General features: G+C 41.7%; 1 protein-coding gene across 1 annotated transcript; it reads left to right on the forward strand.

Moving 5' to 3' along the window:
* The first annotated feature begins 4,327 nt into the window (after nucleotides 1-4,327).
* On the forward strand, nucleotides 4,328-58,197 carry LOC138754278 (membrane protein FAM174A-like). The gene is made up of 4 exons (XM_069918331.1): nucleotides 4,328-4,373; nucleotides 5,001-5,436; nucleotides 38,802-38,936; nucleotides 55,387-58,197. The coding sequence occupies exons 1-4, from the start codon at nucleotides 4,328-4,330 to the stop codon at nucleotides 55,388-55,390; spliced, it is 621 nt and encodes a 206-aa protein (XP_069774432.1). The 3' UTR covers nucleotides 55,391-58,197.
* The last annotated feature ends 13,892 nt before the right edge of the window (nucleotides 58,198-72,089 follow it).

The raw sequence follows: 72,089 nt of genomic DNA on the forward strand, positions 1-72,089 counted from the left end.
ATTTCTGGTTGCCTCCTTACCTTTTTCTTTCCACTCACATAGCACTTTAAGTAATCCATATTCCATCGGTGCTCTGTGATTAGTAAGGGATAGCTTAAAGTGGTCTGTGAGTGGGAAGGGAAGATGAAGAACCACTGCTCTAGACCCAAATGTTACTGAAATATTTTGCTTGGGAAAAATTGTCATTGGCCCATTTCCTTTGGAGTTCTGAAACTGTCCACATAACGAGTCAATTAGGTATGATTAAAACAGTGGTTTTCAACTTTTTCTTTCCACCCACTTATCACCTTAAGCTATCCCTTACTAATCACAGAGCAGAAAGTGAGTAGAAAGAAAAAGGGTGAGAACCACTGATGTAGATGCTTTAGAGAGGATGCAGAGGAGATTTACCAGGATGTTGCCTGGATTGGCGAACATTTCTTATGAAGCAAGGTTAACAAAGCTAGGGATTCGCTCTTGGGAAGGATGAAGAATGACTTAATTAGTTATGAGGGGCTTAGATAGGATTGATAACCCACACCTTTATCTTGGCAAATCCCAGACAATAGCAAATACCAGAGGATATCTGGTTCAAGTGAGTGGAGAAAAGTTTAGCGGAGATTTCAGAGGTAAGACTTTTACACAAAGATTTGGAACTGGCTGGAATGCTGGGGGTGGGATGGAGGCTGGTACAATGGGATCATTCAAAAGACTCTTAGAATGCTACATGTAAGAAAAAAGTTATGGGTAGGGAAGGATTAGTGTGTTGTGTGATAGGCTTGCATGGGTTGGAACGTGATCATGGGCTGAAGGGTCTGTACTGTGCTGTCCTATTCTACATTCTATGTTCTAACTGGATACTTAACATTCTTATGTACTAATTGTTTGGAAAAGATACCGTTATATCTAACAATATGCTTTCAGTTCGATGAGGAAAGTGTTGTAGCTGGATCTCATTCAGGGGAATGTGATCCAAGGGACCAGCGTCAGTGGATGGATACTTAGGAAACAGTTCTCAATTAATCATAAGATTTAGAGGAAAGAGAGGCAAAGACCAGAATCTATTTTATCATAATTAAAAAGCTATAGGTGTTGTGGTGATGGTGAGGTTATTCCTTTCATGAAAGAAGAGTTAGTGGATAGAGGAATAAATCTGCAGGGAAATTAAAAAGCTGTCCAAGAACAGTAGAGTTATGTTATTGTGGGATTTCAATTCCTCCCACATTGATTTGGATATTAGATACAGTGAAGAGAAAAAAAGTGGCATTTCTGTGATTACTGAGGTAGCCTTTTGTTTCTCATTGCGGAAGGTAGCTTTTCTTAATCGAATTCCTTTAAATCAATTGACGTACATTGCAAAAGGAGAGGTCATTTAGAACATAAGAGACATAAGAAATAGGAGCAGGAGTAGCCCATCCAGCTCGTCAATGAAATCATGGCTGATCTGATAATAGGCTCATCTCCATCTACCTGTCTTTTACCCCCCCCCCCCCAATATCCCTTAATTCCTTGACTTTGTAAACATCCATCCAACCTTGTCTTAAATATATTTACTGAGGTAGCCGCCACTGCTTCAGTGGGCAGCGAATTCCATAGATTTACCACCCTCTGGGAAAAGCAGGTCCTCTTCGTCTCTGTCCTAAATCTACTACCCTGGATCTTAAGGCTACGTCCCCTAGTTCTAGTCTCTCCTAACAATGGTAACAATTTAAATACCTCTATCATAATTTGATACATTTCTATACGATCGCCTCTCATTCTTCTAAATTTAAGTGAGTACAGTACAGCACCAGACAATTCAATCTCTCCTCATAGGCTAACTCCCTCATCTCTGGAATTAACCTGGTGAACCTCCCCTGGACCACCTCCAAAGCGAGTAAGTACATCCTTCCTCAAGTCAGGAGACCAGAACTGCATGTAGAACTACAGATACAGCCTCACCAGTACATTGTACATTTACAGGATAATCTCCCTGCTCATATATTTAATCCCTCGAGCAATGAAGGCCAACATTCCATTTACCTGATAGCCTGCTGCACCTGCAAACTAACTTTTTGTGATTCATGCACAAGCACTTCTAAATCCTTCTGCACATCAGCCTGCTGCAATTGCTTGCCATTAAATGATAATCTAATCTTCCATTTTTCATTCTCAAGAGGATAACCTCTTATTTACTAACACTGTACTCCATCTGTCAGACCTTTGCCCAGTCACTTAACCTATCTATATCTCTCGCAGACTCTCTATATCCTCTGCACAATTTGCTTTTCCACACAATTTAGTGTCATCAGCAAACGTAGATACAGTACACTCTGGTCCCATTAATGTATATTGTGAACAGTTGTGATCCCAGCCCAGATCCCTTGTGGCACAACAGTCACCACTGATTGCCAACCAGAAAAACACACCTGTATCCCAACTCTCTGCTTTCTGTTGGTTAACCAATTCTCTATCCATGCTAATATATCACCCCAACTCTATGAATCCTTATCTCATGTACTTCTTTTATGCAGCCCCCTATCAAATGCCTTCTGAAAATCCAAGTAAACAATATCCACTTGCTCCCCTCTAATTACCATGCTCATTACATCTTCAAAGAACTTCAGGACCTACCTTTGCTGAATGCATGCTGTATTCGCCTGATGGATCCATTTCGCTCCATATGCTTCGCTACTTCTTCTTTAATGATAGCTTCAACATTTTCCCAACCATAGATGACCTGTAATTCCTTGCCTTTTACCTACATCCTTTTTTAAATAGTGGAGTGACATTCACCATCTTTAAATCCAACTGAACCTGCCAAGAGTCCAGAGAATTTTGGTAAATTATCACCAAGCTCCGTAGTGATAGATTTCCAGTTTCAAAAACTTATATCAAACTATTTCTTCATGGCACTGAGGAAAGTTTGGATCCAGTTTGCCATTTCTCTCTTGGATCTCTTGGATCTCTGACGAGCCTGCCATGATGCAGTTTGTCAATAGCCATAATATTCATAAAATTCATAATTACATCTGAAATGCTTCCTACTTCAACCTTTAAAAGCATGAAGAAATGCATTTATTCTCTCAAAAATTTATGGGTCTTTTAATCCCTCAAATGGTAGTGGGAGCCGAGTTGTTGAATATTTTACAAGTTCAAGGCAGAAAGACCTTGACAAGCAAGAGAGTGAAAGGTTATTATGGGAATGCAGAATTGAGGTTTCAATCAGTGTAGCTTTGTTCCTAATTTGTAATTTTGAAAAAAGAGGACAAAGTTCCCTGCAAACAAAATAATGCCATCTTCACAATGAACTGTTAACAGTGGGATAAGGGGTAGGTTTGAATCTAAAACAAAAGTCGAAAACAGAAAATTCTGAAATTATTCAGCAGTTCTGTAGAAAGAGAATATGTGACATTTAAGATTGAAATACTTTGTAAGAAGTTGAAAGGTGAGAAAGCATTTTTTTTCTTCTTGTTTTGGAACAGGGCAGTTCTGCAGCCATTTGTAATAATTAAAGCAAAATAAAATTACAAATGCTGGAAATCTGAAATAAAACAGAGAAAGCTGTGAATACTCAATATGTGAAGCAGCAATTGTGAAGGCAGGGTTCATTTGAAAGCTTGCGTTTATTTAGGCAATAGTCAACAGGAACTGGAATTTTCTATGGTCCCCTGCTACAATTGATCGATGATAACTCCCGTACAATAATTGTGACAATGACTCTTTGCTGCGCAGTGAGTACAGTTTGCAGAGCCCCACTTCCAAGTGGCACTTACACCATGCAATAACCTGGGGACAGTGTTTTAAATATAGATTTTCCCAGTCTGCATCCAGTCCGTCTGCAGCAATAGCATGGATCTCCCAATGGCCACACATTTCAAATTTCCATCCCAATAGCAGAGATCTCCCAATGGCCACACATTTCAAATTTCCATCCCAATAGCAGAGATCTCCCAGTGGCCACCCATTTCAAATTTCCATCCCAATAGCATGGATCTCCCAGTGGCCACACATTTCAAATTTCCATCCCAATAGCATGGATCTCCCAGTGGCCAACCATTTCAAATCTCCATTCCATTCCCTTGCTGACATGTCTCTCCCTGATCTCATGCACTGGCAAGACCACCTGCAAATTGGAGGAGCCACACCTCATCTTCCGACTGGACAAGTGGATGGAATTAACGTGCATGCTTTTGTATTTACACAACTGCTGCGTTCCGGGAAATCATCCCCAAATTCCCGGAACGCAGTCTGCTTAAAACATCGGAACGGAAATGAGTGATTCATTTTTACCTGCGGCACCCCTAGATGCTACTGTGGACCACCCGCGGTCTAAAGCGAAGCACAGGCGGTCCGCCACCAAGGGCTAATGAATTACGGGGCGGCGTCCAGCCTATGTAAGTACCGCACGTCAGGTACTTGGTCTAAACACGCAGCGATATCCATCCACAGGTCATTCTGTGCAAACAGCCACTCTGAAAGGCAAGTGTGAAAACTGACGATGGAAAAATAGTTATTCATGTAACCATATATCAATTACAGTACCGAAACAGGCCATCTCAGCCCCTCTAGTCCGCACCGACTTAAGTGATCTCTTCTAATCCCACCTGCCTGCTCCCTGTCCATCACCCTCCAACCCCCTCACATCTAACCTCCTCTTAAATGAAAGAATTGACCCTGCCGCATCTACTTCTTCCGGAAGATCGTTCCACTCAGCCACCACTCTCTGTGGAGAAGCATCCTCTTCTATTACTCCTAAAGTTTTGCCCCCTTAACTTATGACCCCTCGTTCCAATCTCCCCTCCCCTCAGGGGAAGAGCCTATTCACATCTATTCTATCTTTTCCCCTCATAATTGTAAATGTCAAATCCCCCTCATCCTTCTACGCTCCAATGAATAAAGACCCAGTCTACCCAATCCATGATCTTTAACCCCGCAGCCCCGTCTCCTTTGGATAACCTCTGCCTCCCCACCTTTTGTTGGTCTGCATTCCTCCCCCCTCCGCCTGTATTCTGGCTCATTCTGCTTCTCCCCTGAGGAAGAGCTCAGGCCCGGAACGTCTCCTGCAGACGCTGAGCAGCCCGGTGACGTTCCGCGTCGCGAGCGTCGATCGGCGCCGCCTCCGCCCCCGGTCTCGTCAGGCCGCCAGCTCACGGCAGCTCGAGCGGGTGGACGGCTCTCTGGCGGCGGCCCGGTCATGTGCGGGAGGCTGCGCGCGTGCTGGCTGCTGTGCCTGCGCCTGGTGTTGGGGCGCGGAGACCGAGTGCTGGGTTGGCAGACGGCGGGAGGAGGCAAGGCCGGGCCGGGTGACCGGGCCGGCGGCGGCGGCAACAACAACAATGGCACGGCCACGAAGGCGGACGGCGGCTACAACACGGTGCCCGGCACCGAGCAGACCATGATGATCCAGCGGGCGCTCTGCGTGCTCGTCGTGGTCACGGCGCTGGTCGTCGTCTACTTCGTGGTGAGGACCATCAGGTGAGGGCCGCCGCGGGGGCGGGCAGGGCAGGGGAGGGAGGGGGGGGGAGTAGGGAATAACAGTGCGGCGGCAGGAGAGCTGAAACGGGCCCTGGTCCCCCGCCACCGAGGGTTGGGGGGTGCTGAGCAACTCCTCTTTCCAGTCACCCCCCCACCCACCCACCCCCTAGTAACGCTGCCCACTCGAGTGGGAAAATGGCCCATGAGCAGTGGCTTCTGTTATTGACTGAACAACAGTGACTGAGAGTAAACTCTAAAGTAGCATCACGACTGTAATCTTATTCTCTGGCTGTCACTACCAGGGGGGCATGGTGGGGACAGTTGATATGGCCCTGATTGTTGTGAGGAATCACCCCTTTGGCCATGCCAACCCTCCTAGGAAGTGGGTAAATTTACCGGGGAGGGGACGTGCTGCACCCCAGGGACCTGAATGGCAAACAGCTTCCCCGTTAAGTCTGCCCACACTTGTTTGTGTGCTGCTTAGAGCCTTATGCTGAATCCGTTAGGATGTGGGCATAAGAGGGGCGACGGTGCCAGGCTTCCCTATGCGTGGACACCGTCGCTGTGTTTTGTTCCGGTACGCGATAGTCTGATCAACGTCAGGCCAGTTTGAGTGGCATCTGAGTTGATTGGAAGAGAAAGACTAGGCACTTCAGTAGCTGGCCTGACTGGCCCAACATCCCCTTCAGCGTTAGGTATGACTACTTGAAGGTGCTGGGGATCTGGTTCAGAGTGGTCGAGATGTGTAAAATAAATAAAGAAGGAAAGGTTAGAGCAAAAAGCAATAGGGGTTAGCACTAGTAGTGGTTAGCACAATGCCTTTACAGTGCCAGCGTTTGGGTTTCAAATCCTGTGCAGTCTGTAAGGAGTTTGTACATTCTCCCTGTGTCTGCATGGGTTTCCTCCCACCGTTTGAAACGGGCCAGGGGCTGTGGGTTAATTGGGTGTAAATTAGGCGGCACAGACTTGTGCACCAAAATGGCCTGTTACTGTGAATTTAAAAATTAAAAAAAATAGAAATTGGGACTGTGGGAGTGACAATCCCTTTCACTAATAGATAAGAACCTGGTCGGCAGGTGCACGGCACATTCAGTACGTGTGATTACACTGGTGTGGCCCAACCACTGTAACTCCACCTTGTCAGTCATCCTAATCAACTTCCTGATCATCAATGGATCTGTCTAGTGACTATGTACAAGTCATTTGATAACAAGGATCTTCATCCTGGTGACTGCTTTTTTACCAGAACTCAAAAATGCCAGGACCTTGCTTGGGTAGTAGTGAAAGGAGACTTCTGTATGGCAAGAATATCCTCCCTATGTGCATTGGCCTCAAGACAACTGTAAAGGAGAGGAGACCGTTGCCCATCTCTCTGTGGATTGTAGATTTTGTGAAGTGTGTATAGAGAAGGATGCAAGAGTCCTGGTCATAGTACATCCCCAGCACCAGGAGTACAGAGGACATTGATTTACGGCTATTCCCAGGAATATGCACAGTGTTGGACATCCAGTGTTTCTGAAAGATCATCATCTTTTTGGTCTGCCTGAAACTTGCTGATTTTACAGAACATTGAGATGTCAGTGAGGGAATGCTGCCGACTAGCATATTCTAACCTACAAGAATATGTGCTTAGGACCACAGTGTAGGTTTCTTCTGCTGCCAGGCATTGGGGGTAAGATTGGTGGGGAAATTAATCCCAGGAGGCCACATAAGTATAATTAATAATGAACACTACAATGTCTATGTAACACTAAGAATGTGTTTTTTTTTAAATTGTGCTGTTCGTGTATATTTTGCCTTGAATAAAGTTTATTCTTGGAAAAAATAATGCTATATAGGTCACTTAGCTGAACTCTCATGCTGCCTCTTCCATTAAAGTAAAAGGAACCATCATCTTACTTAATGTAGAAACTGTTCATGCTCCATCATTGCATATTTTTAACAGCATGAATTCCAGATTTCCTTTCTGATTTGGTCATTATTGCTGTGGATTAGTTGATCTCCAATTTTATGATTTCTGTCCCATTATGCTTTATTTTTACTGAGCCACAGGCATAGGTGTAAAGTGAATAGAGCAGAGGGCAAAGAACACAGCCCTGTGGGGCTCTGGTCCTGATGGATATTGTGGAGAATATGTTCTTATCAACCTTCACTAATTGTGATCTGGAGGTGAGGAAATCGATGATCCAATTACACAGTGGGATGTGTAGTTGAAGTTGGCTGGAGGGGAGCTGCATACTCAATTGCTTCAAGTTTCTTGCAGCCTTGGGCAGAATAAGTTCCCACACCAAGCTGTGATGCATTAAGACAGGATGCTTTCAATGTTGCACTTATAAAAGTTGATAAGAGACATTGGGGAAATGCTAAATGTCCAGAGGCTTCTAAGGAAATAAATGCATTGATTGGTGTGTTCACTTGGCTGTAGGGCAAGAAAAGTGTAGAGAACAAAACAAAGGACTCTACATCACCTTTGTTGACCTCACCAAAGCCTTCGACACCGTGAGCAGGAAAGGGCTTTGGCAAATACTAGAGCGCATCGGATGTCCCCCAAAGTTCCTCAACATGATTATCCAACTGCACGAAAACCAACAAGGTCGGGTCAGATACAGCAATGAGCTCTCTGAACCCTTCTCCATTAACAATGGCGTGAAGCAAGGATGTGTTCTCGCACCAACCCTCTTTTCAATCTTCTTCAGCATGATGCTGAACCAAGCCATGAAAGACCCCAACAATGAAGACGCTGTTTACATCCGGTACCGCACGGATGGCAGTCTCTTCAATCTGAGGCGCCTGCAAGCTCACACCAAGACACAAGAGAAACTTGTCCGTGAACTACTCTTTGCAGATGATGCCGCTTTAGTTGCCCATTCAGAGCCAGCTCTTCAGCGCTTGACGTCCTGCTTTGCGGAAACTGCCAAAATGTTTGGCCTGGAAGTCAGCCTGAAGAAAACTGAGGTCCTCCATCAGCCAGCTCCCCACCATGACTACCAGCCCCCCCACATCTCCATCGGGCACACAAAACTCAAAACGGTCAACCAGTTTACCTATCTCGGCTGCACCATTTCATCAGATGCAAGGATCGACAATGAGATAGACAACAGACTCGCCAAGGCAAATAGCGCCTTTGGAAGACTACACAAAAGAGTCTGGAAAAACAACCAACTGAAAAACCTCACAAAGATAAGCGTATACAGAGCCGTTGTCATACCCACACTCCTGTTCGGCTCCGAATCATGGGTCCTCTACCGGCACCACCTACGGCTCCTAGAACGCTTCCACCAGCGTTGTCTCCGCTCCATCCTCAACATCCATTGGAGCGCTCACACCCCTAACGTCGAGGTACTCGAGATGGCAGAGGTCGACAGCATCGAGTCCACGCTGCTGAAGATCCAGCTGCGCTGGATGGGTCACGTCTCCAGAATGGAGGACCATCGCCTTCCCAAGATCGTATTATATGGCGAGCTCTCCACTGGCCACCGTGACAGAGGTGCACCAAAGAAAAGGTACAAGGACTGCCTAAAGAAATCTCTTGGTGCCTGCCACATTGACCACCGCCAGTGGGCTGATAACGCCTCAAACCGTGCATCTTGGCGCCTCACAGTTTGGCGGGCAGCAGCCTCCTTTGAAGAAGACCGCAGAGCCCATCTCACTGACAAAAGGCAAAGGAGGAAAAACCCAACACCCAACCCCAACCAACCAATTTTCCCTTGCAACCGCTGCAATCGTGTCTGCCTGTCCCGCATCGGACTGGTCAGCCACAAACGAGCCTGCAGCTGACGTGGACTTTTTACCCCCTCCATAAATCTTCGTCCGCGAAGCCAAGCCAAAGAAAAAGGGCATTGTTGTTGCAACAGGTCAGATTGATGATGTTTACACCTTAATAAAGTTTTTTACCCCCTCCATAAATCTTCGTCCGCGAAGCCAAGCCAAAGAATAAAGTTTTTCACTGCTACGATGGCTGCTTCACCCCACATCCTAAAGTTGATAACTAGTCCTTTTTGGCAATGAAGGAGAGATAGTGACCTGACATCATGCCGCTAGACTCTATCTTCTTGCTCTACTCCTTGTTGTTTGAGATCTTGCATGCAATGATGGAATCATCTACAAAGATGAATGGGGTTACAGCAGTATTTTGTATGAGCGCATAAGGTGTATAGTAAGGGGCTTACTACACAGCCTTGGAGGGCACCGGGGCTATGGATTATCATGGAAGAGGATGAGTAGTGGGGGGTCACCAATTCTCACTGAGTCTGAAGGTAAAGATCTACTTGCAGAGGGGATGCTGAAAACTTGATCCAGGAGATTGGAGATGAGCTTGTTTGGGACTATGTTAAAGGTTGTGTCGTCATCAATAAATAGGAGGCTGACGTAGATTAATTTATCCAGCTTAATTCCAGTGCTGTGCGAGGGCCAAAGAAAAAGGGCATCTCCTATAGTCCTGTTGCAATAGCAGTTAAAATATAGTGGATTGACATTACCTGGGATCTGTCGTTAATGTGAGCAATGAAAAGTCTCTCAAAGCACTTCATAATAATGGACGCTAGTGCTAGCGGGTGGTAGACGTGAAGACGTGTTACCTATTTTTGTTGTCACCAGGATGGTAATGGTCTGAAATCAGATGGGAACTTCAGATCCTTGCTGGGAAAGATAAAAGATATTGGCGAATACTCCCTCCGGATGGTCCATGCAGGTTTTTAGGACCCTGACACTGACACCATTTGTGCTAGCCACCTTCCACGGGTTCATTCTCAGAAGTCTGATCTAACGTCTGCAATGGTAACTGGGTACAGGGGCTCCTGAGACCACTGAGGCAGGTGATGTCAACTCACTGACCCTTTGTTCAAAGTGAACATAGAATTTATTGAGTTTGTTTGGCAGAGATGTATTGTTGCTTGCATTCTATTTGATTTTGTTTTGTAATGCTCGTAGTTGACGGATGTCTGATGTTTTGGTCTCCAGCTTGATCTGGTACTGCCTCTTGGTATTCATGATAGCCTCGCAAAGGTCACATGTGGATTCCTTGTACAGTTCAGGCTGCCCTCCATGAGCATGCAAGACAGGGAGTGGACTTCCCAATTCAGCCATGGTTTCAGATTGGGAAACACTTTGATTGTCTTTTGCAGAAAATAACTAGTGGCATTTACAGGATCTGATGATAAATTGCTTGGAGATTAGAGAGTTGTTTGTGTGGTAAAATGGTAATCGACTGAGTGTGGACTCATCATTTGCTTGTAACATAGAAAATATCTATTCCTCCATTTGGAATTCATATAGATAAAAGTTACATTGGGAGCAGTCAAATGGAACTTAATCTTAATTGAAACTTGTATTACTTGTGTAAACACATTCATGTTGCCAGCAGCATTTCAGTAGATTCTGCTTGCCCTAATACCCTCTCCTAAATGCAGCAAACTGGTGGAGCATAATGACTTTCCAAGAAATGTGAGCATTACTTAAAGGCATACTGTTACTTTTACTGTTCACTTGGTACTGAAGATTTGCAGAGGACTTCTGAAACAAGCTGCGAGACGTCCATGATACATTGTTGAAACTTTACAACACCCATCAGCATTTATTCAAGAAATGTTTTGAGGGGTCCACTTTGAAAGAGTAAGTTCTGTCCTTCCCTCAGCCCCAGCCGCCCACAGGCCAGAGTCCCTGTCGCAAACCCCGATCGCCCACAGGCCAGAGCCCCTGTCGCAAGCCCTAGCCGCCCACAGGCCAGAGCCCCCGATGCAAGCCCCGGCCGCCCGCAGGCCAGAGCCCCCGATGCAAACCCCGGCCGCCCGCAGGCCAGAGCCCCCGATGCAAGCCCCGGCCGCCCGCAGGCCAGAGCCCCCGATGCAAGCCCCGGCCGCCCGCAGGCTGAGCCCCCGATGCAAGCCCCGGCCGCCCGCAGGCCAGAGCCCCCGATGCAAGCCCCGGCTGCCCGCAGGCCAGAGCCCCCGATGCAAGCCCCGGCCGCCCGCAGGCCAAAGCCACTGAAGCCTCTGTTGATGTATGTAATCCAGTCCTGACCACCCCTGTTCAGGCATCAATACTGTCTCTTGGCTTTTCCCACACGGACCCCAGCCTCCTCATGGTTGACACTTTGAATGCCTCTCCCGCTGGATCCCACTACCTTTCCCACCCACCATCACACCTAACCCCTTCCTACTCAACCTCTGAGTTCCTCCTTCCCACCCTCCCAACCCTCAGACCCTCTCATTTTCACCCCAACTGCCATTCAGCCTTCTCAGTCCTCCATCTCCCCCAATGGGCACATGGCCCTTGGCCCACCCAGACCTTGACCTCCCCCACCCACCCAAACTCCACTCTCATCCCTGCTGGGTCTTTACTATCACCTCCAACCTTTGCCTCTCAGAGATGGAATAGTCTGTCCTCACTAAAGGCTTCGTCTTCATCCCATTTTTCCTACACCTTAATGAGTTCTGTGTACTCCACAATGCTGAACTCTTCTTGCATTGATTCAATTTCTGGGTCTACTTCTTCCATCAAGATTCTCCCCTTCCCCCCATCATGGAAGACCCTTTCTCCAAACCTTTTCCTCCTCTTAGACAACTCGATCAGGCCCTCGGCCCTCTCTGGATCTTTATATTTCTGATTGCCACCACCAAGACATCAACTGCCCTAACTTCACTCACTTGTTCTAATCTCACCCCCTCAGAAAGTTCTGCTCTCCACTCTCTCTGCACTAATCCCTTGCTATCAAACTCAGAGATGAAGATGATGCTGTTCTGGTCTGGCGCACTGACCTCTACCTTGCCAAGGCCAGACAGTTCTCAGACACCACTTGCTCTTTGAACAGGACCCCACCAAAACCCATCAAGCCACTGTCTTGTGCACCATTGTTGACCTCTGCTCTTCTGGTCATCTCCCTTCTATGGCCTCCAACCATCTCCTATACAAGATTGACAAACCCATTTGTCCTGTAAATCCATTGTTTCTGTGTGTTCCTGCTCCAAAGAACTGGTATCATCTTATCTCAACTCATATGTACCCCCAGTCCTGTACCTCTGTACGTACATCTGTGATACCTCACATGCCTTCCATGACTTCAAAAACTTCGAGTATGCTTCATTTTTGCAATGGCCATCCAATCTCTCTACACCTCCATTCTCATATCCGAAAGGCTCAAAACCCTTAATGCAGTGGTTCTCAACCTTTTTCTTTCCACTCACATACCACTTTAAGCAATCCCAATGCCATCGGTGCTCTGTCATTAGTAGGGATTGTTGAGAACCACTGCTCTAGACCCAATTGTTACTGACATATTTTGCTTGAGCAAAATGGTCATTGGCCCATTTCCTTTGGAGTTATGAAACCATGCACATAACGAGTCAATTAGGTATGATTAAAACAGTGGTTTTCAAACTTTTTCTTTACTCCCACTTACCACCTTAAGCAATCCCTTACTAATCACAGAGTGCCTCTGGCATAGAGAATATTTAAGTGGTATGTGAGTGCAAAGAAAAAGGTTGTGAACCACTGCCTACATTTCTTTCTCAACCACACTCTATCAGATGACAGAACTTGTTCTTACCCTTAATAACGTATCCTTTGACTCATCCCACTTTCTCCAAGTCAAAGAGGTAGCCATTGGTTTCAGTTATTGTTTGCCTTTTTGTTGGTTAAATGTAGCAATTTATGCTGCAATCAAACACAGGCAAGATTCTTTAACTCGTCCTCTGCTACATCGATGACTACTGTGGTGCTGCCTCATGCACCATTGATGAGCTTGTCAACTTTTTTCTCTTTGCTGCTAACTCTCACCTGACTTCAAATTCACCTGGTCCATCTCTAGCAACACTTTGCCCTTTCTGCATCTCTCTGTCTCCATCTCAGGAGACAAAGTCCCGACAGACATTTTCTTCCTTGCTCTCAATTCCTCCATTTATGTTGCATCTGCTCCCAGAATTAGGTCTCCCATGCGAGATCATCTGAGATGTCCTCCTCTTTAAAAAATGTAACTTCCCCTCTAATACCATAGACTCAGTCCTTACCACATTGCCTCTATTTCCCATACATTTATCCTGACCCCACTCCCTACAGACGCATCAAGAACAGGATTCCTATTGTCCTCACCTACCACCCAACCAGCCGTCACATCCAACATATTCTGCAATTTCGGCCTCAAAGTAATCCCACAACCAGACGGATTCTTCTCCCTTTGATCTTCTGCAGGCATTGCCCCCTCTGTGACTTTCTCATCCATTTATCCCACCTACTAATCGCCTCCTTGCTACCTACCCTGTACCTCACAGGAAATGCTACACTTGTGCAAATATGTCCATCACCATCATTTGGAGCCCCAGAAAGGCCTTCCAAGTGAAGCAACTCTTCACATGAATCTGCAGGGCTCATCATCTGATTCTGGTGCACCTGTTGTGGCCTCATCCACATTGGTGAGACTGGATGCAGACTGGGAGATCTCTTTGTTGAACACCTTCACTCTGTCCTCTGCAATAATGGGAGCCTCCCAGTGATCAACCATTTCAATTCCACGCCTCACTCCCACATCGATATCTCTTTATGACCTTGTGCACTGCCAAAAGGTAAATCGTGCTTGACAAATCTATTGGAATTCTTTGTGATGGTGACAGGTAAAATAGATGGGGGAGAGCCAGTGGATGTGGTGTACCTGGACATCCAAAAGGCCTTCGATAAGGTCCCGCAAAAATGACTGGCTTCCAAAATCAAGGCTCATGGGATTGGGGGCAAAGTATTGATGTGGATTGAGAACTGGCTGGCAGGTAGAAGACAGAGAGTTGGGATAAATGGCTTGTTTTCTGAGTGGCAGGTGGTGACCAGTGGGGTGCCACAGGGATCTGTACTGGGACCCCAGCTGTTCACAAATTACATTAATGATCTAGATGAGGGGATTGGATGTAATATCTCCAAATTTGCAGATGACACTAAGCTAGGAGAGGTTGTGTGCACGGAAGAGGGGGTCAGGAAGCTCCAGTGTGATTTGGATAAATTGAGGGACTGGGCAGATACATGGCAAATGCACTACAATGTGGATAAATGTGAGGTTATCCACTTTGGTAATACAAACCGGAGGGCAGATTACTATTTGAATGGCAATAGATTAAGAGATGGGGAAGTGCAGAGAGACCTAGGGGTACTTGTACACCAGTCTCTGAAGGCGAGCATGCAGGTACAGCAGGCGGTTAAAAAGGCAAATGGTAAGTTGGACTTCATATCATGAGGGTTTGAGTATAGGAACAAGGATACCTTACTGCAGCTGTACAGGGCCTTGGTGAGACCCCACCTGGAGTATTGTGTGCAGTTTTGGTCACCTTATCTAAGGAAGGATGTTCTTGCAATGGAGGGAGTGCAGAGGCGATTCACCAGGCTGATACCTGGAATGGCAGGAATGACTTATGAGGAAAGATTGCGCAAATTGGGATTGTGCTCGCTGGAGTTTAGAAGATTGAGAGGGGATCTCATAGAGACATATAAAATTCTGGCAGGACTGGACAGAATGGATGCAGATGGGATGTTTCCAATGATGGGAAAATCCAGAACCCGGGCCCATGGTTTGAGGATAATAGGCAAACCATTTAGGACCGAGATGAGGAGGAATTTCTTTACCCAGAGGGTGGTAAATCTGTGGAATTCATTGCCACAGAGGGCAGTAGAGGCAGGTTCATTAAATATATTTAAGAGGGAATTAGATATATTTCTTCAGTATAAGGGTATTAAAGGTTACGGAGAGAAGGCGGGGACGGGGTACTGAACTTTAAGATCAGCCATGATCTCGTTGAATGGCGGAGCAGGCTCGAAGGGTCAAATGTTTCTATGTTTCTAAACCAAGGCAACCTGCAAAATAGGGCAACAACACCTGATATTCTGTCTGGGTACTCTTCAACAAGACGGCATTAAAACTGGCTTATCTGGTTTCTGTTTGGCCCATCCCCATCTTTTATTCATTCTATCTCAATTGTGGATGGAGCTGAAGGTTGTTAAACATTACAAGAGGATATAGTCAGAATGCAGAGTTGGGCAGAAAAGTGGCAGATGGATTACAATCTGGATAAATGTGAAGTGATGCACTTTGGAAGGACAAACCGGAAGGCTAAGTACAGGGTTAATTGTTGGTTACTTAAGAGTGTGGATGAACAGAGGGACCTTGGGGTTTAAATCCATACATCCCTCAAGGTCGCCACACAGGATGATAGGATAGTTAAGAAGGCCTAAGGGATGCTGGGCTTCATTAATAGGGGGATTGAATTCAGGAGTAGAGATGTCATGTTGCAACTCTAAGTGTGGTCTTGCCAAAGATTTGTACCTCATTATAGAAAGGATGTGAGTGCAGAGGAGATTTACCAGGATATTCTCTGGATTGGGAAACAAGTCTTATGAGGCAAGGTTATCAGAGCTGGGACTTTCACTGTGGAGCGTAGAAGGATGAGAGGAGACTTGAAAGAGGTCTACAAGATTATGCTAGGCATAGATATGGTGGACAGCCAGCACCTGTTACCTAGGACAGAATCAGCAAGCACCAGAAGGCATATATATAAAATTAAGGGAGGGAAGTTTAGGGGAGATATCAACAGTAAGTTTTAAAAAAAACTTGTGGGTGCATGGAATGCCTTGCCAGGAATGATATTGAAAGCAGAAACATTGGGGGCATTTAAGAGACTTTTAGATGGGTGTATGGATGAGAAAAAAATAGAGGGTTATGGGGTAGGGAAGATTTAGCACTTTTTTATAGGAAGGGATATACAGGTCAGCATAACATCAAGGGCCGAAGTGCCTGTTCTGTGCTGTATTATTCAATGTTGTATGTTCCCTATCTTCTGTCCTCCTACCAAATATCCATGTCTTGACTGTGCCCTTTGCTCTTCCCATGCCCCCTTTTTTCACCATCCCCCCCCTCCCCCACCAATGTATTTGGGCATCTGCCTGCCTGCCTGCTGTTTGCTCATACCTTGATGAAGGGCTCAGGAATGAAACATTGGTTAAACATCTTTGCTTCTTATGGATGCTGGATGACTGCTGAGTTTCTCCAGTGCCTTTGTGTATTAAACTACAATTACAGTATCTGTAGACATACTTCTTTAACTTCTGTCCTTCTATGCCATTTTTGACATAGAGAGTAGTGCTTGATCATAGACATTTTGTGAATTATCAGTAGAAAAAGTGGGATGAGTCTAGGCAGAACAGCATCAAAAAACAGCAGGCTGAAAGAGCAGATGACCAATATACACTTTTCTGTCCACTTTGTATTTGTAGAATGTAAAGGTCCCAACTCAAAATTTTGACGGACCATTTTTTTCCTTAGTTGCTGCTGATCTGCTGAGTCCAATTTATTTCATGTTTCTTTCTTCCCCATTGATCTACTTCTTTCACGTTTCTGGATTCCCTTAATGTCTAAAAACCCATCAATCTCATTCAATTCTCATCAGTTTTCAATGATCGACCTCCACAGAGTTTTTGTATCAGGGCTTCCAAAGATTCAATTCTATCTGGATGAATACAATTATGTGTCTCCTGAAATGCCAACCCTTTACAATTGACACCATTTTCTGGTTCTAGACACCATTGCCAGCAAAGCATCATTGCTGCATTTACCCTGTCAAGTATAGCAATGTAATTGGCAGTTAGGACCAAAATTGCATCTAAAGCCTGAATGTGCTTCACTCACACAGGATTGAGAGTACAACTGTTTTACACTTACAATATTCTGAGACGAGCACACATTTCACCTATTGCAAAGAATTGATTGTAAGCAGAAGAAAAGGGAATTAACTCTGTATTTAAAACAGGACTCTGGTTCCTTTTGAATGACAATTGTCAGTAATGAAATACTATTACAAAAAGTTTCTTTATTTTACCACTTCAATGTATTGCCTGTAAACCAAGTGTACTGTTTCTTTTCCATTAACAAATCAAATGGGATCCACAATGTCGTTGGGAATTTGAACAATTCATTTGGAGGGTTTGCCGTCTCACCTTCTGGCAGCTCCACTACCTTCTCATGTAATTTTCTTGTCCCTTCTGCTCTTTTTGTGCTCTCTGACGTGTATCATTTCTATTTTAGAATCGAGGGAGTCTGCCTGCCTGACCCAGTTTCTGGGGTTGTTTGATTTTACCCACATTGTAAAGGATAAATCTGGATCCATGATCACTGGCATGTCACCTGTGTGACTCTCACCAAGGTCCAATAACCAGCCAGCAGCTGTTTCTCAAATGGGGTGTACTGGATTGCTGGGTCTGGCAGTTTCCTAGCAGAACACCAATAGTACTTTGAGGGGACACCCTGTTTCTGCCACAGGCTCCAGTCACATCTTTCCACACTGATATTCGGAATTCAAATGGCATGTCTCATCTTCGTGGTGCGAGTGACAGAGCTTGAGCCACTGCCTGCTTTGGCCCCTTAAATTACTTTTCAAATTTAGCTTTCTTTTTGGCTACTGCATAGCACTAATGTAGGATTGTTAGATGGTCATGTGCTGCATCCAAAAACCAACCAGGCCAGTAACCTTGTGCAGTTTGTTCGTCTTATTGGTAGGAGTTGCTCCTTCAATCATTTTGCCAGAGAATCATCCTGGATAAAGCCCTGAGCTCCAACACAATTGTCCCTTGTTTTGTAGATCCTGAATAATCTATTTTAGACTTTCCAGGAAAGGATACAGTGATGCATCTGGGTGCACAAAAGGTGTTACCCTTTTATTCACATGGCCACACTTTTCCTTCCATAACATGCATTGCTGCAGTTGTAATGCCTGCCACATTGACCACCGCCAGTGGGCTGATATCGCCACAAACCGTGCATCTTGGCGCCTCACAGTTCGGCGGGCAGCAACCTCCTTTGAAGAAGACCGCAGAGCCCACCTCACTGACAAAAGACAAAGGAGGAAAAACCCAACACCCAACCCACCAATTTTCCCTTGCAACCGCTGCAACCGTGTCTGCCTGTCCCGCATCGGACTTGTCAGCCACAAACGAGCCTGCAGCTGACGCGGACATTACCCCTCCATAAATCTTCGTCCGCGAAGCCAAGCCAAAGAAGAAGAATGCTGTTGACCACTTCTCTCTGTATTCATGCCTTTAACAGAGCTAGCAGCATTTCTCTCCTATCTGACACCAGGGATTGACAGCCTTGACCCCCTAGTACAATCCCCGGCGTCTGAAGATGCCAGCATTACAATCAGGCAAGTGAGGAATGGGCAATTGCATTGTGGGATTGACATGACTCAAATTTTTGCGTAAGTGCAGGAACATGAAGAAAGAAAAGATTAAAATGAAGGTATAAACTTTGCTATGGGAAAGTCACAGCGGGGGAGAGAGAGGAAATAACTAGCAATAAATAGCAACAACAGACAGTTTTTAAACAGCATGGGGAAGTGGGTAGCGCTATAGCACACAATTTACAAACACCATGGGGGAAAGCGATGGCATCCTAACTTCCCAGAATGCTACGTGGCAGAGAAACCCCTCAATGAGTGCTCCATGCATGCAGCTCTGCACACAGCCCCTTCTCTGCCACACAGCATTCTGGGAGGGCAGGTCTGCCATTTTTTCCCCCATGGTATTTATAAATTGTACACGATATGCTACCAACTTTCCCATGCTGTGTAAATTGTACGAGATAACCCTACCAAGTTTCCCACGCTGTATAAATTGTGTGCTATAGCGTTACCAACTTTCCCACTCTTTAAAAATTGTTCTCCATTGCTATTTATTGCTAGCACTTTCCCATGGTCCTTTATAAAGATTTATATAGGTCGACACAACACAACAACAGGGGCTGAAGGGCTCATACTGCGCTGTACATAAAGCTTAATTATGTTACAATTATGCATGATTAATTTTGCTCAAATATAAGATCATAATACATTGATCAGGATTTAGGGCAGGTCCACCATCGCTCAATGCATCATGACGTTACCAGTAGAAGGTAGAACAGTCCTAACCCCAGAGGTGGCTTCTTGAAAGTGTGAAAATGTTCATTGTCCCTGTTAGGAGTGGTCAAATGTGAAAAGCCAAGCCCCCCATTCCTGTCCTGGAATACTGAATGGCTGATTTAGTGGGACACAAATGTGAAAGGGGCTAGAGTTTGCATCCCATATTCAACCTAGCCAGACAGTGAGTGACTCCTTTATGAAGACAAAATCCATCCTGCAAATCCCTCAGCTCCATTCCACTCTAATACCTGCCATTGCTGTGCAAACTACTGGGGTGCCTGCTTTCCTTGGTTATCCCTATCCTTGTATTGTACCCTATATTCATCACCCTGATTACCCTAACAATCCTCACACATACTCACTATAGCTATGTGCGGATGAGCCTAATAGGAATGTTTGTTATCATCCACTTCCCTTCATAGTTGATCTACCTGTTTGTCATCAGGGTCAGTCCAGATATCACCCTCTCATGCATCTGCATCCAAGCCTTTTATCATTATAGCTCATATCCTTATTAGGTCTGGGGTAAAAACAACAGATTTCCCAAGTGTTTGCCACTTGTTTAATTGCTACTAAGTTAACCAGAGTACCAAAAGCTTCAGTTATCCACCCAGCCAGGAATAAAAAAAATTCTTCTGGCCAGTTTCGATCTTTCCCCAGAAACATCAGAGGATATTAAAATTAATTTATTTGCTGATGATGTTTTGATTTAGATGACAGATCCTATAAATTATTTGTATACAAGACTGAAAAAATATGGTGAAATATTTGGTTATAAAATTAATTGGGACAAAAGTGAAATTATGCCTTTGGTAGAAGGAGATTATATTCAGTGTAAACAACTTACCCAATTTAAATGGTCAGAAAATTGAATTAAATATTTGTGGATAAGAATTTATAATGATTTAAATAATTTATATAAATTAAATTATTTACCCTTATTTAATAAAATTAAGGATGATGTAAATAAATGGAATCATTTACTTTATATTTTAATAGGTGGAGTAAATTGTATTAAAATGAATATTTTCCAAGGTTTCAATATCTTTTTCAGTCAATTCCTTGTCCTATACCTCAACAATTTTTTAAGGATTTAAATTCAAGTATTAGCAAGTTTTTATGGAAAGGAAAGATGCCTAGAGTTTGTTTAGAGAAATTAACTTCGAAGTTTGAATTAAGAGGTTTACAAATTCTTCATATTGAGAATCATTATAAAGGAGCCCAACTGAAATTTATTAATGGAATGCTTGATTTAGAGAAATCTTTAACTTGGGGTAAAATAGAATTGAGTTAAATAGGTGAAAATTGTATGCAAGATTTTATTTATAAATGGAATTCTAACTTAATAAAGGAATTAGAGATACATCTATTTTGAGACATTTGATTGAAATATGGAATAAAATAGATTATGAAATAAGTGGAAAAGGCAATTTCCTGAAGAACACCTCTATATCAAAATAGACTTCTTCCTTTTTCTATGAATAATAATTTTTTGAGTACTTGGAATCAAATGGGGCTAAAAAGAATAAAGATTGTTTTGAAGCAGGTATATTTATTACTTTTCAATGCATGAAGGAAAAAAATTAATGTTTTGAATAATACTTTTTTTCAGTTATTATCAAAGCTTTTTTGATTGATAAGTTAGATCATAATTTGAGATCACCTAGAAAAAATGAATTATAATTATTAATAATTAAGGGTGGTATGAATAAATTTATTTCAGTGATGTATAAATTACTTCAAAAACAGCTCCTAGAATAGGAATTCATAAATTAAAATGGGAGGTTGACTTAGGAAGACAAATAGATAAAAATGATTGGAAGCAACTTTGTAAGGATAGTATGATCAAAATGTTTATTTAAGATATAATTTTTATATCAATTATATTTAACTCCCCAAATATTAAAAAAAAGTTTAATTTGAGTAGTATCAGATTTATGTTTTGGTTCATTTTTTTTTTCATTCTACTTAGGAGTGTCCTAGAGTAAAGCCTTTTTGGTGAGAGGTTAAAAAGAATTTGGAGAAAATATTAAAGTTAAAACTCCCACTAGATCCAATGTTATTTTTGTTGGGTGGTATTAAAGTGATTTGTTTTAAATTAAAATTAACTATGTATCAAATTGAATTTTTACAATTAGCTGTAGCAGTTTCTAGAAAATACATAGCCATTACTTGGAAATCAAATACAGATTTAGGAATTGAGAGATGGCATCCTGAATTGTGATCTTGTATTCCACGAGAAAATAACATAATTTATGTAATAAATATTATTTATTTTTGAAAATATGGAGCCCATATTTACAATGCATTGGTTTGAAAATTTGAAGGACTCTGAAAACTCGCTATAACCCTTAGCTCCAGTATTATGTGTAATGAGATGTATTTTTTTCCCTTTTTTAGCGTTCTCCTTATTTTCTTTTCTTATGTAAGGTTGGGTTGGTAGGTAGGGAGGGAGGTATTAGGGTTGCATTATTCACATATCATTTTTTCAATTTATTCATTTAATAAATGAAGATGTGGTTTTAAAATTTTTAAATAAAATATTTTAAAAAAACTAAAAACATAAACACAAAGGAAACTATAGCTCCAAACACAAATCTAATCAACCCAGTTTAAAAGAAGCAAGACAAAATCCCAAACTCTCTTGTGTAACACTTCCCTGGTAAATATCAACCTCATGTTTGCATGCAGTTTGCAGTGATACTTATGGGCATCCAGTACATAGCAATGTTGCATTGTCTGTAACTCAGTCTTTTGCTGAAGGGGAGCCCCAGGGTACTTTACCAAGACATTAAGAGGTTTGACCCATGGAAAAGATTTGAGAAATTCTCTTGCAGGGCACATCTTTCTTGTCAAGGAAGATCCTAACACAATAAAGGATTTCACACCTTTCCAATGTTTTCAAGTCTCATCAGTCATTAGTGCAAAAAGAATTCCACTGTTAGTGAAGAGATACAAATGTAAATCTTCTAGAAGGCCAGATATTCTTGTAGCCGAGAAAGGTTTATGGTGAACTCAAACAAAGCTTCAGGGACTTGCCTGATGGGGTAAATTAACACTCACTATGTGTCCCTTGATAAAAGGAAACCATGATTGTTTCCAAAGTTACTCCTGAGTGCTTGGGGCTACTCTCCACATTGATGTCCTGCTGTTACATAGAAGCCCTTTTTGAATGCCGCATTGCAGCCAACTGATCGAATGAAAAAAAGGCAGAATTACTTTTTATGGAGAAGGCCTATAAGGCTGCTCCAGCGTGGTTTTTATGGAGAATGCATTGGGAGCTGTCCTACAGAGCTGAGGGAGCCAGGATGAGTGGTGCAGTAGTCAAACATATATGCAAGCAATGGCAGTCTTCATTACCTATAATCCCTCACGCAGCTGGAACTGTTTTGCGCAAAGATGGCCATTGATCCCGCATTTAAAACAAAAAGATGCTCATCCCACTGGGTTCCGCCACACCCTTGTCTGCCTCCTCCCAGCCCAGCTCAGTGAAGGAGCTAGGGGTGGTGGAGGAATGGGAAGAGGACATTTCCAGTTGGCAGGAGGGAGCCCTAACTCCAGCACCAATCACCAGGGGAGCCCTGGTGGTTGTTCATGGGTCACAGGCTGATAACATCATCAAAACATCATCATCCCGGCCATAAGCAGCCGCCTTCAGCGACATAACCTTTATGGAGCAAGGTGAAGCAACTCACTCCACCTCTGGGACTATTCGGAGTCCACATCCAGTATTCGGCATTCTTATAAAGGTAGGTACAGCGATGTAAAGGTGGAGATTATCTATCTTTACATTCGCTTTTTGTGCCATTTTAAAAAGTCTACAGTTTCAGTTACTCCTGGGGGAAAACAAATACTTTTTTTTAACTCTTTAGTTGCATTCAACCTTTTATGTTTTTTACATAGAACTTGTGTGTTTTTCTGTTCTGAAATGTCTCCTTACCTTCTGAGAGTGGCCGTTCACACAGGAACGACCAAAGCTCTCAATATCCATATCACACCACAGATTTAGACAGAATATCTGAAGTGTGATATTTATGTCCTTTTCATTAGCCTGTTTTTTGCAGATCATCTGCAGTTCAGTTTAGACTGCAGGGGATCTGTGAAAATGTCTAATGGTTGCAGAGGTAAAATTTCAGAACGGGAATTTCTGTTACAATCTTTTTGTACAGACTGCGTTCTGGAAAATTGGGAATAATTTTCAGAAATGCATTTGCTGTGTGCGCGTGTGCAACAGGATGATTATTTTTTGCGACAGAGAGAGCAGCTGATGGTGGAAAGAGATACGTCATAAATTACAAATGACCATACTTGCTCACTTGTCTGATTGACTCTTCTACTGTTCACCAAAATATATTATCAAGACTCCAGTTCCATACAATTCAGATTTCCAATTTATTGTCAGAGTACTTCATGACATCACATACAACCCTGAGATTCTTTTTTCCTGCAGGAGCAGCAGAATTACCATTAATTGTTAGTACAAAAAAATAAACTCTACACAGCATAAACATGTAAACAAATAGAAGAAATGTATGCAGACAATGAATGTAAATAAACTGTGGACAAGAGCCCTTAAATGTGTCTCTGATTTACTTTGTCGCTGAGGATTCTGATGGTGGCATGGTAGCTGATGTTCTTGAACGTGGTGGTTTGAGTCTTGTAGCTCCTACCTCTTTTCTGAGAATAGCGTGTGCTTGGTGGTGTGGGTTTTTGATGATTCCTGCTGCCCTCTGTCTGTAGTGTTCCCAGTAGATACTCAATAGTGGGGATGGTTTTGCCTGTGATGTCTGGGCTATGTCCACTACCTTTTGGAGGGCTTTATGCTCAGGGTATTGGTGTTCCCATACCAGACCCAGATGCAGCCAATCAGCACTCTTTCCACACACCTCTGTAGAAATTTGCAAGGATTTCTGGTGTCATACCAAACCTCCGCAAACTCCTGAGGAAGTCGAGGCAATGACGTATTTTCTTCATGATGCATTGGTGTATTGGGTCCAGGAAAGATCCTCTGAGATAGTGACTCTGAACGACTTAAATGTTCTCACACTCTCTACCTCTGATCCCCCGATGATCTCTGGATTATATACCTCAGGATTTCCTTTTCTGAAGTCAAAAATAAGCTCCTAGGTTTTGGTGACATTGAGAGCAAGGTTGTTGTTGGTGCACCATTCAGCCAAGTTTTCAATCTCCATCCTGTATGTTGACTCACCCCTTTTTTTTCATACAACCTCCTACCGTTGCATTGGCAAATTTGTAGATAGTATTCTTATCGTAGACCACACAGTCGTAGGTGTAAAGTGAATTCATCATGGGACTAAGAACACGGTCCTTAGTGTTCTCCAGTACTGATGGAGATTGTGGGAAAGATATTCTTATCAATCTTCGCTGATTGTGGTCTGGAGGTGGGAAAATCCATGATCCAATTACACAATTAAAAAAATTAAACAATGAATGTCCTGGCTAACATTATGCACTTTGGTTTTATTATGGATGTTTCTGAAATATTGAATAGATTGATAATTTTTAAAGATTTCTTATCAATCAGACTTCCTTAGAATGGTAACAATTAGCTCTCATTCATTCAGATTAAATTGTTGGAAATCAGAAAGAAAATCACTTTAATGCTTTTTCTTATCTTGATTTTTTTTTAAATTGTCTTTCTATGGCACCAACAATTGGGACTGGGATTCGAATCCCACTCTGTCTGTAAGGAGTTTGTACGTTCTCCCTGTGTCAGCATGGGTTTCCTCCTACCATTCGAAATGTACGGGGGGGGGTGGGGGGGCTGTAGATTAATCGGGTGTAATTGGGCGGCAAGCGCTTATAGGCTGAAATGGCCTGTTACCGTACTGTTTGCATGTGTAATTTGCTTATAGGCTGAAATGGCCTGTTACCATAATGTTTGCATATGTAATTTGCTTTAAATTAAAATATTTTGAAATCTAGGACTGATTTGACATTAAATTATTCATTTACTTCAGTGGTTTTCAAACGTTTTCTTTTTACTCACATACCACCTTGAACAATTCGTAAACCATAGGTTTAGTATGGGATTACTTAAGGTGGTACGTGAATGGAAAGAAAATGTTTGTAAACCACTATTTTAATCGTACCTAATTGACTCCTTATGTGCATGGTTTTATAACTCCAAAGAAAATGAGCCTATGACAATTTTTCTCAAGCAAAATATTTTAGTAACAATTAGCTCTAGAGCGTTGGTTCTCAACCCTCCCTTCCCATTCACATACCACCTTAAGTAATCCCTTACTAATTACAGAGCACCAATGGCAAAGGGATTACTTAAAGTGGTATATGAGTGGAAATAAAAAGTTTGAAAACCACTGATCTATAGGTACTTGAATTTATTTGACCTATACACTTAATTTCTTAAAATCTTATGAAGCATTAACATCCAAGATACTGTTTTTATTGTGCCATCAGTTTTGTGTACAAAATAAAATGTGTATTAAACCTGTTCAAATGACAAGGTGCACCACGTTGATTGTTGTCTGGGGGGAAAAAATTAATTTGAATATGTTCAGTATGGAGATCACAGCATAGTATTTGTATAACAAATGTGCACATTTATATTTTTGTATGTGTACGTTTTATTTCTTTTCAGATCTTGATCATATGTTACTCATTTGTACCTAGTGGCCCAATGCAATCTTGTGGCCACTGGAATCGCAGTGGCCATGATGAAATAACCATACAAGGCATTTCTTCAGTGAATCAAATGGATTTACTTTTCAGAACACATGTAACCTTTTAAAATCCCAAATCACGTGCCCGACACGCCTTGACGTCATCACCCACTGACATCACATAGCCGGTTCAATGCCTTCTGGGAGTTGTAGTGCCACCATAGCGCCACTACATGACTCCCCCACCCTTCCCCAGATCCGGCAGAAAGGTTTGTCTGTCTTTTCGGTGGTTGACCTCTGCAACAGACTGTTGGCTGCTGCAGTGGGGAAAACTTATCCACATAAGATGATTTAAACCTGTCAATAGAAAAAGACTGTGACTTCCCTCCAATATCCAAAAGACAGGTCGACCTATTTTGTCTGAGTATCTTGTAAGGTCCTTTGTAAGGTGTCTGGATGGTTGACCAACTGTTCTGCTATAGACGAAGACTGCAGTTTTTAAGGTCTTTCGGCATTGAGGAAGAATGTTCTCCATGCGAAGGTGGTTGTATAGAGGTCAATTTAGCCTGGTCAACAATTCCTTAGGATCATTGATGGAGTTGAAATGGTAGGAGACGAATTCCCCTGGGACCACCAGCAGCGTGCCGTACACTATCTCAGCAGAGGAAGCTTAGAGGTCCTCCTTTGGAGTTGTTCTAATACTCAGTAATATCCAGGGCAGCTCATCAGCCCAGTTCGGACCATCGAACTGAGCCATTGAGTCCAACCTGAGATGTCGATGAGGTCTTTCCGCCATTCCATTTGTCTGGGGATGATAGGCATTCGTATGATGAATGGTTGTACTGAGCAAGTGAGACAAACGCATCCACATAGAGGAAGTAAATTGTGGTCCTCTATTCAAAGTAACCGGTAAACCAAAACGAGACACCCAGGAACAGAAGAACGCCCGAGCACGTGTCCGTAGTAGCATCTACCATAGGCATGGCCTCAGGACCTTGAATAAACCTGTCTATTATTGTAAAAAGCTAACGGTATCTTCTTGAAACAGGAAGTGGACTAATAATGTCCACATGGACATGAGCAAAACGGCAAGTAACTGCCAGGAAGGACTGCAGTGATGCCTTAGTATATTGCTGAATTTTTGCATTCTGGCAGGCAATGCATGCCCTTGCCATTTGTGTAACATTTTTTTAAGACTGTCCCACACGAACCTGTCAGAAACCATACGAACAATCGATCTAATTGATGGATGTGAGAGACCATGGACAGAGTCGAATACTCGACGTTTCCATGATGACGGAACTACTGGGCGTGAGTGTCCTGTTGATATGTAGGTTGCCATTAACTCCAAACTGGACATCCTTCAATTGCAGGTTCATGATTGCAGTCCAATAAGCATTTGTCTCCTGGTCATGTTCTTGGGCCATGGCCAAAGCTGTGTAGTCAATACCTTGATCTACAGACGAAACCTTGAATGGAGAAGAATGGGACAGTCCATCAACTACTATATTTTCTTTTCTGGAAATATGTAGTATTTTTGTGGAAAATTCTGAAATGAATGATAATTGCTGTTGTCATGTTGACCAGGGCTCTGCGACCTTGGAAAACGTAAATGTTTAAGGTTTGTGGTTGGTGAACATAGTAAAATCTCTGCCCTTCAAAAAATAATGGAAATTCAAATAGACAAGTAAATGGCAAAAACTCCTTTTCAAAAGCACTGTATTTCTTCTCTGCTTCACTAAGATGCCGGCTGAAGAATGCTAACGGTTTCATTGTCGATTGACATATTGATGAAGTGGACCTCCTATGGCCATATTAGAAGTGTCTGTAGAAAGGGCAATGGCTGCATTAAAACTGAGTACCTGAGCATAGTGGCATAAGTCAGCAAATCTTTTGTCTTCAAGAAGATGTTGCTTCCCTCTTTAGTCTAATGGATAGTTTTTTTTGTGTTTCTAGATAGTAAATCAAAAAGAGGCTTCATGATCTGAGCAGCTCCCAGAAGAAACCAACGATAAAAATTCACCATTTCTAAAAATTTCTCTAGGCTTTTAACAAAGCAGGTTTTTAATATTTGGTAATGGCCTAAATTTTGGATTATAGCAGGGTCATGCCCTCTGGAGTAATTCTATGTCCCAAAACGTCAATCGTTTCTTGTCCATAATGCATTTATCTGGATTGATTGTCAGTCCAAATTCTTGAAGACAGCTAAAAAGTGTCTGCAGATGTTCCATATGTTCCTCCTTGGTCCCACTGGCCACTAAAATGGCAAGGTAAATGGAAACATTGGTCATACTACGTCCTAAAGTATTCATCATCTGTTGAAAGGATTGAGCAGCTTTCTTTAATCCAAATGTCATTCTTAAAAATTCAGACAACCCAAACGGGATAATTATTGCTGTTTTTGGAATGTCTTCTGGCTCCACCTGTACTTGGTGATAGCCACTGACCATCTGTTTTGGAGAAGATCTTCACTCCATGAAAATTAGCCAAGAATTCCTGAATATGAGGTATCGGATAACGATCCGGAATGGTGGTGTCGTTAAGCCACCTGTAATCTCCACAAGGTCACGAACCTCTATTGTGTTTCAGGACCATATGTAATGGAGGTGCCCAGGGACTGTTGGACCTACGAATTATGCCTAGTTCCTCCATCTTGGCAAACTCGTCCTTAGCGAAGCACAGATTCTCTGGAGGCAAGCGACGCACTTCAGCATGAATAGGAGGGCTCTTAGTATAAATGCGGTGAGTAACACCATGCTTTGCAGAGGAGGCTGAAAATTATATACTAGTAATTTCAGGGAAATCTTCCAACATCTTGGAGAATTCATCCACTGGTCTATTAAATGTTTGGAGGCACAGAGCAGGGAGGGAGATAGGCGTCTGTCAGAGGAATGGTCTGAAAAATAGTTCTGTCTATTAGCTGGCACCCTTTTAAGTCAAGAAGGAATGAATGAGCCCAAAGAAAATCTGCACCCAGCATAGGTTGGGATACTGCTGTTTTAATAAATGGCCAAGTGTAGAGATGATTCTCGAACTTGACATTCATCTTCCTGGTGCCAAAGGTTGGAAGGTTGGAACCGTTAACTGCTCGTAGTTGCAGGTCTGGGGTAGGATGGTCTGTGTCAAATCCGATGGGAGGAAATGCACTAACTTCTGAACTAGTGTCCACCAGAAATTTTTGCTAGGACAGTTGGTCCCACACTTAGAATAGGCTCGCAGGTTTTTTGCCAACCGCCGCAGCCCTTACTTGCAGTTGGCCTGAGCATTTCCTAGAAATGAGCAGGGTGGATGGCACTTGAGGTCATTAACTCCCAAACACCTCCCCACAGGCTGCTTGGCCTTTATGGGGCATTGTTTAATTGTAGGGAGTGTTGTATTAAGAGGTCAAGAGTGGAGGGGTTTGTTGCACAGACTTGATTTTCCTTGTTATCCTTTTTAGCCAAACATAGAACGTCTGCCTCTGCTGCTACAGCTCTTGGGTCTTCGAATGAACACTTGGATAACAAGAGCCTAATATCATCTGGTATTCGATCTAAAAAGAACTGCTCTAATAACAGATTGGAACTTTCACCAGATGCCAGGAACAGCACTTCATCCATTAGTTCCAAAGGGGCGCAGTCTCACAGCTCATTGAGCTGTAGTTGATTGGCTGTTCTTTCCCTATGGAACATACCACATACACGCAATAAAAGTGCTTTTAAAGTGTCATACTTGGTGGATCCCGTAGGAAGTCACCAACCCTCTTAGGGACAGCCTGGTCCAGGGCACTGTTGAGATGGTAATAACAAGTCGACTTTGCAAAGGTGAAATTGTGCTTCAGCCTGTTGGAACCACAGTTCAGGCTCAGCTGTCCAGAAAGGTGGCAGCTTCACACGACAGCTGCAGAGTCCATGTCTGTCTAAAAATACATTTTTGGACTCGTTGGGGTCATCCATTGTTGCCACTGGAATCGCAGTGGACACGATGAAATAACCACACAAGGCATTTCTTCCGTGAATCAGTGATTTATTGTTCAGAACGTGCACAACCTTTTAAAAGCTAGAATCACGCACCCGACATGCCTTGACGTCATCACGCACTGACATCACATAGCCGGTTTGATGCCTTCTGGGAGTTGTAGTGCTGCCATATCTTTGAATCAATAGTAAATCTGTCCAATTTTGAAGTTGCAAGCTTGCTATTTCTGTTGCAAAATTTCTTAAAGAATAATAGGGAACAGGATTAACATGTCTGATATTGGGCAAAAATTTGCGAGAGATTAAAACAAAATGGAATACAAATAAATTGAATAATTGAATTAGTGAAATTAAATCAAAATCATAATTTCAGAATATGCATTTCTGTCATGTTTTGTAGTCAAAGTTTGATCATATTTGTTCTCACATTGGATGGAGTTTTTTTTTAATTTTTAGTAAACCGAAAAAAAATTAGTTTTACTTTACTTCCATTCTAGTGTATCAACCAAAATGGCTATTCATAATCAAAATTTGACATGGAATGAAATGTAGAAAAATGACTTGCTGATGATCATCAAAACTTAACTGGTTCATTCACGTCTTTCAATAAGAATTTGGCTGTTTACAAATTTGATTACAAATTTTCAGGTCAAAAATTAAGTTTCTGAAAAATAACAGTAATATCTATCCATTAATAGCTGTTGCATGTTTAACTATAATTAACTATACCTCCCCTCCCCTTGAGAAAGTAGTAAGAAAGATAGAAAAAAGAATAGAGAGCAAGACAACAAGATAGTTTAAGACTAGATGCACTATGCTTGATTCTTCATGCAGATGGGGAAAAGGCAATATATGCTACCTTACCAGCTTTACCCACCCATTTTATTCACAATATATCTTAGAGTTTATTAAACATTATTAACATCTTAATTCATGTCCACATTTGCCCTTCAGCCAATGCCAACAAAAATAATTTACTTGAACATTTGCTTGCTGCATTTCCTCCTTTTATTAAGTTGATTACAGGACAAAATACCTTTTGGGCTGTAGGGTATGTTTGAGTTGTGAAAAGATTTGTTTTTGAAAATGTTATCTTGATGGGGATAAAGTCTCTGTTATTGCAAGATTTTGAGATTTATCAGGTATTTACAGAAGAATTACTGCATGGAAGGAGACCATTTGGTTTACCATGTCTGCTCTCAAAATATCACTCCTAACTCAGCCTCATCTTGCAGTCATTGATTTCACCGTCCTGCATTCACTGAGCCTTTAATACATGTTCAGGCTTTTGGAGATGGTGAGGATTTGTTACTTCTCAAGTCTGCTTTGATATTCTATCATGAACTGATCCATTCTCCCATTCAGCCCCACTGCCTTCTCCCCATGACCTTTGATACCTTAACTATTCAGATACTTATCAATTTCTACCATGAATACACTCAATATCTTGACCACCACAGCCACCCGTGGTAGCAAATTCCAGAGGTTTGCCACTCTCTAGCTAAAGAAACACCTCTGCATCTTTCTTTTAAACGGGCAGTCCTCAATTCTGAAGTTCTCTTCTGTCCTAGACTCCCCTTCCATGAGAAATATTTTTTTTGGGGGAAAAAAAGAGGGTCTAACATGCCATCAAATACAGTATATTGTCCGTGACCTAGACACTGACACTTTTGGTTACACGTCCCACCTCTTTTGGTCCCAGAATACCTGCTTGCTATGTAAAAAGATGCACTGGCCTGGCATTATGTCAGTTTTGTTTAGTTCAGTGTAAATGACCAAAGTCAGATTCATGCAGGGTTTTCCTTGTGTTACGTGCCCAGAGGACACCAAAACCCATCAGCCATAGAAATTCACCAAGAAAAATTATTACTTAAATAAAAGTTACTTTTAATTTTCTTTAAACATGAAAACAGGATCAAACTTTAACTTATTATTATTAACTTAACCCCTTTCTAATTCTAAGTGCACATGTATGTAATATGTACAAGTTCAGAAAAGTTATTTGATTCACAATCCAATCTCACTTCTCACTCCTCAGAGATCACCAGTATCAGACAATTCTTGTACTGTGCACAGAATTTAACATTTATGAATTTTCACCAAGCTTTGGTGCTTAAAGGTTCTTGTTGGTTTCAGAGAGAGTTTTGTTGCTCGTTGGACACACGCAAACTGATTCCCTCCAATCAGCCACTTCATTGTCTTCCCGAAGAAACTTGCCCCATCAGGATTTTCCAAATGATAACCTCTTCTTCTGCAGGTCACCACAGAGTTCCTTTTGTTTCCCTTATTTCAGGTGAAACACTCTAGCCAGCCATTTCCTCTTGTATGGATCACAAGGGTTTTCAACAGGCTAAATTCAAAACTCACAACTCATCTTCAAAATGGGTTTCAACAAACTGCCAGCTTGCCATCTCTGCAGAAACCAGTTCTCTCTCTTAGAGAAAGCCTGTTTGGTCTCCTCTTTTTCTCTTTGCTTGCAAAACCACATGACCTTAGAACAACAAACAGCATCCAGGCAGAGTGAATAGTCCATTACTCTATAGCATGTCCAATTAACACCTACTTTTGAAGTCCTTCCACAAAACAGTTTCCATTGTCTTACTGGTCTGGTTTGAGCAGAGTGTTTGCATTTTACGTGAGATATGTTTTGTGAAGTGTTTGTGTTTGTTTGTGACCTACACTAAAACCCCCAATCTAACTCTTCCAAAAACATATCTATACATAATATAAAATATGATATAATCCATCATGCAGCAATATTGCGGGATTTCTGTCTAAAAAAAATATAATTTCTTTTCTGCTTCCTCCATCCCTTTTTAATTTGCTATTTTCCAGTCCTCTGGAGCCATGTCTGAATCTGAATTCTTGGATGATCATTACAAATGTGTCCACAATCTCTACAGCTACTTCTTTCAGAACCCAAGAGTACAATCCATCTGGTCTGGGAGATTATCTACCCTAAGACCATTCACCTTCCCAAGCACCGTTGAAAGACAATTATACTGCTAATGTCTTCAACTGTAAAAACTAATGCAAAATACTGATTCAGTTCTCCTGCCCATTTCCTTGTCTCCCATTATAATTTCTCCAGTCTCCTTTTCTATCTGTCCTATAAACTACTCTCACCTCTTTTTTAAGCCCTTGATATACTTATCAAAAATGATATCAACATTTTTTTTATTATTTGCTAGCTTCCTTTCAAAATACATATTTTCTTTCCTAAAGCCTTTCTTAGTTACCTTCTGTAAGATTTTAAAATCCTCCCAGTCCTCTATTTTCCCATTATTTCTGAGTTCCTTTTGCTTTGGCTTTGACTTCTCTTGTCTGCCACAGTTGGGTAATTTTTCCATTCAAATGTTTCTTTTTTTAAAATATTCACCATCCAGGTCATGCTCTCTTCTCACTGCTCCCAGCACATAAGAGGTATAGAGCCACAAGCGTCATACCCCCAGATTCAGAAATAGTTGCTATGTCTCCACCATCAAACATCTAAACAACACTCATTCAGAAATTAATTTAAGGAGATATTTTGCATGTTTATTATTGAATATTTGTTTCTGCATTTGCACAGTAATTTTGTTTACATTTATCTCTTTTGTATTTGTACCTTTTTTGAGTACAATTTGCATTTCTGATAAGTTGAAATTATGCTCGGCCCTCATAAAAACGACCTCAGGATTATATGTGATGTCATATGTGTACTCTGCCAATAAAACTGAACTTTACTTGCTCTGCACTATATTTCTTGCAGAATCTCCAACCATTGCTGTTCTGCCATCCTCTCTGGGAGGGTGCCTTTCCACTCAACTCTCTCATACCTCTGTAGTCCCTTTTATTCCACTGGTATACTGACACATCTGATTTTAATTTCTCCCTCTCAAACTGCAGGATGAATTTCCTTCAGATTATGATCACTGCCTCCTAAGGTTCCCTTGCTTTCAGCTCCATTATCAACTCTGGTTCAATACATAATACCCAATTCAGAATTGCCATTTCTCTTTTTGGCTCAGCCACAAGCGATTCCAAGAACCTATCCTGAGGGCATTCGATGAATTCCTTCTCTTGAGAGCCAGCACCAACCAATCAACCTGCATATGAAATCTCCCACGACTATTGTAATATTGCCATTTTTGCATGCATTCTCTATCTCCCTCTGTAGTTTACAAGCTACATCCTGGCTACTGAAGGAGGCCTGGAAACAACTCCCATCAAGGTCTTTTTCCTCTTACAGTTTCTTAATTCTACCTACAGGGATTCGTTATCTTCTGATCCACTGTCACCTCTCTCTAAAGATTTTATTCAATTTTAACCAGCAGAACAACCCCATCCCTTCTGCCTACATTCCCGTCCTTATGATACATTGAATGTGGACGGATATTTAGTTCCTAGCTGTGGTCTTCTTTCAGCCACGACCCAGTCATGATCACAATGTCATACTTGCCAACTTCTAGCTGCACTACTAGAATTTTACCCTGATTTCTTGTACAGTGGAAATTTATTCATCACCCTTTTCAATTTTATTTCCAAAGTACCCCAAATTAAATTGCAATTTTGCCCTGTTGACTGCTTATCCTTCGTCACAGACTCACTCACTATTTGTGTGTCTTCACTGTCCTCTCATTCTTGTTCCCAACCCCCACCACCAAAAGTTTTAACCTTCTTCACCAGCTCCAGTAATCCTACCTGCCAGGTTGTTAGTCCCCCTTCTGTTCGGGTGCAACGCATCTTTTTTGTATGGTTTGTATCTTCCCCAGAAGACCTCTCAGTGATTCAAGAATCTGAAGCCTTGTCCCAGCACCAAGTCTTAAGCCACGCATTCATCTGCTATAACTTCCTATTCCTGCCCTCACAGTTGCATGGCACAGGCAGTCATCCAGAGGTTACCACCCTTGAGGTCCTGCTTTCAAGCTTCCTTCCTAACTTCCTATATTCCCTCTTCGGAAACTCATCCCTTTTCTTATCTATGTCATTTATACCAACATGCACCACACCATCTGGCTGCTCACCCTCTTGCTTGAGGATGCTCTAGACTCGCTCTGAGACGTCCCTGATCCTGGCACCTGATCCTGGCACCATCTGCGAGTTGTGATCTTGTTCACATGACTTCCCATCTGTTCCCCTATCAAATTCCCAGTCCTTGGGGTGCGTCTCTGTTGATGATCAGGGAGGAGGAGGACGTGTTGTTTCCAATTTGTCTTCAATAATAAAATCAATGATCCAGTTGCAGAGGGAGGATTTAGAGACCTAGAGTTTGTAACTTCTGGACCAGCACTGAAGGAATAATGGTATTGAAGGCCGAGTTGTAGTCTATAAAGAGCAGTCATATGTTTGAATTGCCATTTTTGAGGTGATCCAGAACTGAGTGGAGAGCCATTTGCTGTGGAGCAATTGTGACAATAGGTGAAATGCAGTGGGTCCAGATCTTTACTTGGGTACATGCTCTTTCTTTGTACAGCCAAACAGGTACTTTGATTATAGACAGGCATTTTTAACCAGGAACCAAACTGACTCAAAAATGTAGGACTGCTTGCAGGAACACAATTTGCTCTAAAAAGTTCTAATTTTGGCATGGGTCACAGCATCCTCATGTGATGGTACCATATTTGAAGGTACAGAGCTTTCGATGCACTTGGTTACTTGCTAATCTGGTTTTGGGGATATCATATCTTTGGTCAATGTTCCTATACCAGCATTGAAATAATGCTTGAGGCTCAGAATCCCTTAATTAGGGAGACATGATTTGGAGGATGCACAAAAAAGATTTGTTAAGATAGCTCTAGCCATAACAAAAAAATGTATTATGTCAACCTGGAAATTGGAAGATAATTTGAAAATACAACAATGGTATATAGAAATGAATAAATGTATTCCATTAGAAAAAATAACATATAGTTTAAGAAATAATATTGAAATATTTGAACAAATATGGGAGTCTTACATGAAACACAATAGCGAAAACCTACCGGGGACAATCGCTACCTAAGTTAACGGAAGGAGAAGGAAATGAAAAGAATGGACTCGGTGGAATTTCTTGTGTATTTTTATTGAATGACAACATTGTTTGACTGGTTTAATGTATCCTAGATCTTGTACTTTAAATGGACGGGAGGGGGGAGGTAGGGATGGTGGGATGGGAGGAGGGGGGGGGAGAAAATGGCACTGTATATGTGTGAAAAGGAAAAAGTGTGTATCATGGTTAATATGATTTATGGTGTGAAAAATAAAAAATTTAAAAAAAAATTAGGGAGACATAGTTGAATTCACATAGTATCTTTTATAATCTTGGGAAATCATAAGATGTTCCACTGTTGAATAATTATTTCAGAAAATACAGTTGCTGTAGTCATAAATTTGGCAGCCATTCTGCACACAGCACTTTTATTGAATCCATTAAAAGCCGTCTAATGTAAAGTCAGGTGAGCAGGCCAATTTTTAAACTGCTGCCACATAGATCCAAGTGGCAGCATGCATTTTCAACCTCGCTGATATAATTTATCGATTTAAAGGGTTTAGCAGTTCAATTCAGGCATTCTTCTCTCATCTGTTAATTGCAGTGAAACAAACTTCAGAATTATTTTATGATATCAATAATCCATGGCCAACTATTAGACAAACCTATGATAGGATTTAAATGTTCTCATTATAAAGGAAATAGAAGCATAATTGAAGGATGTTGCTATTTTAATGAGTTAAATCCAATTTTTAAGATTCAAAGGAACAAATTGTTTTGTCAGGTTGAATTTTAATAATATTGCTGACTTTCCTCATTCAACCTGGTCTCCTTAATGTTCATTCAAGTGAGCTGAACATTTGGAAAGAATTTTAACAGAACAACTTCTTTAGATTATGTGCTGAAGGTTGGTGAATAAATGAATAACATCAATGTATCAAAAATAGTGGAGTGCATCAGGTTTGGAGGAGCAAGTGTATGAAATCACACCTGCATCCAAGTAATCAATGATAACAAATTCATTTTTATTCAGTGTATTTTATGGATTTATTATCTACTGAAACAAGAAGTGTAGGTGCCACAAGACTCCCACCAGCAGGTTCAGGAACAGGTGCTACCCCTCCACCATCAGACACCTCAGCAACAAATTCAATCAATGTTTGCTTTTGAACTTTATTAATTATTTTTATTCTACCTGTATTGTACAGTTTGTTTACATTTCATTATCTGTTTGCAGTTCCTTATTAGTTTTCTTCTTTGGCTTGGCTTCGCGGATGAAGATTTATGGAGGGGATAAAAAGTCCACGTCAGCTGCAGGCTCGTTTGTGGCTGACAAGTCCGATGCGGGACAGGCAGACACGGTTGCAGCGGTTGCAGGGGAAAATTGGTGGGTTGGGTTTTGGGTTTTTCCTCCTTTGCCTTTTGTCAGTGAGGTGGGCTCTGCGGTCTTCTTCAAAGGAGGTTCCTGCCCGCCAAACTGTGAGGCGCCAAGATGCACGGTTTGAGGCGTTATCAGCCCACTGGCGGTGGTCAATGCGGCAGGCACCAAGAGATTTCTTTAGGCAGTCCTTGTACCTTTTCTTTGGTGCACCTCTGTCACGGTGGCCAGTGGAGAGCTCGCCATATAACACGATCTTGGGAAGGCGATGGTCCTCCATTCTGGAGACGTGACCCATCCAGCGCAGCTGGATCTTCAGCAGCGTGGACTCGATGCTGTCGACCTCTGCCATCTCGAGTACTTCGACGTTAGGGATGAAAGCGCTCCAATGGATGTTGTGGATGGAGCGGAGACAACGCTGGTGGAAGCGTTCTAGGAGCCGTAGGTGGTGCCGGTAGAGGACCCATGATTCGGAGCCGAACAGGAGTGTGGGTATGACAACGGCTCTGTATACACTAATCTTTGTGAGGTTTTTCAGTTGGTTGTTTTTCCAGTACATGTTTTGTACAGTTTTTCTTGCACTGCCAATAGTGGTAAATCTGCCTTGCCTGCAGGAAAAATAATCTCGGGGTTGTATGTGATGTTATGCATGTACTCTGACAATAAATCTGAATCTGAAATGTTAATAGAAAGATCAGCATATGAGGTAATTAAAGAGAGGGATTGACATGGCCATGAGGAAGGTGCTATTTTGCATTTAGTTGGTTTTGAGCTGTTGTATCCATCCAATCGGAGGTTGGTAATTCCATGCAATGAAATGTAAGGTACTTTTGTAGAATTCATCTCCACAAATTTAATAGGATGCCTATTTACACTCATGGAAGTTCGGATCTGTTTATATTGATGAAGATGAAAGCAGAGTAGGAGTCATTTTCTATCACAAAAATTCCATCACATTGACATTCTCAATATTGTTGCTGCTTTACTCCTCACACCTTAGGGTGGTGCTACCATGTTATTTTTGGTGATGGGCATTGAAATACACATCTGAATATACTTTTCAGTTGAAGTGTTGGTCATGTTGAACCAAGAGTGCCAGATTCTGAAATGATCTGCAGAATTTAGAGATCTTTCCCACTGACTGATTTGAAACTATCGTATTTCAGGTATTTTGTGTTTTATACATCACTGTGAGCAATGCTTTTAGTAAGAACCAAAGTATCTTGCAGGCAAAGAACATTCACTCCTTTATATACAATGCTTTTGTAACTCAGGCCACCTTGAGCTGTGGGTACTTAAATTTAAAGGAGACTGTTTTCATTATTTTTTTCGTTTGTGTTTCTTGTCTGAATTATTTACCTACCAAATAAATTTTGTAAAATTTCTCATTGTTGATAAACATTCTATAATGTAGAATATTCTCAAAGCTAGCAGAATATCTGCACAGTAGATGCAGTTTTATTATAGTATTCGTGAGTTTTATCAAGTACAGTATTGTAACAATTTCCAATTTCAATCTAGGATGAGAAAAATTAATAGAAAAAACCGAAAGTATGGTATATTGAAAACAAATCTCGAAAACATGGAAATGAGGCCATTAGATCAGGAAGATGATGAAGAAGATGATACCTTATTTGATGTACATCATTCAAGAAGGTGGGTACCTGATTTAATATAGGATTTACTTTTTTAAAAATTGAAGTTCAGTAATCCGAGTTAGATCTCCTTGTTTTCCCATAATATCTACTTATAAACTATTGAAAATTAGTGAGGGTAAAAACTATGATAATTTTCATTTAAAAAAAATAATATTCCAACTTGTGCATTAACCCATTTCAAGAACCAAAATATAATGAATGGTTAAGCAACTGTACCTAGTCCCTGCTTGCGTTTGCACATGCTGGTGGTCCTTAAGAGAGAATCCAATGCAAATTAGGTGACTTCTTTGCTGAATACCTCCATTTTTGTTTGCAAGGGGATTGCAGTGCTTCAGTTGTCAACCCCTTTAACTCTAAATGCCATTTGAACAGAGATGACTTACTATGGATTCCTATGTCATTATATTGAAGGTCTTGAAACTAGACAAACATGATGACTTCAGGATTTGGCATTGACATCAATTATCTCTGATAATTTGGCTTCCTGGTCTGATGAAGGGTCATCAACCTAAAATATTAATTCTGTTTTTCTCTTCAAAAATGTTGCTTGATCTGCTAAATATTTTAGTAATTGGTTTTATTTCAGATTTCCAGAACGTGCAGGGTTTTGCTTCTCCAGTTTGTATTTTCAATTTTGTGACTGTTTCTCTCTGTTTACATTTGTCATTTATTTTCTGATTGGAAGACTGTGGACAGTGGTATATTGCAGGGATCTGTGCAGGGTCTAATGTTGTTTGTCATCTATATTCACAATTTGGATAAGTTTGTAGATGACTCCAAAATTGGTTCTACAGTGCTCAGTGTTTGTCTGATAACAGCATGATCAACTAGGGAAGTGGGCCAAGGAATGGCAGATGGATCCTAATTTGGACAAATGTGAAATTGTATTTTGGTAAGTCAAACCAGGGCACAACTTGTGCAGTAAATAGTAGGGTCCAGGAGAGTGTGGAGAAACAGAGAGCCATTGGGGGTTCTTTGCCTTGCTTGCTTTCGACCAGTGTGTTGAGTACACGAGTTGGCATGTAACATTACATCTGTAAAAGATATGGGTGAGACCACATTTGGATATTGTATTCTGCTATGGTGGCTGAATTATAGCAAGGATGTAATTGAGCTGGAAAGGATACCAGAAGCACCCAACAACAAATGTGGCAGAAACTAGAAAGACTGGCGACCTGAAACTGAGTTACAAGTCCCTGCTTGTTGTTTAAGGGCTTCCCCTCCAGTATCAACCACTTAATAACTGGTACTGGAAGGACTTGAGACTGTGGTCCTTCCCCACAAAGTTCTCACATTGATGATGCCAAGCCTCAGTGCATTCCTCAGGAAGTACTCCTGAAGCCAGGAATGTGCCAGTCAGCAGCATTCCCTCACTGACATTTGTGTGCTCGAAGACCACTACGTTTCGGACAGACCAAAGGGCACCTTTCACGAAGTTGATGATCTTCCATAAACTCTGGATGTCTGTCTCTGTGCTTGTCACCTGGAACAGCCCACAAATCAGAAGCTCATGGATGAGTGAATAATGCTAGTTGTGGCACAAGCTCATTTGCAATCTGTAATGAGGCTTGAGGTTGCAACCTTTTAGTGCTTCTGAGATAAGTTGAATTCAGTAATGTCAAAGGATAACAACTATTTGCATCATTTAACATATTTATTAGCCTTAGTAATTATGAAACAAATTTATTAATAAAATATAATGCTGCTTCTTCGCTTATTATTTGTTCCCTATGGAGTTAACTTGCTCCTATCATAAGAAACAAAAATAATTGTCACTATCAGAATGAATTTCTCTAACTTGTTTGTTTTTTAATGCAAGTGTAGCCCCATGTTCCATTTGGTTGGGAGTTGCAAACTGGCTGTATCACAATTTTCCATATCGTGGTATTGTCACCTGTGTATGAGTCAAGAAATGAGAGTTGAGCAAAAAAAACAGTATTTATTTACTTTTTATTCGTACAATTTCCATGAGAGTAAATTGTGTTCTGTATCTCAAATTTTTGGGTAGTGATTTGTGAATACTGCAAGGGCAAATTTCTGTAACCTGATGATGATTCACTTTATTATCATTGTTCCAGTAAACCAGCCAATTAAATATAATCAGCATCGACCAAAGTTTAAAAAAAAGTGTCATATACATTACAGTAAAACTTATCCAATTTAAACCGACAACAACGCGATTCTACAACAAACTTTTTTACAATACGAGGGCAGTACCACTCAGCGCCATGAGTCAGTGTGCAATGTAATCACAGCTTTGTAAAAAAACTCAAAGTGAGCCTACTGGTGCGCGATCGAAGGCTCCTGTAGTGTCTGCCCGATGGGAGAAGAGTGAATAGTTCGTGATTTGGGTTTGTTGCATGTTTGATAATATTTCTCACCCTGCCTAGACATCATTCCTTATAGATGTTTTAGATGGTATGCAATTGGATTCTAATAATCTGTAGGGCAGTTTTCACTACCTGCGTGAATGGCTTGTGGTCTTGTGTAATACAGTTCCCATATCACACCGAAGTACCATATGCATACTCTCAATAGTGCATCTATAGAAATCCAACACTATCCCGGGACAGAGGTGGATCTTCCTCATGCTTCTCAAAAAATAATGACTTGTTGTGCCTTTTTAATCAGAATTGAAGAATTCAAGGACCAAGTGAGATCTTCAGTGATGGACACCAAGGAATTTAAAGCTCGGTAAATGCTCCACCACCACTCCATTCATGTAAATCAGGACATGAGTGTGGCTTCTGGCTCACTTGAGGTCCACAATTATCTCCTTGGTCTTCTGAATGTTGAGTGTCAAGTTGTCACCAGAAGGCCAGATGCTGAACCTCATCCCTATAGACCATTTCATCATCCCCTTTAATTAGGCCTAACACATTGTGTAATCTGTGAAATTGATTATTAAATTTGTACTTTAACACTTTTAAAGGTGTATGCCAAATGAAGCTTTCTCACCACTTAAAGTAATTACCTGCAAAATTATCGATGTTTCAGTAAACGGCATTGATTTTGCCGTTTACACCCATTTCAATTTTAGCTTTTAATTGTGCACATTGAGATAGAATTATTTCTATATTAGAAACAGAAGATTGGAGCCCTCTCTGCTGGATGATTGAACTTTGCAGAACTTGATATACACAGAAAATAGTTACGTAAAATTTTATATAATACTTCAACTTTATAATTTTGTTGCAGTGATAACTAATTTGTAGAGTTTGTAGATTGAATACTTGAACATACACTGTTGATACTCAGCAATAATTAGCCTGTAGATGTGTAGATTGTATTTCCAAACTTCTCTTCCAGAACATTGTGAAAACTAATTTTTGCTGTTGGGAGCAATCACACAGATGTAATAGGCTTTATATTTCTCAAGTTAATAGGAGTTTTTTTCCTATTCAGTGAAAGCACCATGTAGCAGATGAATGAATTGTAAATCTGCTTCCATGATTTTTCCAACTTCCATTATTTTATTTCGGGAGTCCAACAATGCACTGACAATTAAAATAAAGAATTTTTTGATGTATTAATTGGCAGTACAGTATGAAAATTGCATGTAATTTTACATGCAAATAGATCTTTCAGTAATTATTAGAGAAACAAAGGCTACAGATACTGGAAAATTGAGCAGACAGAATTGCTGGAGAACTTGTTTGTGGCTTGAAACTTGAGCTTCCTGTAGCCAACCATTTTAACTCTCCCAACCATTTCTGATATGACATGTCTGTTACAAGCCTCCTCCGTTGTCAGGGTGAGGTTGAATGTAAACTTGAGGAACAACTCATCATGTCCTTCTGGACAACTTGAAATTTTAATGGCATAAACATTGAGTTTTTAAAAATTTTAGTTGACCCCCACCTGCATTTGATTTCCATCCCTTCATCAACTCCTTCTATGCTCAACTTCTTTTTCTCTCTATATAAATTTTCTTCCCCCCTCCCCCCCGCACCATCTTTCTTAATCATTCTTCACCCTATTGTCTCTTCACTTTTAATGCCAGTCCGATCACCTGTGGGTGTCTCACCACCTTCTTTACCTTTTACATAAGTAATTTTACCTTTTTATCTTTTTAATTAAGGGTTCAGACTCAAAACTGACAATTTCTATCCATCAATGCCGTCTGAACCAACAAGTTCATCCAGCAATTCTTTATCTGCTTAGTTAATGATTATTCATGACACATCCTAATCAGAAGCCATCTATTCAACCTGGAGATCTGCAGCCTGTTGAAGACCAGATATGGGGTGTTCAGACCAGGCAATTCAGAGATGTACTGAACGACCAGGTACCACCTCCAGAAACCCATTAGTAATATAAAAAGGTAATTCTGGATGAAGTTGGAATCGGAGATGAGCACTCAGCAGCTGTGCAAGGCTTGCATGCATCACCTCTTATAATGTGATTTCCAGACAACTCGAGGTTTCTCTGCATGATTCAAAATGAAATCCCGTGATCCACCCTCAGTCTCCGCAGATTTGTGCTTGCTATTTTTGAGGCTGACGTGAAAAGAGGCTTGAGGAGGATGAATCCTCAGAAATCGACTGGCCCAGGTGGTGTGTCTCGCTGTGTCCTTAAAACCTGCATGGATCAACTGGCTTGAGATTTTGCAGACATTTTTGACCTATCTCTGCTATTGCCTGAGGTCACCACCTACTTCAAAAGAACATCCATCATGCCAGCCAGTGCCCAAGAAGAGCAAGGAGGGTCACCATCATACCAGCAAACCCTATCAAACGTGGGGAGCTGGGTCTCCCCATCACTGCAGCTGAGCCACATCACCACCTCTTTGCTGACTATCAACATGGCTATCTCAACGCTTCTTGCTTGGTCTCCTGCTCTATTTCCAAGTTCGACTCCAACACATTCAAAACATTTACTGACAACACCACCATTGTTGGTCAAATAACAGAAAATGATGAGTCAGCATATAGGATGGAGGTCAAGAATCTGACTAATTTTGCTCTCAATGTCAACAAGGTGAAGATTATTATGGACCAAGAAGGGAAGGCTGAGGGACAATGTCTTCCTCTGCAGATTGGTGATGGGGAAGATTATTTCCTTCACGTTCTTGGGAGTTCACACATTAAATAACCTCTCCTGGAGCCAGCAACTGTGACAAAAGCAGACTAATGCCTTTACTTTCCAATGCATCTGAGGAGATTTGGCATGTGGTCAAATGCTCTACTCTACTTCTTCCACAAGTACTGTAGAAAGTATACTGACTGGTTACACCATAGTCTGATTTCGTAACTCAAATAGCCAGAAGGATGCACAAAATAGCAAATTTAGTCATTTCTATCACTAGCACTGACCTGTACACAAAATGCTGCCTCAAGAAGGCCATCACAAGGATCCACGTCACTTTGATTACAGTCTCTTCCCATTGCTACTTACAGGCAGAAAGAACAACAGCCTGAAGTCGAGCATCTCTGCCTCAAGATCAGTTTATTTTTAATCAAACAGTTATCAGGCTCTTGCACCTCCCTTACTATCTTAATCCTAACCGCAAACTAATCTGTGATCATCATAAGATCTGTTGCTCCATTGAAACATCACTTTTTTTTGCTTGCATTAAATATAACTGAATATTTACTTCTCCTCTGATCCTTATTATCTTGTTTTCTAACCTGGCATATTGTGCAAATTTAATGGTTTATCTGGGACAGTCCAAGACTAGAGGGCACTGCCTCAGAATAAAAGGATATTCCTTTAGAAAAGAGAAATTTCTTCAGCCACAGGGTTGTGAATCTGTGGAATTTGTTACCACGGATGGCTGTGGAGGCCAAGTCATTGGGTATATTTGAAGCATAGGTTGGTCGAGTTCTAGATGAGTAAGGGAAGAAGGCAAGAAAATTAGGTTGAAAGGAAAAATACATCACCCATGTCTCAAATGTTAGAGCACACTTGATGGGCTGAATGGCAATGTTCTGCTCCTTTGTCTTATGGTCTTCCATACCTGCTTAGTTGCAGCAAGAATTTAAGTGCATCTGTGCATTGTTCTTGTGTTTAACAATAAACTTTCAGAACTCGTTATCTTGCACATTGCTCCCATCCAGTTTAGTTTTCAGCATATTTTCTATTCCTTTCTTCCATTATGCTCTTGATTCTGTTGAAAAGCCTCCATGCTGTTTGGTTGTTTGGAATTTTTCATGTGACAATGCCTTCTCATCTTCTGCCCAGTCAAATCCACCTCTACATCATTGTAATCCCTTACTCTCAGCTTGATCATTGTTGAGATCTTCTGCTCTTGGTAAATACGTTGTACTTCCATGCATCGACATTCTACTGTAACAGGGAATTTATTATTGGGCTGTGGTCAGTGTGCTGTGCAGTGAATGAAAGAAAAACTTCACAGAAGCTGTGAGTGAGTCGAACCAACCAGCTGACTTTACTGGAACTCTCAGAGCTTATTAGCACAACTTCCATGACCCTTTGTACCCCCTCTCTCCCCCCCCCCCCACCCCCAAACCGGGACCATTGTGACATCAGCCCAGTCCAAGCCTGCACCTCTGTGATCCAGTTCACTTGTGGATCAGTACAGCCCACTGCATGATCCCACCTGCCCCCCTCATCCCAACCTGCCCCCGGACCAGTGTTCGGAGTGCCAAGTCCACAGTTTGTAAACAGTTCGTATGTTTGGGAGGCCAATCTCTCTGCCACGGGGGCTGGAATATTTACTGATTGGTCAAGGTCAAGGTGTGCCAGTTTGAGGCAGTTGACTCTGAACATTTCCTGCCGACTCCCCAATGTTCAAAAGGCACGTAATCCAGTTGACATTCGTATGGGTGCTGAAGGGGTGTCTGGTGCATGCCTCTCCTTATGAACACCTATTTGCAGTCTTTGAGATCCTTTAGGATGCAGGATTGAGCAAGACTGTGGTGCGAGGTTGGGTCAGGGTGCCCACCTTCTCACGAAATCACATTATCAGCGATGTAGGCATTTCCTCCTGGCTGTGAACTGCTGGCACAAACTCTCCTGGAGCTGTCAATGGGGCCTCATAGTCAGGCTCAGTTGAGGATGTGACCAAATCTTCCTTCGGTGCTGTGTGGATGTCAAGGAGCACTCAAAGCAGCTCATCCTCTCAATCTGGGTCTCCGAGCCATGCCTTTAGGGCTGTCTTCAAATGCAATGGAACTTTTCCACCAGGCAATTATGCTATGGGTGATAAGCAGTGATGTGATGCAACTGGGTCCTTTGGAGCTGTGCCAGCGCTGCCCTTAGACTGGTCATGAACTGTGCCCCCTGTCTGACATGATATTGGAAGGAAGGCTGAAATGGGCTGTCCAGTTGGCAATGAGGGCCCTGGAGCAGGATGTTGTGGAAGTATCTGAGAGCGGGACAGGTTACAGCCATCTCGTGAACCTGTCCACCATCGTGAATAGGTGCTTTTATGTGCCTCTCCACCTTGGATGTCTGACAGTGCAGGCAAATTCTGGCCCAATGGCAGACCTGTTTATGCAGGCCATGCCACAAGAATCTGTCTGTGACCAGTTGAATTGTCACCCGGATGGATTGGTGGGCCAACCCATTTAGCATGTCGAAGACACAATGCCTCCACGCGATGGGAACGATGGGCCTAGGTCTGCCAGTAGACACGTCACAGAGAAGTGTGGCTTCGGATGGCCCAAAACACATGTCTTCCAGCTATAGCCCTGAGACTGCAGTGCAGTAGCTGCCATCTCGCCATCCTACTGCTGGGCTGCTGCGAGCGCTGTATAGTTGATTCCGAGAGACACGGAGTGCACGGACAGGATGGACGTATGGGACAGAGCTTCAGTCGCGAGGTTGTTCTTCCCGGAAATATGCTTGATAGCTGTTGTGTACTCTGAGATACAAAAGAGATGATGCTGTTGCTTTGCTGACTACAGGTCTGACACCTTAGCAAAGGCAAAAGTGAGGGGTTTGTGATCGGTGAAGACTGTGAAATCCGATCCATCAAGGAAATAGTGGAAATGGTGTACAACAAGGTGGAGGGTTAGCAACTCCCTATTGAATGCACTATACCTCTGCTCCGGGGGCGGCAGGTGTCTGCTGAAGAAAGTGAGTGGTCTCTAATATCCATCAATCAGCTGCTCCAGGATGCCGCCGATGGTCGTGATGGATGTGTTGACTTTGAGGGTAGTGGGCACATCAACATGCGGATGCACTAGAAGGGGGGCAATTGTCCAGAGCGTCTTTGGTCTGGTTGGAACCTGCCATAGATTCTGCGACCCAGCTGAGATTTTTGGTCTGACCGGACAGCAGCTTGAAAAAAGATCGCGTGATCCAGGCAGCTGATGGCAGGAACTGATGGTAGAAGTTGACCATCCCAACGTACTCCTGCAAACCTTTGACTGTAGTTGGCTTGGTGAACATATGAATGATCTCAACCTTTGACAAAAGAGGGATCACCCTGTGTCGATTGTTATGGTGCCCAAGGAAATTGATGGCCTTCAGGCTAAACTCATTTCGCTGGGTTGATGGCTAGTCTGTAGTCACTCAGTCACTGGCAGAGCAGCTGCAGGTATGTTAGGTGCTTCTGTTGCTAACAACTGGCAATGATGATGTATAGGTAGATAAAAATGAAATCCAGGCTGCGCTCCACCGAGTCCGAAACTCTGGAAAGTCTGCACTGTGTTTTTGAGGCCGAATGGCATGTAGAGGAACTTGAAAGGCCGAACAGAGTAATGAGAGCTGTTTTGGGGACGTCTCTGGGTTGCATGGGGATCTGGTGGTACCCCCAGACCAGGTTGATTTTTTTTTTTTTGAGAATATCCTCACTTTTTGTAGGTTGGCTGTAAAGTCATGAATATGGGGAACAGAATAATGGTTGGCTGTCATAGCGTCATTGAGCTGGAGGTAGTCCCCACAAGGTCTTCATCCCTAAAAAGTCTTCGACAGCATATGTAGAGGAGAAGCCCCATGGGCTAACTGAGCACCGAACGATTTCCATCTCCATCTTCCTGAATTCTTTCTTGGTGAGTTACAGCTTGACAGAAGGAAGCCTGCTGCCTGGGCATGTAGCAATGGTCTCTGCATGGAGATGTGGTGCTGGACGCCATGTTTCAGGACCGCTGTGGAGAATTGTGGCATTATAATGGTTGTGAATCCTCCCAGGATTCTGGCAAACCCATTGTCCAATAAGGTTACCAAATCGAGGTGGGTGTTGGGAACTTGGCTTCTTGAAGAGTGAAAGTCTGGAAGGTCCTGGAATTGACCAGATGGCATCCTTTCAAATCCACCAGGAGGCTGGAAGAAAGTCTGTGCCCAGTAGGGGCTGATACATGCCAGCCAAAGTGAAGGTCCAGGTAAAACAGCAGGAGCCGAACTTGAGCAGGATGGTCTACACCCCGTATGTGCATATGCCACTATTATTGGCATCAGTGAGGGACAGTCCTGACTTCCTGATGCTGGTATCTCGGTTCAAGGGGGGCAAGGTGCTGACCTCCACCCTGTTTCACGAGGAAACGCTGCCCTGAATGCTGGTCCCATAGATAAAGGAGGCTGTCTCGGCAGCTGACCATCGTAGCCATCAGCGACATCTGCCCCAGCGTTTCCCAGATGGGAGCAAAGTGGACAGCAGTGATGGGCTCCAGAACTTCATTTCTGATGGTAGAAACACCACAGGTCAGAGTCTCCACCTGCTACGGCTGTCACTGGCCTCCTCGCTGGAGTGGGAGAGAGATGAGTTGCTGGGCGTGATGCAGCAACTAGGTCAACGGATCCCTTGCTATATTGCTTTGCATGCCACAGGACATCTGCATGGGCTGCTAACCTGCGTGGGCCACTGAAATCATCATCTGTGAGGAATAGGTGGATGTCTTCAACCATGTTCAAGAAATACCTGCTTGAACAGTAAGCAGGGCCTATGACCATTTATTAACGTCAGCATATCATTCATAAGGGTGGATGGTGTGCAATCACTCAGGCTATCCAGGTAGAGCAGCCATGCCGCCCATTTGCGGCGGGAAAGGCCAAAGGTGCAGTTAAGGAGCACCTTAATGGCCTCATACCTGTCAGCGGCTGGATGCTGATGTAAGAAATTGATGATTTGTCTGGCAGTCTCCTGGTCAAGCGAACTGACCACGTAGTAATATCTTATAGAGTCTGCGGTGATCTGCCTGACCTGAAACTGGGCCTCAGCCTGATTGAACCAGACTAGCAACTGTGAGGTCCAAAAGGTCGGCAGCTTCAGTGAAACTGTGTTTTGAGCGCTTGTGCTGTTCACCATGGTGTCACCACTGTGGTCAGTGTGCTGTGCAGTGAACGAAAGAAAAATTACACAGAAGCTGTGAGTGAGTTGAACCAACCAACTGACTTTACTGGAACTCTCCGAGAGTTTATAATCACCATTCCCATGATCCTTTGCACTCCTCTTCCCTGCCACCAGGACCATTGTGATGTCAACCCAGTGCAAGCCTGCAGCTCTGTGACCCGGTTCACTTGTGGATCAGTGCAGCCCGCTACAGTGCACAACATTCTGTGGTCCTGTCAACTCCTAACATCTGTGCTGATTTTTGAATGCTGGGATAAACTAAAATAGTTTTAGTGCAGGCACATAAAGAAAGTTGGTGAGCTATAGGCTTGATTAAAACATGATACTAATGGAAGACGCAAAGGGATACTTAAAAGGAGAATTAATGGAGGAGAAACTAGTAAGGATCTCCAGGAATCAAGAACAGAATCTATCGGTTTGTTGTTAAGTAGCAATAGTTAAACTAGAGTTATTCAGTAAGTTGGAGGAAAGGATATTGAGGAACAGCGATATTGAAGGTGTGCAATATCTATCATTTGATATGTAGACAGCAATAATGCAAAGGGCAAAGTGGGATTATTCAGCAGAACTTTCCTGATTCAAGGACCAATCAAATTGCAAGAGAGATTAGTGCACAAGTCAAGGAGAAGAGTTGAAAAAGGAGCATTTACGGAGTTCAGCACTTTAGCAGGCCAAGTGATGCACAAGGAACGAGAGTTATGGACAGGTCAACAGGAAAGGAACATTCATAGAGCTCAGCATTTTAGCCGACCTATCAAATCATGATTCAATAGCAGGAACAGATAAAAGTAAGGAAGGCATAAGCGAGGCAATCATTGTTGGAGCAGCCATTGTGCAAATGGCGCAGTGTATGAGTGGTGAGTTAGAAACTTTGGCTCGCGAGGCTTCAGTGAGCAGAGCCTGAGGATGTGCTACAGGTAAGATATTTTCCATAGTAGGCAGTGGAGATGGCAGCTCGGGCAGTGATGTGCTCTAATTTCAGAATGTGGGAAATCTGGGTCAGCACAAATGTTATTGATGACTACACCTGCAAGAAGTGCATCTAGCAGCAGCTCCTTGGAGACAGTATTAGGGAACTGGAGCTGGACGAACTCTGGATCATTCAGGAGGCAGACGCATTGATGGACAGAAGCTGTAAGAAGACAGTCATATGCAAGAGGAAGGTGATTGTTAAGAGGAATAGGCAGTCAGTGCAGAGCATCCTGTGGCTGTTCCCCTCAACAGTGTATTGTACATTGGATATTGTATGCTAATACTCTACCCATGCTAGTTTGTTTCCTGTTATACCATGGGCTCTTATCTTGTTTAGTAGCATCATGTGTGGTCCCTTGTCAAAGGCCTTCTGAAAATCCAAGTGCATAACATCCACTGCATCTCCTTTATCTAGTCTGCTTATCACTTCAAAGAATTCCAATAGGTTTGTCAAGCAAAATTTCCCCTTAAGCAAACCGTGCTGACTTTGGTCTATCCTGTCAAGTGCCTGCGAGTACTCCGTAACCTCCTCCTTGACAAATGACTCCAGCATCATCCCAATCACTGACATCAGGCTAAAAAGTCTATCAATTCTTTTCTGCTGCTTTCCTCCCTTTTTGAATAGTGGAATGACATTTGCAATTTTCCAGTCCTCTGGGACCATACCAGAATATATTGATTCCTGAAAGATCATTACTAGTGCCTCCATAATCTCTAAACTTTTTTTCAGAACCAGAGAGTACAATCCATCTGGTCTGGGAGGCCTATCCACCTTTAGACTATGCTGCTTTCTGAGCACCTCCTTTGAAATAGTAACTGCACTCACTTCCCTTCCCTGATACCTTTTGACATCTGGCACACTGTTAATGTCTTTCACAGTGTGTCGGAAGGACAGGAAGGTAGGGAGATGGTGTGAGGGAGATGGTTCTGCTGATTAAAAATGAAATGAAATCTTTGGAGAGACATTGAATCAGAAGATAGAATCCCTGTGGGTAGAATTGAGAAACTGTAAGGGTAAAAAGACTCCGATAGGATTTGTATACGGACCTCCAAATAGCTGCCAGGATGTAATCTGAAAACTATAGAGAGAGATAGGGAATGCATTCAAAAAGGTTCTAGGGATTTCATATGCAGGTTGATTGGGAAAACAAGGTTGATGCTTGATCCCAAGAGAAGGAATTTAATCCAATGTCTTCAGGATGGCTTCCAAGAAGAGCTTGTGACTGAACCATCCAGGAAAATAACAATTCTGGATTGGGTATCATGTAATGAATCAGAGTTGATAAAGGTTCCTTTACCTTCATCTCCCTTAGGAGGTGGTGATCATAATATAATAGAATTCACCCTGCAGTTTGGGAGGGAGAAACTAAAATCAGATTTGTCCGTTTAAGGCTTAGGAGCAGAAATAGGCTATTCAACCCATTGAGTGTCTGCCTCACTGCCTGTTCTTCTCCCCATTACCTTTGATGCCCTGGCTAATCAAGAACTTAACTACACCCAATGATTTAGCCTCCGCAACTGCCAATGGAATAAAGGAGACAACAGAGGGCAAAACTAATTGGATTGCAGGGAGGACAGCAGAGCAACAATGTATGGATTTCTGCAAGAAGGAAGGTGTGGGGCAGGTGTATTTCAAAAACTATAAATATTTGAATGGAAAAATGACACAACTGTGACTGTCAAGGCTAAAGTAAAAGCAAAAGAAAAGGTATACGAGGAATCAAAAATTAGTGAGAAAATAGAGGACTGGGACGCTTTTGAAAGCTTAGAAGGCAACTAAGAAGGTCATCGAGAAAGAAAAGGAACTTGAAAGGAAGCTAACAAATAATATCAAAAAGGATACCAAAGGCTTTTTTTTAAATTAGAGTAAGAGTTTAAAAGAAGAGGCAAGAGTAGATATTGATTTGATCGAAAATGATGCTGAAGAAATTGTAATGGGATTCAAAGAGATGGTAGAGGAAGTCCATGAGTATTTTTGCATTAGTCTTCGTTATGGAAGATATTAGCAGCATACCTGACTTTCAACGGTGTCAGTGAAGAGAGATGAGTGTAGTCGTGATGACAAGAGAGAAGAAGGTGCTTGGGAAGCTGAATAGTCTCAAGGGTAGGAAAGTCTCCCAGACTAAATGGATTGCATCCTTGGGTTCTGAATGAAGTAGCGATAGAGTTTGTGGAGGCACTATTAATGATCTTTCAAGGATCAATAGATTCTGTCATGGTTCCAGAGGACTGGAAAATTGAAAGGTCACTGCTATTTGAAAAGGGAAGGAGGCAGACAAAAGGAAATTATAGACCTGTTAGCTTAATATTGGTAGTTAGGACGTTGTTGGTCGATTGTCAAGGATGAAGTTGCGGAGTACCTGGAGGTGCATCACAAGATGTGCCAGAGTAAGCATGGTTTCTTTCAGGGAAAACTCCTTATTGCAATATTTTGAGGAAACCACAAGCAGTGGATGTGGTATATTTAGATTTTCAAAAGGCTTTTGACAAGGTGGTGCACCCAAGGTTGCGTAACAAGATGAAAGCCCATGAAATTACAAGAATGATACTAGAATGGGTAGAGCATTGGCTGATCTGTAGAAATCAGTGAGATGCTGTCTTAAATAGATGACCCCCCCCCCCCCCCCCCAATTCTCACTTCAACAAGAGAAAACATCCACGTCCACTTAGTTAAGACTCTCCAGATGCTGGGAGGCTAAAGGTGACTATGGGTTCCATAGGTGTCAGTGTTGGGGCCACCTCTTTTTGTGTTGTATATTAATGATTTGGATTGCAGAATAAATGGCTTTGTAGCTAATTTGCAGACAATATGAAAATAGGTGGAGGGTGCAGGTATTGATGAGGAAATGGAGGCTTCAGAGACTTGGGTAGATGAGGAGAACAGGCAAAGAGATGGCCAAATGAAATACAGTGTTGGAAAGGGTATGGTGATGCATTTTGAAGAAGAAATAAAAGGGCAGACTATCATTTAGATGGGGAGAAAATTCAAAATTTACAGATGCAAGGGGACAGGAGTCCTGGTGCAGGATACCCTAAAGGTCAACCTCCAGGTTGAGTCGATGGTGAACTGTTGGCATTCATATCTAGAGGAACGGAATATAAGATGTGATGGTGATACTTTATAAGCCCTGGTGAGGCCTCACTTGGACTACAGGGTACAGGTTTTGGCTCCTTATTAAGAAACAATGTTCTGGCATTGGGGAGGGTTCCACAAGAATGATTCCTGGAACATTCAAAAGCAACTTTTGAATGCTCTTTGACTATAATTCTTGGATTCAGAAGAATGTGGTGGAAGGGGGATCTCACTGAAACATTTTGAATGTTGAAAGCGCTGGATTGAATAGCCGTGTGGCAAAGTTGTTTCCTATGGTAGGAGAGTCAAGGACTAGAGGATACAACTTCATGATTGAAGGGCACTCAATCAAAACCAAGATGCATAGTTGAGAACATCTGGAATTTGTTACGACAGGCTGCTGTAGAGGCTGTTGTTGGGTGTATTTAAGGTAAAGATTGAAATGTATCTGAATAGACAGTGTTAAACATGATGTGGATAAAGCTGAGCAATGTGGCTGAATGAGATAATGGATCAGTTCACCATGGAAAGGTGAAATGGATCGATGTGCTTAATGGCCTACTTCTGCTCCTAAATCTTATGGTTGAAGGAAGACTAGATTGTTTGACTTGGTCAAATAAAGCAAATATTGGGGATATAGAATGGAAGAAATCATCCAGAGAATAGATCTGGCACTGATAAATTGGTATCTAAGCTTTGCAAGTAAAACTAATTTAAATAAAGGAGAGGAGAACTTTCAGTTGGAGCTATTTCAGTTACATGGCAGATCCATAGCCCATGACTGAAAATTGTAGGTGAACTTACAGCAGAGATTTCACATTGAACAAAGACAGGTAGAACAGGAGCATGTGAATTTGGAGCTAAAGCCCATAAAGCTTACTCTGACATTTCCTAAAATTATGGCTGATCTGATTTTAACCTCAACTCAAACAACAATATTTTCTTGTCTACCCACAGTAACTTTTATTCCCTTGCTGATGAAATACCCTTCATTTTCTGCTTTACAAATATTTAAAGTGTGCAGCTGCTGCATTATGAGGGAGTTTAAAAATCTCCCATTCCTCAAATGAGGTGAAGTTTTGATGCTCTCTTAAATAGATGACCCCTCCCCCCCCCCCCCCAATTCTCACTTCAACAAGAGAAAACATCCACGTCCACTTAGTTAAGACTCTCTTGACCATACATATTTCAATCTGGTCGCATTCTCCTCTGAGCTTCAGTAGATGTACACCAAGCCTCTTTAAACTTTGCTCCTCATGCAAGTTATTAGTCCAGAAAACCTTTGAATGTCTTCCAATGCATTGATTTGCTTCCTGCTTAAAGACAAACCATCATCCATTTAAAATGAGGTAATTATTTTCTCTGAGGGTTTTGAGTTTTTAATAAATGGTGAAAGCAGAAGAATATCTTATTACAGAGAAATAGATTCTTGATAAATAAGTAATTAATAATGTCACTGCAGGTAAATGGGAATATGGAGGTGAGTTTACAGTGGGATCATTTGGTATGTTTAACGAGGAAAATTTGGTTTATATAATATGACTTTCAAAATGCATTTGATCGGTAATAAGGATTGAAAGTCGTAGAATAAAATTGCAACATCTTTAAAAAAAAATAACAGGAAACACGAGAACTGAAAGAATATTTTTTCAAACTGGACTGTACAGTGGAGTTTTAGGAACACTGCATTCCTTAATATATTTTGATGACTTGAAGGTATAGGGAATAATTTCCAAATGTGTAAATATAATGAATTTAACTATTAGCTTATGGATGAAAATTAGAAAAATTATGTTCTACATTTGTTTGGTATTCATCAGTTTACAAATTATTGCTTCATTATTCAATGAAGCTACAAAAAGATGGAAAAATATTCTTAGATCACAAATACTTTTAGTTTATGGTAATATGGATTTCACTAACATTTTCAGCTGGGAAATGGTGTTTAATTTTGAATTTCTGCTTTTATTAGTGTGAAGATTTCAAACGAATGTCAAGGTTTTCGATTTGGTATTTAATGACAGAATCCAAGTAGTTCAACCATTAGTAATTTCTTTCCAGTTCATGTGGACATTTGTTTATATTTAAGATGATCCGGATACTGTATAATAGTACTTAGATTATTTCTGTCTTATTTACTTGCAGGTAGAGAAGGTGAATCTTGCTGTACATTTTGCAAGAAAACCAAAAGCATCAAGACAGCATCTGTTTCTGACTCTTCCAGACAAAGTCTCAATCTGTGTCTTGCTGTATATATTATGCTGAGGTTCTGCAGTTTTGTAGCTCTGTTAACTTTGATGAAAATCGCACTATTTTATTAAGGTAAAATACGTTTCTGATATAGGTGTCAATTAAAATAAGTTGTATGTTTTCTATTTTTCTTTTTTAAAAAAAAACTAACAATTCTAATCTTTAAAAAAAATATGAAAATTTCCCAGTTTTCATCTGTATATTTACTTTTCTATTGAAGCAATATGGAACTTTGGATTTAAAAATAATGAGATCTGAACTTTATGACTCAAACATTGATTTCAATTTTAAGGTTGAATTCAATAAAAAAACAGTGCAGTAACTGGAATTTTAATTTAAACTGACTAATGTAAGAATTTAGCATCAAAGCAATATAAATTATTGAACTTTGCAACACTTATTTTACACTAACGTTTGGTGTTTGATTACATTTTTGATATTGTAGATCTAGCATGTCACATATGATGTAAAGAATCAAAACTTTTGTACAGAATATTGCAAACCAGAGCAGAGATTGCAAAGTATCAGAGAGATTGATTTTTTTCCCCCTTTTTTTTTAAAAAAAAAGCTGGAAGTTGAAAGCTTAAGGTTGTTTAGTTGGTATTGATCAGTGTTTTTCAATTCAATTATGTTGATTTTTTTGGCAAATGATAGTAGTCTCTGTAGCCAAATTATAATAGTTGAATACTTTCAGAAATATTATTGCTAATTAATAGGATGAAAGCAGATGGCTTTGATTTTCTAAATAAAAGTACTAATTTCATTTGTATTGCTACATTCCATTAGGACAAGTATATGTTAGTACAGGTACAGAATCTTTTATCCAAAACACCTGGGACTGGACACTTTTCGGAATTCAGATTTTTTTTTGGATAATAGAATAATAGTAATGGCGGGACATTAAGTAATTGCACTATTTCAGATTCGCACAAAACAAAGACACACTTCACTTCACCTTATGTCTGTGGGCGGTGAGAAGGGCGGAGTTGTAGCGGCACTGGACAGGGGTGTTTGCAACGGCCAGCCGAGCTATCGATAGCTGCAGCAGTCCACCGACTGTAGCTCCCGTCTCCCCAGCTGCCCACCCACTGGAACTCCCGACGCCCCTTCAGAGGATCCTCGTCCCAACTGTCTGCCCACTGGAGCTCTTGATGCCCCGGCAGCCTGTCATCCGAGCTGGCTACCGATCCTTGCCCTGGACATCCGGCCAGTTCAACCCTCTAAACTCCTGACTGCTGATCCTCACTCAACCTACTGACCATCCAAGCTCCCAATTTGGACACTGGATGGGGGGATGTTTGCAGTGGTGCTGGACTGAGGAAGGGGGGTGGGGGGGGGTTGCGGCGGCACTTGAAGGGGTTGTTTGTGGTGGCACTAGATGGGACAGGATGTTCAGACGCCGAATCGGAGTTGTTGGACTGTTTTTCCATGACATCTATAAAGTAAGGATTCCCTGGGGCTCCACTAATTACCAAGACAGACCAATACAGGATATTCAAGCATGAGTTGGGCGTGGGTGGTGTCAGGTCACGTTTGTTACCAAACGCGGTTTTTGGTTTTCAGAATTTTGTATAAAAGATTATGTATTGATTTTTGTCATTTTGATATGTCCTCATGCACTGGTGCTGTGACACCTACATATAAATAGTTTAAATCTAGCACTAGAGTTTGTACCAATTGGATACTTTCCTGTGCATGGTCGAACTTTTTCTCTCATTATGCATCGTCACTGTCCTTATCCTTGTAAATTAAGGTTCTAGTTCTTCTCTTTATGTTGAATTGGATAGTGCCAAATCAAATTGTGCCAGTTAAATTGTTTCTCTGGAATACTATCTATATTTCATAGCAGATGTCCCTGGAGTGGAAAGGAGTTGTTTCGATAAATGCAAAGTTCTGATTCCCTTTGAGATAGGAAAGTGAGTCCATGCCACCAGATTAGTTGTTGCTAATGTGAAAGACTTCTGTAGAATATCATAAAAAATGCTTAACCAGCTCAAGTCTTCAATACCTGTATTCAGTTTCTGGTTGATACTGTTTAAAATTGTTCTGTTTCTTGCATGTTTGTTGATTATAACATGAATCATTTACTTTTGTCAGAACATTGGGAATCACAAAATAAGCATTGTTATAAGGTTTTATGTAGGTACCTATGTGTTCTTGTTCATAACTAGGACTTGGAATGTGAGTGTAAAGATAGATAGACTTGATTTATCTTGGGGGGAAAAAATTAGCAGTTAAATTAATCACTGATTTTTGAAAATTGATCTTTGCTCTTTTGCAAGCAAAGTTTTTTTTTGTCTCAATTAAATCTATTAATAACATAACTACTGTTATGTAACTGTTACTGCTAAAACAAGACAATTAACACTTGAAAATATGAATAGGGAGTTGATTTCAAATTCTGTTTTACCATCCTAATGTCACAGAAAGCTGGATAACAGTCACACAAGTTATAATACTGTATCGGTGATCTTATTGAAGAATTTATCACGTAACATGAAATGTTTAATTTTTGTTCTGATTCATTACATTGCCAGCACTAAATATTAAAACATTAACTTCAGGGTAACAAAATGTACAAATTCATTCAACTACAATATGCTGGTAATCGTATTGTAATTTATTTCCATTTCTGTAATTGTGAAGTAACATAGAAGGAGAAATGTATTAAGCTGAACAACTTTTAATAAATCTCCATATTTATTCCTTTGTTGTCCAAAGCTTATTTCGCTTTCCATACTTATTCCTCAATCAAATGTGCCTAATTTGTAAGAATGTTGAAAATGCCTTGAACCATAAATTCTAAAATGTTAATGATTGGTAGATTATTATTAAAATTAGATTGCATTCAATGTGTATAACCATTTAGCCCAAGTACAGAAAATGCCAGAGTATAGTAGCAAAATAAACACCCAGAAACGTGAACATTTATTTTGGAATTCAAGCTTGTGGTGCTTTCTTTGTATATACATGAAATCAACAATTTGTTGGGAAACATTGGGCAATTTAGAGTGAAACATGAAAATCTTCAAATGCTGCGATTATAGCAAAAACACAGAAATGCTGGAGGAGTTCGGCAGGTCTCGTAGTGTCCATAGGAGGTAAAGAAATAAACCAACTTTTCGGGCCAGATCCCTTCAAGGTATGTGCAAAAAGCAGACAAGTTTCTGAATTAAAAGATTGGGGAAAAGGACAGAAAGTGCTGGGGGAGGAGCACAGACTAACAGACAAAGGATAATAATTGGATATGGATGGGAGGACTGGAGAGGAAAGGTGAGAATTGATCAGGGGAGGGGGTGGCTCAGTTAATGCAGAGTTGGAAGAAATGAGACAAAGAAAAAGAGCTAGAGGAAAGGAAAAATGGGATAGAAAGAGGGGGCTAACAGAAACATGGAGTTGATAGTAAATGTCATCCAGTTGGAGGGTGCTCAGATGAAATATGAGGTGGTATTCCTCCAATTTGCTGGTAGTCTCAGTCTGGCAGTGCATGAGACCATGGATAGATATGTTGGCATGGAATGGGGAGAGGAATTTAAATGGGTTGCCACTGAGAGAACCCCTGAATTGTGCCAGAAAGAGCCAAGGTGGTCAGCAAAGTAATCTCCCAGTTTGCATTCAGTCTCTCCAATGTAGAGGAGACCACAATGGGAGCACTGGATGTAATAGATGCACAGGTTAAGTGGATGAGGGAGTCACAGAGATGGCAAGATGTGTCTGGTGGTGAGATCACATAGGTGGCAGAAATAGCGAAAGGATGGTGTGTTGGAAGCAGGGACTAGTGGGGTGGTAAGTCAGGACAAGGGAAATCCTGTCCTGTATGGGAGTAAAGGGGTCAGAGCAGCTGTGTGGTTAATGGAGGATATGCGGGTGAGGGCTGACTTGATGGTAGTAGTGGGGAACCCATGTTTTTTTGATGAAGGATCTGGTACGGAAGACCTTGACCTGGGAGCAGATGTAATGGAGACTGAGGAATTGTGAGAACTGAATGGAATCCTTACAGAGGACAGGTTGTGAAGAGTTGTAGACAAGGTACCGTGGGAGTTGGTGGGCTTGTTGAAAACATCTTTCTGGAATTTGCCTCCCAAGATGGAGACGGAGATTGAGAAAGAGGAGAATGTCGCTAGAGGTGTACCAAGTGAATTTTAGTCAGGGTGGAAGTTGGCAGCAAAATAGATAAAGTAGATTAGCTCATCACAGATGTGTGAGGCAACACCAAAGTAGTTGTCAATGAAGCAGAGGAAGAGTTGAGGAGACCTTCCTGTGTAAATGCCACATAGCCAACAAAAAGGCAAGCACAGGTGAGGGCCATGCAGGTTATCCCTTTGGAGAAAGTAGGATGAGTCAAAGGAGAAATTGTTGAGGGTGAGGACAAGTTCTGCCAGGAGGATGAGGGTGGTGGTAAAGGAGGACTGGTTTGGCCTGTTGTCATGGAAAATTCTAAGGGTTTTGAGATCTTCAGTATGAGGGATGGAGGTGTATAGCGAATGGATGTCCATGTTGATGAGGCTATTGAGTTCAGGTAATTGTTGTTGAAGTATTGTGGATATAGGTGAGGAGGGAATGGACTAAGGGGTACAAGATAGAGTTGAAATAAGTAGATAGCAATTCAGTGGGGCAGGAACAGCGGGTCGACTGGGACAATAGGGTTTATGGATCTTGGGTAGGATGTAAAATAGGGGTTGGGAAACAAGGTTGGGGGCTAAGGAAGGGAGATGACTGGAAGGGATGGGCTCAGTGATAGTGATACAGTGGTTTGATGCTTTTTGGTGGGGTCCTGTTGAAGGGGTAAGAGGAGATGTCAGAGTTGTTGTCTGGCTTTGGCCAGATAGAGGTCAGTGCGCTAAACCACCCTTGTCTGTGGGTTTGATGGTGAAGTTGGAATTAATTTGGAGAGATTGGAGACCCATACCTTTCGAGAGAGAGAGAGAGAGAGAGAGAGAGAGAGAGATGAGAATGAGCGAGCAGAGTGATGAAGTCAAGATGGTTGATATCTTGGTGGCAGTTGGAAGTATAAAGGTCCAGAGCAGGCAGAAGGCTGGAAAAGGTAAGATTGATAAACTGAAAGAGCAAGAAAATAGAGAATCATAGATTGATTGCAGAATAAAGATTTCACAGGTATCATTGTTTGGGACCCATAGAACATTACACCACAGAAAACATTTGTTTCCGCAGGGATCACTGTTGGGACCCCTGCTTATGTGAACGTGTATTATTAGTAAGTTTGCAGATGACACATTGTTGTCATTATAGACAGTGTAGAGGGCTATTGAGTACAACAGGAACTAGATCAGAGATCACTTATGGGCAGAAAAAATGGCAGATGCAATTTAAGCAGGACAAATGTGGGTGCTGCACTTTGGGAGGTCAAATGTAAGGGGGACAGGTGTCTTAAAATTATTGATATGTGGAAGGGGTCTGGGGTCCAATGCCATTGCTTGAAAGAAGCTTTGCAGATAGGGTGGTAAAGAAGGTGTATGGTATGCGTGCCTTTATTGGTCAGGGCACTGAGACTGCTCTTAGCATATTGTGTGGAATTCTAATTGGCCCAGGAAACAAAAGATTCACCAGGAAGTACTAAATGCAGAGGTTGGAAATGGGAAGAACCAAAACTATTTCCTCTGCCCAGACTTGTTTCATGTACATTACTTCTATCAGATCTAACTTTAAAGTTTAGACAAGCAGCACTGTAACAGCCCACGATCCCATTCCGCCCAATTGACCTACATCACTGGAACAGTGGGAAGAAATGGGAGCCCCCAGGGAAAACCTACGCAGACACGGGGAAAATGTACAAACTCCTTACAGACACTGTGGGATTCGAACCCTGGCCCATCTCCATGTCCAACCCTCTCTGAAGCTCAAATGTGCACTTAAAGAAGTGAGATATAAAACCAGATTAGTAAAGTTTTACTTAAAAATGAACATTGATTAAATATGGGTCCTATACAAATTATAATTTATAATGGCAAATAATAAAGGAGGTATTAAATACATTTTGCTTGTTTCTGTCCAATCATAATTCCTGCCACTTTATTTCCAGATTATGTCCAGTGGGAATAAGGAATTTAAGGTAAGGTTTTTGTAAAATAAAGTCTTAATTAAAATTAAGATTTTAAAATTAAAATTAAATTAGGTCATCAGATGCAATGATCTGTGACATTTTAAAGTTGTGATCCTTCTCAGTCAGTCCCTTTTGAATGTCTTACTTGCACTCTGACCACGTCAGATCTTCCAAAGCCGATGAAGGAACCTCATATTTTCCACACGTGGCCAAGTCGTAGCTTTTGACAGAGTTCAGACGGATAAATTTCCTGATCCTGATGGAATGTATCCCAGGGTACCGAAAGAAATAGTGAAAGTTATCGTAGATTTTTTTTGTGGTAAGTTACCAAAATTCTCTGGACTCTGGGCAAGTCCCAGCAGATTGGAGGACCACAAATGTCACACTGTTGTATAAAAAAAGGATCCAGGCAAAAGGCAGATAACTATAGGCCAACCTGTACTCAGGAATTGCTTAAAGCTATCATTAACCATATAACCATTTACGGAGCGGAAATAGGCCATGTTGGCCTTTCAAGTCCGCACCGGTTCACTGATTTTGTGCGCCCTCTTCAGGCATTGGTGATTTGAAGTGTAGTGTATCTTTGAGAATTTTAACATCTATCCATAGGTACTCTGTACTTTGGATGTGAAATCTCATATTAAAATCTTCAAGAACATTGGCTGTGTGGGAATTAGCCAGTGAGTGGCCGTGGACAGTAGCTTCTCAGACTGGAGGTCTGTGACTAGTGGTGTGCTGCAGGGATCGGTGCTGGGACCATCGTAGCTTGTCATCTAGATCCACAATCTGGACAACAATGTGGTGATTGGATCAGCAAGTTTGCAGACAATACTCAGATCAGAAGCAGGAAGAAATAGCAAGGTATCTGGATAGATATTGTTCCATTAGGCAAATACTGCAGGGATGCAGGAAGGGCAGGTCTCATTTGACAAATTTACTGAAGTTCTTTAAGAATATAACAAGTACAGCAGAAAGAAGGGTACAGGTGGGTGTTGTATAATTGGATTTCCAGAAGATGTTTGCTAAGAAGCCACATAAAAGACATCCATAAGATAACGATGCCAGATGTTCAGGGAAAAATGTTAGCAGAGATTGGTTAAGCAACAGTGATTCTTGGAAATGATTGGCTATTATCGCAAGTTTTGTAAAAACTTTGAAGATATTACACTCCCTCTAACAAAACAGCTTAAAAAGGGAGAAAAATTTGTCTGGTCAAAATGTTGCCAAGAAACATTTGTAATATTAAAGGCCATTTTATGCCACCAACCTCAGTCACTGGACTGAGAGAAACCATTTTCTTTAGCTGTGGTTGCCAGTGGTGTGGTGCTGTTACAGAAGAAGAATGATGGTGATATTGACCATTCTGTATCCTATTTCTCAAATAAGTTTAATGGTCAGAAGAATTATTTCACCATCGAGAAAGAATTATTAGCTCTTGTGTTGGCTCTACAACATTTTGATGTTTACATTTGTACAGCTCATAAACTGCTTAAGGTGTATACTAATCATAATCCATTGTTTTTTGTGTGTAAAATGAAGAATAAGAATAGACACTTGTTAAATTGGAGTTTGATTTTACAAGAGTATGATTTGGCAATAATACAGCTTATAGGAAAGGATAATGTGATTGCTGATTATCTTTCTAAATGCTAAACTTTGTTAATGAAATCAGTTACTGTGGGTGCTTGTTGATAAACTTAGCATTTTGCTTTATATTGTAACACTTTAATTACTAAAATTTTGTTCTTGCAGACCAAAATTTTCTTTGTAGGTGGGTGTTGTTGTGGACCTTTTGGATTGTGGACTGTTATCATAAAGGATGGAATTCTGCTGGGAAGTCTGTGTGCACGTGGGTCGAGCTGTGCAACAGAGAGAATGGAGCATTCAGAACGGCAGTTGGAACAGCAGAACTGCAGTTGGAGCAGCGAAGTCCAACTGGAAAGCTGTGTGAAAGGCACGTGCCTCATAAGTTAATGAAGGGTTAAAAACCACAATTTGAGAACTGAGGGAAGTCATCCAAGAAAGCCTTGAAAAAGGATTCGTAAGCTTACACAACATAACATCAGTCATTTCTCTCTCCAACATTCAATATGATGACCTTTTGTTATTCAGTTAAAGAACTGAATTTGGACATTGAGCTTTGAGATTGAGTTCTGTGGACTGTGTTTTCAGACCGACTTACTTGGCTGACTGACCTGGAGTTTTTTTAGGGATTTTCTCTTTTTGAATCGTGGGCACAGACTGTAATGGTCTGGGTTTTATTTTACATTCATGTTGTTTATGAAGGTATTATATTTGTTATAGTTACTTATAGTGGGGTTAATTGGGTTACGACATTATATTGTTAATAGTCATTAATAAATTTAGAGTTAACATTTAACCATTTTGAATTGTGTCCTCTGTTGTTACTGGTTTGAGGTGTAACAAAGTGCTTTGTCTCTGCCACTTTTCACTATACATTGGGGACTGAGTATAGCACATCTAAGTTTGCTGGTGGCACTAAATTGAATGGAAAATTGGATGTTGAGAGTCTGCAGAGAGATAAAGATATGCTAAGAGAGTATATGAGTGCCTGGCAGAGAACAATGTTGGCAAAGGCAAGCTCATCTATTTTGCAAGGAAATGATCATGCATTCAAAATTGATCAGCATACTCCAAGACCTAGACTTCAATAGTACACTATGCAATTGGATCCTGGATTTCCTCAGTGTACAAGATAGAAGGTTGATTTGCAGATCAACAAGTAATCAAGAAGGCAAATGGGAGGTCGACATTCATTGCTGTATTTTTTTTAGACATACAGCACGGTAGCAGGCCATTTCAGCCATCCAATTTTACACCCCATTAACCTACAACCCCAGGTACATTTTGAATGGTGGGAGAAAACTCGAGTCCTCGGAGAAAACCCACACGGACACGGGGAGAACGTACAAACTCCTTACAAACAGCGTGGGATTCGAACCCAGGTAACAGTCTTGCTTGCTGGTGCGCTAACCACAAGGAGGTTCTACTGCAACAACCTCGTGGTGAAGATGCACCTGGAGTACTGTGCGGGTACTTGAGTAAGGATACAGTGGCTTTGGAGGCAGCGAAGAGGAGTTTTATCAGGTTGATTCCCGAGATGAGGTGGTTAGCCTATGTGGAGAATTTGAATCGCTTGGGCTATGCTCGTTGGAGTCCAGAAAATTGAAAGGGGATCTTATAAAAACAAAATTATGAAAGGGAGAGATAAGACAGGAAGGTTAGTTCCACTGGTTGGTCAGACAAGAAGTTCAAGGTTCAGGTGAGCAGATGTGGGACACAGATGAGGAGGAATTGTTTTTCCTAGAGAACTGAATCTGCTGCCCAAGCTGCCTCATAAACATGTTTAAGACAAAGTTAGATTTTTGCATAGTGAGGGAATTATTTAAAGGTATGTATGTGGAGTTGAGCCCATGGCCAGATCAGCCAATATCTTACTAAATGGCAGATCAAGCTCAATGGCCAACTCATGCTACCATTGCGGACTGGTGAACAAAGATCAGTGGGGAAGTTAAAGAGTATAGCGAAGGCAAGTGAGCATGAGCGTGGGAAATGTGAATTTAACCAATTTGACAGGAAAAATAAATGTATTTTTTGCAAAAATAAAATTGAAAGATTGGGAATAATTTTTAAAGATGTTAGAAAATTCAAAAACCCACTTAAATTTTAAATTTAGAGATTCAGCTCTGGAAATGGCCCTCTGGCCTGCACCACCCATTTACACCCATGTGAACAATTAACCCACTGACCTGTACATCTTTGAAGCATGGGAGGAAACCTGTCTGAGTGGTGACATGGATATGTTCCAATTCGCCTGCCATAGCAACAGGCCTACGGCAGATGCCATCTCACTGGCTCAGCACAAAGCCCTGGAACATTTGGACATTGAAGAGACGCACATCAAGATGCTCTTTATCAACTACAGTTAGGCATTTAACATGATCATGCATTCAAAATTGATCAGCATACTCCAAGACCTAGACTTCAATAGTACACTATGCAATTGGATCCTGGATTTCCTCACCTCCAGACCACAATCATTGAGGATTGGTAAGAACTTCTCCTCCACAATCTCCATCAGTACCGAAACACCACAGGGCTGTGTTCTTACCATCTACAAATTTTGTTGATGATACCATGGTATGGAGTTGTATAAAAAGGGGCAATGAGTCAGTGTACAAGATAGAGATTGAAAAATTGGCTAAATGGTGCACCAACAACCACCTTGCACTCAATGTCACCAAAACCAAGGATTGTTGACTTCTGGAAGAAAACAGCAGAGGTGAATGATCGGTGATAATTGAAGGATTAGAAGAAGAGAGGGTGAGTAAATTTAAGTTCTTGGGAGTCACTAACTTGGAGAATCTTTCCTGGGCATCACAAAGAAAGCATGTCAGTGCCTCTACTTTCTCAGGAGTTTGCGGAGGTTTGATATGACATCGTAAACCCCGGCAAATTTCTACAAATGTGTGGTGTAAAATGTGCTGACTGGCTGCATCATGGTCTGGTATGGCAACACCAGTATCCCCAAGTGGAAAGCCCTACAGAAGGTAGTGGACACAGCCCAGGACATCACGGTGTAAAAAACCCTCCCCACTATCGAGAGCATCTACAGGGAACAGCAACAGTCATCAAGGATCCACATAACCCAGCACACACTCTGTTCTCGTTGCTAAAGGTTCCATTATTGGAACGTAATGCTACATTTAGAATATAGCATATTCTTTAACTTTGTCTACTGTAAGGAAGACAGAGTCGCCACTTTGTCCAGCACCCCTCACAGAAATGAAGCCCCAGTGAGGAACGAAGAGGTATAGATGTCACGAGACTCTCACCACCAGAACAGCTGCTACCCATCCACTTTCAAACTCCTCAACAACAACTCGATCAAGGACTCATTTAAAGACTTTTGCACTTTATTGATTGTTTTTTTTCTCTCTATTGCACAATCAGTTTGCATTAAACCGTGCATCTTGGCGCCTCACAGTTCGGCGGGCAGCAACCTCCTTTGAAGAAGACCGCAGAGCTCACCTCACTGACAAAAGGCAAAGGAGGAAAAACCCAACACCCAACCCCAACCAACCAATTTTCCCCTGCAACCGCTGCAACCGTGTCTGCCTGTCCCGCATCGGACTTGTCAGCCACAAACGAGCCTGCAGCTGACGTGGACATTTACCCCCTCCATAAATCTTCGTCTGCGAAGCAAAGCCAAAGAATTCTGCTTCGTCCGCAGAAAAAAGAATTTCAGGTTTGTTTGTGACGTCGTGTATGTACGCTGACCATAAATGTGAATCTAAAACTAAAGCACCTGGTGGGAAACCACACAGTCACAGGAAGAATGTAGAGCCTCCTTACAGGCAGTGGTTGATTTGAAACTGGGTCACTGGCGCTCCAATAGCATTGTGCTAACCACTATCCTCTCTGGCTGTCCTTAATGTGCAGATATTGCAAGTATTTGAAGAAGCAAAGGGTGTGCTGATAAATATATAATCTTGTAAGATCATCTAGTGTAGATATCATCTAGAGCACACATATCAAACTCTGGCCTGTGAGCCAAATTTGGCCCGCGATATAATTATATTTGGCCCGCAAGATCATTTCAATAATGTATTAGAGGTGGCCCGCTGGCCGCCGCGCCAGTATAGCGCATGCACAGCTAATACTACAAATCCCAGAATGCATTGGCGTCAGCCCGCTAATCGCCCCCACCTCCTCTGTTTACGTTGCAGGGTCTCACCGTGGACTCTGGTTTTTGGGCCTGGCCGGTGTCAGGGGAAGCCAAGGCCGCTTCCCAGCGCCCGGAACCGGAGGCCTCGGGCCTGACCTCGCCAGGACCGTTGCCCACTCCTCCTCCCTGCCGCAGGCCGACCCGCGTCTCATGGTGACGGGGCCGCTGATCCGCTGAGATGCCGCCCTGCAGCGAGAGCCGATGCCCCCGCACTGTCGTTGTCCAACCCGATCGCCCGCAAACCCCGCCCTCCCGCACACAGGCCTGAGTAAGTATTATGAACTTTAATCTCAGGATAAAAAGATCTTCCAATAGTTTCATGTCACAGTGATAAATATATTCCTGGTTAAAAATGGTCCTGCACCTGGATACAAGCTCATTAGGCATAAAACTTGAAAAGTGTGTAAGTCAAAGGATATCTGTACCAATGGAAAAAGGGCATGGCAAATAACCCTGCTAGAGTTCATGTCCACAATCAGTCGCCCATTTGATTGTTTCAGGAATCATGTTATTCTCCCACATTCTCAATAGCCCTCAGATTTTACTATTCGACAGCACACTAGCAACATTTGACAAATCCTCTATAGAGAAATATTATTTATTGAATATTTTATTTCTCATTTGTTAATGCTTCTGGAAAGAGTTTATCCAAAACTATTATTAAACATTTATTTTAATAAGAAAAAGTTTAACACTACATATGTTGAAAGAAGAGAAAACATGCAGATGTTGTTGAAAATTTTCAATAAATATTTAGTTCGGCCCTCGACTTAGTCCAAGTTTTTAATTTTGGCCCTCCGTGAATTTGAGTTTGACACCCCTGATCTAGAGGCTCTGGTAGCTCAGTAGTTAGAGCACTGGCCTTGTAAACCAGAGGTCACAAGTTTGTTCTTCACTGAGGCTTCATTTCTGTGAGGGGTGCTGGACAAAGTGGCGACTCTGTCTTCCTTACGGTAGATGAAGTTAAAGAATTTCATGTACGCTATATTCTAAATGTACTATTATGTTCCAATAATGGAACCTTTACCTTTATCATGTATCATGTACAGTTCTCCATTTATATAGGATGTGCTTGCCATGTAAAACATGCATCAATTATTCTATTGTCTTTCCTAAACTGATGTCCCAGAAGGAAGTTAAGTAAACCATGTCTTTATTGTCTGATGTTTAGAAGAATGAGGTGATTTTTGGAAGCTTGCTGGAGTCAGTTATGGATTCTGAACAAACAAGCAGGCATGTAGAATCAAGAGGATAAATGTTTTAACAGGTTGTAACTTTTTGTGATTTCTTTCTGAGACAGTTGTGAGCATTCATCTGATAATTTATTTTGGATGCCAAGAGAATGGAAGGGTATGAGTATATTTCAGGAAGATCAAGGTGGGAAGTGAAGGATGATTGAATTGCATTGTGGAATTGGTGAATAGGCCCGAAAGACGATTCCTGCTTCTGTTCCTTTTTTGTTCTTTGTTATGAAATTGTAAATTAAATACATTTTTCAAGCTCATTTTCATAGGCTTTATTTTAAATAATTCAGGCAAGTTTTCCCCAGAGCATCAATTTTAACAAATATGCTGAAGGCGATTTATCACCACCTTCAGAAATTCATGTGCATGGGTCCCTATTTTAATTCTGTCCAAATATAGAACTTTCTGTAAGTGCCCTAATTCTCATAATCTTTACCCCTAGGTGGTGCAGCCTTAATATAGGTCACTTTCTGCGGTGGAAGAAAATAAGATTGCTCTCTACTGAACGCAAACTATTGAAACAAAGAGGAGGCAGCTAGAATATATCCACTGCTTAGGCTGTCTTGCTCATTTGAGTAGAGGTGAGTATAATGGCTCAGGGAGGATATGAGTATGAGATTTACAGTAAATGTATTAATTATTCATCAAAATTATTATTGTGCTGTACTTCAAAATCAAGAAACAATCCAACTAATGTTTCTAGCATTATTTAATAGCACCAAGAACTGTTGCACCTTAACATCTCCATAGGAACCTGGAACAAAACCAATTGTTTACTTTGCTCTAAATTTAAAAGAAAATAAAGTGAAGTGGTTGTGAAGTTGCAATATTTTCACAATACTTTGTTTTGTTGATAAGATGTTGTAATACTAGTTAATCCAAGATATGACCATTATATGGCTCCTGCTGACTTGGCGGCAGTGAGGAACTTCCAGCTACTGGTCCAATTTTGCAGTAAACTGTTTTCAGAATGCCTTCATTGCTTTTCATGGAGTGGGGACACAGGGGAATTGAAGTGCCAAGTTTTATCACTACAACTGCTGAGAGGGACAGAGCAGCCTTTGGAATTTTTTTTTTTGTTTTGTTCTGATACTGCAGAACATCATTGCGGGCAGAGACAAAATAGTTCAACCAGAGCCAAAAAGTCTGACTGAAGTGCCTTTAGCTTTCTCTTAGAGTTGATCTTCCCGTGATGTAAAGTTCCAGAGGAAAGGTAACGGTGTGTAATGGAGGCCAACATTTTGACTCAATAGGCAGTATTTCCATATTCAGCAAAGTGAGTGATAAGAAAAGGATGTAGCAGTGGAAAGATTTGCGTCTTCTACAGAGGGGAGGTGGATGCAGGAGGCACTCCATTTCACTTTCTTCTTCATCTCCCATTAAAAGTTGTACTCAAGAGGAAAAGCAAACCCAGAATGGAATTGAATAAAAGGGAATCTTAGCTAAAAGGTAAAGGTGGATTTTGGACAAACTCATTAAAGATCAATTCTCTTTCTGAAAAGGTCATCTCTGAAATCTTGGTGACCAATTAACCCAACAACTTGCATTTTTGTATTACCCTTAAGAAGGTATTTCACAGCACTACACAAAAACACCTTCAAAAGTTGTACATCAAGCCAAAGTGATTGGTCTTCATCGCTGGCACTGTAACAGCGATGCACAAACTGCCCGATGAGGAAGATTCTCATGATTGTTAAAAGGGGTTTGGGAAGCAACTCAGAGCATGGAACCTCAGCTTTAAAGCAGTAGTTCTCAGCCTTTTTCTTTAATCCCTAGGCCATCGGTGCTCTGCGATGAGTCAGGGATTGCTGAAGGTGGGATGTGGGTGGGAAGGGAAGGTTGAAAATCACTGCTTGAGACCCAATTGTTACTGAAATATTTTGCTTGAGAAAAACTGTCATTGGCCCATTTCCTTTGGCGTTCTGAAACCGTGCGCATAACGAGTCAATTAGGGACGATTTAAACAGTGGTTTTCAAACTTTTTCTTTCCACCCACAAACCACTTTAAACAATCCCTTACTAATCACAGAGCACCGATGGCACAGGGAATACTTAAAGGGGTATGAGAGTGGGAAGAAAAAGGTTGATAACCACCGCTCTAAAAATACAGCTGTAGGGTTTCCCCAAACCTTTTTTGCGGTAACCAATTAGGCATGACATTTTATTTTCTTATTCCTACCCATAAAATGTATTAATTGTACAGTAATTATAGTCCTATTTCAACTTTACCACACCAATCACATTGAAGATCTTGGGATTAGGGCAGGAAGAGTAATTATTATTTTCAGAAAGTTAAAAGAATGATGTGGTGACAAGGAATCACAGACACTACCTCACTTTTTTTCTGTTCTTTTGCACTAATTTATTTCTTTTTTAAATGGCGTATCTATGGAACAATAATTAATAGCAATTTTTTTCACCTGTAATTACTGTGTGTGGAAGAAATGTGGGCTCCCTGCCTGTCTGGAATGTGTGTATTGCAAGTGGTCATATGTCCTCCCCCTCTAAAACTAATTTGCAAGTCATATAACCTGTCAATCAAGGTTGGACTCCAGCTACCCATTAGTGCACACCTTGGCACTGACTAATTTAAATTATGTAAGGTCATTATTGGCTAGAAGCACAGATTTGCATTGTATATAACACCAACGCACAGCACATTCTTTATCTCTGCCTCGTGGTCCAAGCCCCGGACATCGATCCATGCCAGGTCGCTACTGTGGACATTGCTGGAAGTGTCGTGGGTTAGGTGTACACTACACTAAAGCTGAACTGTAGTATTTTGATAGATCAATACTTGCATAGAGCCATAACCCCATTTATGTGCATATGAGAGACCCTGTTTGTAGTGTATGAGTGGGTCGAGTATAAGTTTACCATTGTTGGAGTCCACAGAAGTCCAAGGAGAATGTCTGTATCGTCACTTGCATGAATTAGTAATTGTGTACAGTTTAACGTTCTCCCTTGTTTGCTTCCCATGTACTTTAAAAAAAAAGTTACATGTGATTGTAACACTTGTCTTTAGACTCGTCTCTCTGTGAACCCACCGAACCTGATACTCTTCCCAAAGCATTAATTGGTGCTGCGAGCAGGGTTCAAAGAGTTTCAGCTGGACACGTGTGGAGTCTTAACCATGTGAGAGTGGAAGATCGTACTAACAATGTGGGAGATTGTGTGTGTGGGCATCCAATCAGGTTCATGGGTGATTGTATACCTGCTCAACAATGGGGATAGCAGGAGGTGTCCCACAGATAGGGAAGGGACCCTAGGGTTGGATTATAAAATCCCCAGGTGGGATTCAGACATTTGGCAGCTTGGCAAGCAAGCTACGCTATGCCAGTCGATTGGGTCAACAGGTTGGACCCCCATGGAGATAAGATAAGGCTCTATGTGGTCTCCCACCTGGAGTTACTGGGGTTTCCTGAGGCCGGGGAAGTCGTGGGGCATCCCTATGGTTACTGATATCCCTACTTAGGTGCTGGTGAGGTATCACGTCTGAGTTAAGTAATCAGGGTGCATGGAAAGATAGGGAGATAAAATCCCT

This window comes from Narcine bancroftii, chromosome 1 (assembly GCF_036971445.1).
Source record: "Narcine bancroftii isolate sNarBan1 chromosome 1, sNarBan1.hap1, whole genome shotgun sequence".
Lineage (NCBI taxonomy): Eukaryota > Metazoa > Chordata > Chondrichthyes > Torpediniformes > Narcinidae > Narcine > Narcine bancroftii.

What these genes read in the sequence shown, in the direction of transcription:
- LOC138754278 (XM_069918331.1), top strand. Translation starts at nt 4,328, where the DNA reads ATGAATTACGGGGCGGCGTCCAGCCTATGTAAGTACCGCACGTCAG. An exon ending in ATGTAAGTACCGCACGTCAG is followed by an intron (nt 4,374 to 5,000) that starts GTACTTGGTCTA and finishes CCCCTGAGGAAG; the next exon opens with AGCTCAGGCCCGGAACGTCT. An exon ending in TTCGTGGTGAGGACCATCAG is followed by an intron (nt 5,437 to 38,801) that starts GTGAGGGCCGCC and finishes ATTTCAATCTAG; the next exon opens with GATGAGAAAAATTAATAGAA.